Consider the following 72,089-nt stretch of genomic DNA (forward strand, 5'->3'; position numbering starts at 1 on the left):
AATCCTCCCACTTCAGCCTCCTACTCCCAGGGTAGCTAGGACTACAGGCACACAGCACCACCTACTCCATTTAATCTCTACATATGTCTTGTGTCCTAACTCCGTGTTAACCCCTCCAAGGCTTATGAAGCCCAACATGACCTGGCTCCAACTCTCCTCATCTCCTGCCACTCTTCTCCACACTGTCCACCCTACTCCGGTATATGGTAAGCTATTTCCACCACATTAAAGCTTTTGTGTAAGTTGTTCCCTCGCTTAGCCTAAATTGTCTCTCCTCTTTCTTCCCCCAAAAATGTTGGTTTCTTTTCCGGTCTCAGCTTTGTGAGACCTTCCCTGGTCCCACTAAGTGAGTCTCCCTATTGGGGACTGGTCCCACTCTGCTCACAGCCATCAAGACTTGACATCTGGAATAATCTTTGATCCATTCTTCTTACACTTTACGCAGGGAATGTTCGACCAGTCCAGTTGACTGCTCATTCAAATCTGTTTCTCCTCTCTGTCCCTTCCTATTGCATAGTCCAGAAAGACTTCATGGGTAGCTTTGGAGGATGGACGCGATTGGAAAGGACACAGATGGACCCTCTGTGGGCTTCTACAAGAGCAAAGATTAGCCTCCTGATGTTCCCTGGGAAATGAGGAGACATACTACACAGCCCATATTCAGTTTTCTTTACTATGTGATCTGTGTTCACTTACTTTCAATACTTGTCACTTCAGGAATATGGTTCTTAACTTGTTGAGAGGTTTATCAATTCCCTGGAATACATACTAAAAGTTATAGATTCTTTCTTAGAAAAATATACAAAAGCAACATTTTGCAAATCATGGTAAAAGGGAATTTCTAGGCAACCACTTCTGCTTTACCAACCAATCATCTGCTGTCTTGGATACTTGCAATGTTATCTAGTCTTTTCATTTGTTCAGCAAACACTTACTGGAGACCTATAATGAGGCCGAGCACAGTCTGAGATGCTGGGTTTGCACATGGTGAAGAACAAGATAGACATATGTCTCTGCCTTCACAGAGCTTACATTATCCAGCATAAGAGACATTAAACGAGGCTGGGTGCAGTGGCGCACGCCTGTAATCCCAGCACTTTGGGAGGCGGAGGCAGGCAGATCACCTGAGGTAAGGAGTTCAAGATCAGTCCGGCGAACATGGCAAAGCCCCATCTGTACTAAAAATACAAAAATTAGCTGGGTGAGGTGGTGGGCACCTGTAATCCCAGCTACTCGGGAGGCTGAGGAAGGAGAATCGCTTGAAGCCGAGAGGCAGAGGTTGCAGTAAGCCAAGATCATGCCACTGCACTCCAGCCTGGGCGACAGAGTGAGACTCTGCCTCAAAAAACAAACAAACAAACAAACAAAAAAATTTAAACGAGCAAACAAATAATCAATATAAAGTCAGGTAATGGTAAATGTTCTGAAGGAAAATAAAGGGGGGCATGGAATAAGGGTGGGTGAGGCTATTTTAGTGGTGTGGTCCTTTCTAAGATGATATTTGAGAAAGGCCTGTATACAGTAAGGTCAAGAGAAGAGGTGAGAGAAGCGCATTGTTGGCAATGGGAACAGAGAGTGCAAAGGCCCAGGGGCCTTTCCTTCCTCCTGAGATGGAAGGCAAGGTCCAAGATTCTGCATAGTTACTTCCTCCCAAAATAGGTAACCAGCACAGTTCTGAGGGCACAGTGCCAGGTTCTCCAAGTGGAGGGCCTCTTCACGTTCTGATTCCAAACGTCCAATTCCTAACCTACACATTTCAGGGCTTCTCTGGAATGTCTCTTCCCCTGGGAAACTTTAACTCATTTACTAAAGGGCAATCTACGATTTCTTTGAATATTAACATAATTTTTTAAAAAAGTACTTGTAGGCTTGCATGGTGGCTCAGGCCTGTAATTCCATCACTTTGGGAGGTCGAGGTGGGAGGATCGCTTGAGACCAGCGTGGGCAACATAGCAAGACCCCGTCTCTACAAAAATATTAAAAAATTAGCCGGGTGTGGTGGTGTGTGCCTGTAGTACCAGCTACTCAGGACGCTGAGGTGGGAGGATCTCTTGGGCCCAGGAGGTACAGGCTGCAATGAGCCGTAATGGAGCCATTGAACTACATTCTGGGTGACAGAATGAGACTGCCTCACACACAAAAAAAAATGTTTGTTAGTTTCTAAGGGTATGTATTTGGGGCAGTGATTTTGTTTTTCTGGGCACCTTGATAACGTTGCGGCCATGCTGCTACAAATAAAGGCAAGAGTCCATAGCAACGACTCCGCTTTCCCTCTGCGACCGGGCTGCTTTTCCACGGAGACTACATTTCCCAGAATGCCCCGCGGCCGGGAGGGCGCGCGCGGTGCTGTTTCTTGGGACCCGGATTGAAACAAGATGGCGGGCTCGTGGTGAAAAACTGTCAAGGTAACCGCTTCCCTCTAGTCCTTCTGTGGAGGACTCCCTCGAAGCTAGGCAGGCCCACAGTGTTTGTCTGCAGGTGTCGAGGTCTCCCGCCTGTCGTTCCCGGCAGGGCGAGGCTGCCTGCATCCCCAGCCTTTGCCCTTCCTGCAGAAGGGCCGGCATGTGGCCGCGCGCTTCCTGTAGCGCCCCCTTCGTTACCTGGCGGACGCCCGGGGGTGGCTGATGCAGCTTGTGGCTCTAGGGACTCATTTAGGTCGAAGAGTCCGTGTGCTCCTGGTAGCCTGCTCCTCAAACCTCTTACCCTCAGAGGCTATGTGGCTTTTGTTTTGGGGTTGAATTCCGGGCCAAGGGACTTGACCTCTGAAATGATCTTCCTGGGGTGAATAATCTGACTCCCAGCAGAGTGTGCTTGCCTCTGGGCTTCGGACAGAGGGGACCTAATTTCCCCCAAGATGTTTTGTTCGTGGTCAGAGGTCATGGGTTTACGTCCCACGCATGTCACCTATTAAGCAACGATATACTGGTCAAGTAATCGATTGACCTCTCTGAGCCTTTGTTCTTAATCTGTGAAATGGAGATGCCTGCTTCACAGACTTGTGAAAGTCAGAGCATGTAATGTATATGAAAGTGGATTATAAACTAAAAAGCACACTTATGAGCTCACGGTTAGCAGTGTTAATGTACTGGCAGTGCAAGGTATCAGTGTGAGTGATTTAGCCTAGCAAATAAGAGGACCTGTGTCCTAATTCCCTTTTATCACTATTGGGGGAAGGGCACGGATAGTCGTTGAAGACTATTAAAAACAAGGTTTAACAATGGTTATTTGTCATTTATTCACAACAGCCCATGAAGATTGTGGTTTTCCCCATTTTGTCTTTGGAGAAACTGAGGATCATTTAATGACTTGTTATAAAGTTTCCCAGTTTGGCAGTGACTGACTTTAAAGTCCTTGGAAGCAAGACTTTTAAATTTTATACTTTAGTTTCTTCATGAATCAGAATAATCACATGATTAATACGAGAGCAAAATGAAATGGTGGCGAAAGTACCTTGGAAAGTTAAAGACCTTATACACATATAAGATGGTGAAATTTTATCTGGGACTTGAGGGCATTTGTATGAGTTCCTCCAATTGAGTATTTAATAGGCTAAGGATAGGCCTTCTTGTTTGATATTTCTTTATTATTAATGGCTCAGGGCAGACAAATATTTAATCAGAAACAGGATAGTACTGTAAGTGACGTAGTATCTTGTATATGGAACCTTGGAGGTTGTACACAGACACGCTAGCATTATGAGAATGAATACTCTGTGTACCATTTGTGAATGACTGTTTCAAGAGTAATTACACATGTACTGAGTATTCAGTAAGTAGAAGGAGCTGCACTGGGTGCAGAGAAGTTTGCATCTAGGATAAATAGTAATGGACATAGTTCCAGTGGTTCTGATCTTATATTTTGACCGTGTTGCTCTTCGTCCTGTTGTTAAATCGTGTGAATTGCCAAGTTGTTTAAAAGCATTGCTTCAGTTGACTTCTAGTCAAGTCAGTGATTGTTACCTTGTTCTTGTGGTGTTTAATTTAACTTAAGTTTACCATAGGTAGCACTGATTTTTCTTTATCTCTTCGGCAGGAGTAGAAATTGGTATGCCTAGAAGCAGATGTTAAAAGCAGTTTCTCTTCAGAACATCTTTTTTCATACCACTTGATAAGCATCTTGAAACACCATGGCTGTAGCTGCAGTAAAATGGGTGATGTCAAAGAGAACTATCTTGAAACATTTATTTCCAATCCAAAGTAAGTGAAATTTTTTTAATGTTTAAAAAGTTTTAAACTTTTAAGAATATAGAAAATTTAAAGCATTTAGTTATTGTATACACCTGTAATTTGCAGGAGTGTTTGCAGTAATAGAAAGTGGGAGAAAACATGAGATGTGGTGTCTCATGCCTGTAATCCCAGCACTTTGGGAGGTGGGAGGACTGCTTAAGGCCAGGAGTTTGAGACCAGCCTGGGTGACATAGCAAGACCCCCATCTCTAAAAAAAAAAAGTGGATTGGGGAGGGGAATGGATAAATTATGGTACATCTTAACTGTGACTATCATGCAGCTGTTACTGACATGGAAAGATCTCCAAATAGAAACAAAAAAAAAAGCGTGTCAGAACCATATCTATGTATATCTATCATATGATCTTATTTGTATGTTTAAAAGATGATCCATCATATGCATGTGTGCAAACGCATAAATGCAGAGGTAAAAGGTCTGGACCAAACAGTGGCTATCTGTGTAGCCCACTCGGGATTTAGCTGAGGACAGGAGTAAGGGATTGGTCAAGGGTAACTTTCTCTTGTTCAATTACATGTATTGCTTTTTTAGTAGTTCTTAAAATATGCGAATAAAGGGTAAATTTACAGTCCCATATTCCAGAGATAATCATTGTTAATATTTTGGTGGATTCTCATTGTGTTTTTTCTATGTACCTAGCCATTTTAAAAATATGAAATGTAATTTCTGCCTTTTCTAAAGAACTGTATATAGTTAATATTTTCTCGAAAGCTTGTTAATACATGTTTGACAGTCAAAGCATGGACCCAAATAAGTAAATAGAATATTAAAGTCTTTTTTCTCAGCCAACTGTGCTTTCTTTTTTCTTTTCCTGTTTGTAAACTCTGTTCTCCCATTTCTAAAGTAGACATGTATAGAAGGCTACAGTAGGTTTGCCTTTTTATATTTAACTATGTCAGCCAACTTTTTATTTTTATTTTTTATTTTAGATTCAGGGGGTACATATGCAGGTTTGTTACATGGATATATTACATATGCTGAGATTTGGGCTTCAACTCAACCCATCACCCGAATAGTGAATATAGTGCCCAATAGTTAGTTTTTCAACCCTTCCCTCCATCCCTCCCTTCTGTTTTGAGTCACCAGTGTTTATTGTTCCCATTTTTGTGTCCATATGTACCCAATGTTTACCTCCTACATGTAAGTGAGAATATGTAGTATTTGGCTGTTTTTGCATTAATTCACTTAGGATAATGGCCTCCAGCTGCATCTATGTTGCTGCAAAGGACGTGATTTTATTTGTTTTAATGTCTGGCTAATAATCCATGGTGTACATATATACCACATATTATTTATCCAGTCTGCCGTTGATGGGCTTGTTTCCATGTCTTTGCTATTGTGAATAGTGCTCTGATAAACATGCAAGTGCAGCTGACTTTTTTTTTTTTTTGAGACGGAGTTTTTTGTTCTTGTTGCCCAGGCTGGAGTGCAATGGTGCAATCTCCGGCTCACCGCAACCTCTGCCTCCTGAGTTCAAGCAATTCTCCTGCCTCAACTTCCCAAGCAGCTGGGATTACAGGCCACCACACCCAGCTAATTTTGTATTTTCAGTAGAGACGGGGGTTTCTCCACGTTGGTCAGGCTGGTCTCGAACTCCCAACCTCAGGTGATCCACCCGCCTCAGCCTCCCAAAGTGCTGGGATTACAGGCGTGTGAGCCATCGCGCCTGGGGTGCAGCTGACTTTGTAAATACAACTCTGCTTGACCTTGACCTTTGTCTCTTCTTTCTTATTTTCTGTTTACCACCATTTGTAATTGAAAGTTTGTTTATTGAATTAAAGAGAAAAGAGCTATTTGAAGAATAGAGTAAAAGTAAAGTAATAAATAGGCAATTTGTTATGCTTGAGGCGGGGAAAATATTTTACTCAGTAAACACCTTTGTTGAATAGAATGCTCAAAGGTTTGTCAGATCCTACTCTATTTTATTTTATTTTGTTTTTTGAGACTGAGTCTTGCTCCATTGTTCAGGCTGGAGCACAGAGGCATGATCTTGGCACATGGCAACCTCTGTTTCCCGGGTTCAAGTGATTCTCCTGCCTCAGCCTCCCGAGTAGCCGGGATTATAGGCACCTACCACCATGCCTGGTTAATATTTGTATTTTTAGTAGAGGTAGAGTTTCACCGTGTTGGCCAGGCTGGTCTCGAACTGCCAACCTCAAGTGATCTGCCTGCCTTGGCCTCCCGAAGTGCTGGGATTGCAGGTGTGAGCCATTGCGCCTGTCCTAGTTTTTGTATTTTTAGTAGGGAAGGGGTTTCACCATCTTGGCCAGACTGATCTCAAACTCCTGACCTCAAGTGGTCTGCCACCTCAGCCTCCCAGAGTGCTGGAATTATAGGCGTGAGCCACCGCACCCGGCCACCAAATCCTGCTCTTGTAGGAAGCTTTCCATCCCTGCTTCCTTGCTTGCCCTACTGTCCCCTTTTTTAGGGCCCTAAACATAATAACGTTTATTACATTATATTCAAAGTAAAATCAACTTAGAGTTCAGTAAATGGAATAGGAGATTGCTTAAGAGACTTTGGATATAAACTAAAATAAGTCACAACAAAACTACAATCAGCATTTGATTATCTAGGAGCATTTTTGTTGTGAGAATTGGAAGAAAAACCCTTACTTCTTAGCCTACTCTTTGCCTTGCAGGAACCCAGCTCCTAGACTAATGAGAAGTCAGATCCAATCAGTTTTTACATAGTCTATGTTTTGAAGCAATTAGTCCTCACACAGGCCCATCAGAAAACCAATTAATGTGTCCCTGGATAATTGAAAATTGTTTATATATCTTTTTCCCCACTGGATTTCCCACTAAGTTTGTATTGTATCTAATTCATTTTGGTGTCCCTGGTGCCTCTCATCATGATAGGAGATATATCAGTGTTTGTTGAAGTAATCTGAATGGATTAGAGTTACTCTCAAAATACCTAGTTAACTAAGCATTAGGTTACCCTAGAAAATCATTCCGTTATCAGTCATCCTAATACTCAGTGACCTAACTTCTTATGTCCTAAAAGTCCCTTATACTGCGAAGTTCCTACTACTACTATTATTGAAAGTAAAGGGCTGGGCATGGTGGCTCACACCTGTAATACCAGCACTTTGGGAGGCTGAGGCAGGCTCCGAAGTTTGAGACCAGGCTGTGCAATGTGACAAAATGCCATTTCTATAAAAGTTACAAAAATTAGCTGGGCGAGGTGGTGCGTGCCTGTGGTCCCAGGAGGGAGGCAGCCTACTCGGGAGGCTGAGGTAGGAAGACTGCTTGAGTCCAGGAGTTCGAGGCTGTGATTGTGCCATTGCATTCCAGCCTGGGAGACAGAGCGAGACCCTGTCTCAAAAATAAAAAATTAAAATTAAAGAAAGTTTCATTACTGTTATTATTGATGTTTAATAAAAAAGGGAAGAACATTAAGATTGGAGGCAAAGCGAAATCATGATTAAGGAAGGAAGTTCAATGAGCAAAAATAAAAAGGCTTCCCTATATTCTAGAAGGAATATTTTAAAATTTCCCAAATGGTCAGTCAGCCTGGGAATGTAGACCACTTTACAGTTTTCCAAGCATGTTAAGCCATTTGATCCTTATAACAGTTTTGATTTTGGTAACCCATGTAGTATTATCCTCTTTATGAAGGTAAAGAAACTTGAGTTCTGTGGCCCTCATAAGTTTACCTAGGGTCACATATTTGGTAAATGAGAACTGTGACCAAAATCTGGATCTCCCCACCTTACTTTGTCCAGTATACTTTTTACTGTACTTCCTTTTCAGTAGCAAGGTAAAATACTGAGCATTTGAAGATGGGACAACTTTTAGCTTTCATAGCTCTTTTCTTTTTTTTTTTTTTTGTTGAGACGGAGTCTCGCTCTGTGCCCAGGCTGGATGGCAGTGGCCAGATCTCAGCTCACTGCAAGCTCCGCCTCCCGGGTTTATGCCATTCTCCTGCCTCAGCCTCCCTGGTAGCTGGGACTACAGGTGCCCGCCACCTCGCCCAGCTAGTTTTTTTGTATTTTTTAGTAGAGACGGGGTTTCACCGTGTTAGCCAGGATGGTCTCGATCTCCTGACCTCGTGATCCGCCCGTCTCGGCCTCCCAAAGTGCTGGGATTACAGGCTTGAGCCACCGCGCCCGGCTAGCTCTTTTCAAAATGTAATTAAACATATATATGTAACAAGAATAGCTCATAAATTACAGAAATTATTGTTAATTGAAGTTCTTTTGGCACATTGAATTGCTTTGGCTTGATTGGTGTTAACTTTGGCATTGGTCCTAGTTATATATTTAGAGCTTCTGCTACCTCTATATCCAGAACTTCCACTGGTAAAATGTCACGTAATGAATGTTTCTTTTTTTTTTTTTTTTTTTTGTCGAGGTAGGTCTCACTCTGTTGCCCAGGCTGGAGTGCAGTGGCGCAGTCTTGGCCCACTGCAGCCTTGACCTCCCTGGGCTCAGATGATCCTACTATCTTAGTTTCCCAAGTAAGCAAGACTACAGATGTGCACCACCATGTCTGCTTATTTATTTATTTATTTATTTTTGAGATGGAGTTTCACTCTTGGGATTACAGGCATGCATGAACATGCCTGGCCAGTTTTTTGTATTTTTAGTAGAGAGGGGGTTTCACCATGTTGGCCAGGCTGGTCTCGAATTCCTGACCTCAAGTGATCCACCTGCCCTGGCCTCCCGAAGTGCTGGGATTACAGGAATGAGCCACTGTGCCTGGCAAGTGTTAGACTTTTAAGGATGAGGGGTATTTGAACAAAATGGGGATGGAATTCCATACTGAGGACATAGTGAAGGCATGGAGATAGGGAAGGCAGGATAGGTTACAGTCCTATATCACAGGAACAAGAGGCTCTGACTTTGATTCTTGGCATTAATCAAGATGCATTCAAAACTTGCTTTTAACTATATTGAATTACTTTTAAATTTTTTTCTTTGTATTAAAAGAATATCCTTTTTTTGAACATAGGAGAGCCTTTCACAAGCTTTTAAAAAAGCAATTATGGCCGGGCACAGTGGCTCACGCCTGTAATCCCAGCACTTTGGGAGGCTGAGGCAGGTGGATCACGAGGTCAGGAGATTAAGACCATCCTGGCTAACATGGTGAAACCCCATCTCTACTAAAAATACAAAAAATTAGCCTGGCGTGGTGGCGGGTGCCTGTACTCCTAGCTACTCAGGAGGCTGAGGCAGGAGAATGGCGTGAACCCGGGAGGCAGAGCTTGCAGTGAGCTGAGATTGTGCCACTGCGCTCCAGCCTGGGCGGCACAGCGAGACTGCATCTCAAAAAAAAAAAAAAAAAAAAAAAAAGAGCAATTATGGCTCTTGAATTTGCAGGTATTCTAAAAAAGGAAAATATGCTTTAAAATGTACGCATTTTGATTAAGAAAAGTTCATTTTGAACAGATTATTTCATATTTCATCACTTCATCGCTCCCTTATAAACTCTGCACCTTGGAAAACCCAAATACTTTATTTTTTTTTATTTATTTTTTTGAAACGGAGTTTCGCTCTTGTTGCTCAGGCTGGAGTGCAATGGCATGATCTCAGCTCACTGCAACCTCTGCCACCTCTGCCTCCTGGGTTCAAGCAATTCTCCTGCTTCAGCCTCCTGAGTAGCTGACCACGCCTGGCTAATTTTGTATTTTTAGTAGAGACAAGGTTTCACCATGTTGGTCAGGCTGGTCTCGAACTCCTTGACCTTAGGTGATCTGCCCGCCTTGGTCTCCCAAAGTGTTGGGATTACAGGCGTGAGCCACTGCACCTCGCCCCAAATACTTTAAGTTCTTTCTTGGAAAGGCTGGAGTACCCAAATACTTTTAATTTTTATTTTACCTAGAGTCCTTGCACCTGTTACTCCCTCTGCTAGAAACATTGTTTTTATCTCTTATCAATTCTTATTTTCTCATTCTTTAGAGCACCTTGGACATCACCTCCACTGAAAAGGCTTTCTTGAACCTGCACAATTTGTTTGGTAGCCTTTCTGTGTGACCCATCTTTGCCAGTGTTTACCAGTCCTAACAGTGCTTATCCTCTATGTTGTAATTGTTTGTCTGTCTCTCTCACAAGCAGACTATACCCTTTTGAGGGTTGGGACTGAGTTTTGTTTGTTGTTGAATCTCTAGCCCCTAGCACAGGCCTGTTTCATAGTAAACAGTAAATGTTGGTTGAATGAGTAAAACTAGCTTTAAATTTATGGAGAAAATATGCTCAAATTAACTAAATCTATTTTACTGTTTGGGGTTTTTGCAGATGGAGCTTTATATTGTGTTTGTCATAAATCTACGTATTCTCCTCTACCAGATGACTATAATTGGTATGTATTAAAACTCAATTGAAAAAATAATAGTCTTAGCTATATCTGAAATAATTTAATTTTATTTCTTGTTTTGATGTCTTATGCTTTCGTTTCTCATTATTCTTTCCTTAATTTTGTTTTTAAAAATTGTTTTAATGATTTTATTTACCCAGTATCTGAGCTTATAAACATTTTAAATAAAAATTATTATCATTGTGTTTCATTGAATATTTAATTTGTTGTAAGACAGACATGCTGTTTAGAACTGCTGTCCTTTCTAAAGCATGCTTTAGCTTTTTGGAAAAGTTAATTCGTTTTTATAGGGTTCATATCTGTTAGCTTAAGCTATTATTTATCTTTTCTTTTGTTTGATATTGAATAATCCTAAATTACACATACTTAATTTAACCACCATTCATTTGGTACTTATTCAATTTAGTCACTATGATAAGAACTAGGAATAACATGTGACATTGTCTTTTTCCTCTGCAGCAGAGTCTGATATGCAGAAACTGCAACGTATTTTCTTAATCTGTGTTGTTTTTATTACAAAATGATAATAAAAATATTTTTTCTTCTCTCTTGACACTAGTTTTATTTTTATTTTGTTTTTGAGATGGGGTCTTGTTCTGTCGCCCAGGCTAGAGAGCAGTGGTGTGATCTTGGCTCACTGCAACCTCCACCTCCCATGTTCAGGCGATTTTCCAGCCTCAGCCTCCTGAGTAGCTGAGACTATAGGCGCGTGCCACCATGCCTGGCTAATTTTTGTATTTTTAGTAGAGATGGGGTTTCACCATGTTAGCCAGGCTGGTCTCAAAGTCCTTACCTCAGGTAATCTGCCCACCTGGGCCTCCCAAAATGCTGGAATTACAGGCGTGAGGCACTGCAACTGACCTTTTATTTTTTTGAGACAGGTTCTCACTTTGTCACCCAGGCTGGAATGCAGTGGCGCTATCTCAGCTCACTGGAGCCTCAACTTGCGAGGTTCAAGTAATCCTCTTGCCTCAGCCCCCAAGCGGCTGGGACTACAGGTGTGTGCCACCACACCCAGCTAATTCTGTATTTTTTATAGAAATGAGGTTTCAGCATGTTGCCCAGGCTGATCTTAAACTCCTGAGCTCAAGCGATCTGCCTCCCTCGGCCTTCCAGCATGCAAGGATTACAGGTGTGAGCCATCATGGTTGGCCTTTTATTTTTATTTTTGAGACATGGTCTCACTTTGTCGCCCAGATTGGAGTTCAGTGACGCTATGTCAGCTCACTGCAGCCTCAACCTCCCGGATTCAAGCTCTCCTCCTGCCTCAGTGCCCCCAAGTAACTGGAACTGTAGGTGTGTACCACCACACCTGGCTAATTTTTTTTATTTTTTGTAGAGACAGGATTTTGCCATGTTACCCAGGCTGGTCTCAAACTCCTGAGCTTAAGTGATCCTCCCGCCTTGGCCTCCCAAAGTGTAAGGATTACAGATGTGAGCTACCACACCTGGCCTTGACACTAATTGTTCATCTAATGAGTACTATGATAGCGATGAAACTGGAGTAGGTAACATTTTTTGAACCTGGAAAGACTGAGTCATATGCGTGTTTTGCATTATATAAAACTATCTTCTCATGAAGAAATCATTTGACAGATTAAATGTTCATTGTAGCCATGTTATAGTATTCAATCTTGTAACCATGGTGAAACAATCTAATACCTATTCTCTGTTACCTACAAATTATTTTGTTGTGGTATTTAAGCTGACATATTCTGTGGGATGGTCTTCAGTTGTCTCCTATGTTTTGGGTACCAGGTTTGCCAATCCAGTGATGTAGTATCTTCTCTTCAGCAATTTGTGGTTAATTAATTTTAGCCTTTTTTTTTTTTTTTTTTTTTTTTTTGAGATGGAGTCTCATTCTGTTGCCCAGGCTGGAGTGCAGTGGCATGATCTTGACTCACTGCAGCCTCCGCCTCCTGGGTTCAAGTGATTCTCCTGCCTCAGCCTCCTGCGTAGCTGGGAGTACAGGTATGTGCCACTACACTTGGCTAATATTTGTATTTTTGGTAGAATCGGGGTTTTGCTAGACTGGTCTTGAACTCCTGACCTCAAGCAATCTGCCCACCTCGGCCTTACAAAGTGCTGGGATTACAGGCATGAGCCACCACACTGGGCCCAGAATGATTATTCTTAAAGCTAAAATTAGGCCGGGCACTAATTTTAGCTTTAACCTGGAGTGCCCATTGCACTCCAGCCTGGGTGACACAGTGAGATTGCATCTCAAAAAAAAAAAAAAAAAAAGAATAATCATTTTGCCTTGAATACAGTATAACTTTATTTCTAAAACATTCTTTTTTAGCAACGTAGAGCTTGCTCTGACTTCTGATGGCAGGACAATAGTATGCTACCACCCTTCTGTGGACATTCCATATGAACACACAAAAGTATGTATGAGAAAATGTCTTGTAGTTTTTAATTTGCTGTTAGAAATGTTTGTACTTCTTTATAGTATCCAAAAAGAAGGGAGTCGTCTGATTTTCCTTGCTTTAGATTTTCTTTTGGCTTTTTAATTTTACTATTTTGATTTTTCTCTTATTTATTTTTCATCTGCTTTCTTTACAGTCTTTTTTTTTTTTTCCAGAATACAAAGTGAACCATTTAAACACAATTATGGCATCAGTTTTCTGGTCTAAAAGATTTGGTAGATTTCTGGTTAAAGATCAAATACATCTAATATAAAATTATAAAATGCATTGTCCCATACTGCCCCATATTATAATCTAGAAAATTATGAAAAAGTTGTATTTTAGAGTGCTGTTACAAATAAAAGTTATATTTTAGAGTGCTGGGATTACAACTACTTTTTTACTGTTGGTTCTGACGGTTTTTTTTTTTTAACATTTGGTGAATTTGTTTTTTTAATTTTTATTTTTTAATGGGACAACATAGGTATGTATTTTGAATGACTCAGTTAGATTTCTTTCCCTATTTTTTTAAAAAATCAAGTACTAGACAGAAGAGGATTTTGTATTGTTTTTAATATAATTTATTTTTAGTTTGACCCAAGTCTTTTTTTTTGTTTTGTATTTGAAATGCTTTTTCCTATTTCTTTAACCCTCCTTCTACTAGGTAATGTTTGATTTGCTTTTTTTTTTTTTTTTGAGACAGGGTCTCACTCTGTCGCCCAGGCAGGAGTGCAGTGGCGTGATCCGGCTCACTGCAACCTCCACCTCCTGGGTTCAAGCTATTCTCCTGTCTCAGCCTCCCAAGTACCTGGGACTACAGGCACCTGCCACTACGCCCGGCTAATTTTTTAATTTTTTTAAATTTTTGTATTTTTAGTAGAGACGGCGTTTCACCATGTTGCCCAGGCTGATCTCAAACTCCCAAGCTCAGGTGATCTGCCTGCCTCGGCCTCCCAAAGTGCTGGGATTACAGACATGAGCCACTGTGCCCAGCCTTGACTTGCTTTTTGAGGAGAAAATAATTAGATGGTTTAGGTCATCACATGATGTATTTAGTGGTACTTATTTTAAAAAATCATCATTAAGGTCAGGGTGCTGGTTGATTTGACAAATAATTTCTTTCTTTTTTTTTTTTTTTGAGACTGAGTCTTGCTCTGTTGCCCAGGCTGGAGTGCAATGGCGCGATCTCGGCTCACAGCAGCCTCTGCCTCCTGGGTTCAAACGATTCTTCTGTCTCAGCCTCCTTAGTAACTGGGACTACAGGCGTGCCCCACCACACCCGGCTAACTTTTGTATTTTTAGTAGAGACAGGGTTTCACCATGTTGGGCAGGATGGTCTCAATCTCTTGACCTCATAATCTGCCTGCCTCAGCCTCCCAAAGCGCTGGGATTACAGGCATGAGCCACCGCGCCTGACCAACAAATAATTTCTATATTCCTTTTTAAACTCACCATTTTGTCTCCCTGCTTTGTTAGGAAACAAAAGCCAGGTATCATAGGTACTAATCCAGTGCCTCTTTTGTATCACTTAGTTGGGCAGCGTTTAGAAAAATAGGCCTGCATCACTGAGTTTTGGCCTGTAAACCCTCCAGGTCACACTATGTTGTGCCTTTGTCCATTGTTATTTTGTTGAATATCTTCGGTTTATTTGCCCTGTTTTAGCAATTATACTAAGAATGCCAGGTCATTTCACATCATCCAGACTCTTATCCCCATATGGCTCTTTATATCTCTGAATCTGACCGTCCTCAACTGTCAAAACTTTCCCACTGTACTTGTAGAACTTACCACCCTTGACAAAATCTCTTACAACCTTAACCTATTCCAGAATGTTGCTTCACCTTCTGACTCTAATAGAAACCTGCCTGTACCCTGGAGACATTACTTCCTCAGCAGTTCTTTTAAGTAGTTGCTGTTTTCTCTCTCATACTCTTTTACCACTGAGTCTAAAGATGGGGAAGGTATCCTTGTAGCTCCTCATTGTCAAATCTAGATAATTTCTCTTCCTTCCTAACAATTTCTGGCTTTGTAGCTTGTATCATCCAACTACATCATTTACTATCTTTTTTTGTTGCTGTTATCTACCAACTGCAAGGTTATTTCTCCTCCTCTACCACTCTGCACTTCCTTGAATTTTCTAAGCTTGCTGTCACACTTTCTCCAATACTGTTTTACCCTCATTCTTTGTTACTTCAATATCCATGTAGATGATCTAATACTGTGGTGTCTCACTTCTTGATCTCTCACTACGTCAGCCACCCATTTCCATGGGAGGATTCCCTAGAGATATTCTAATTACCAATAATTGCTACTCCTCTTTTCCAATCTAAATTTTAAGAAATCCAATCGTTAACTACCAGTCCCTCTTGGTCTCCCAGCTCCAAGAATTATTCATTCCCTCTTTGTAACCTACATCCATTGATCCAACCACTTTTTCACAGTCCCTCATGTATCTCACACATTCTCACTCCCTCCTTACCCAGCACAGATTCGTATCATGGTTTATCATTATCATCATTCCTCTGTATACATGCCCACCTCCCCTACATCCTCTTTCTTTCTTGTATTTCCCTTGTTTTGACAATTATCTTCTCTGCCACATCATCAATATTCATCTCTAGTTTAGATAAGTAATCACTCCTACAAGTTTTCAAGTAAATCACTCGACTGCCACCATACTGACCACAACCGCAGCTGTTTTTCAACTGTATTAGGCGAGCTCCCCACTCAGAGCTTTTGTATTTCCTGCTTCCTTTGCCTGGAATGCTTTTACCTCATAGTTTACTCCCTTTCCTTAAGGTCTTTTTCCTTATCTGTTATCTTGTGTGGTCTTCCTTGGCTACTGCATTTCAAGTTGTACCTTTGCTCCTGTACTCCTTGTTGTCCTTTGATTTACTTTTCTCAATAGCATTTATTATTTCTAGCATACTGGATGTTTTCTGGCTGTCTCCCATCACTAAAATGTAAGCTCGATGAGGACAGGGCCTTGTGTGTTTTTTTCCCATGCTTGGTCTTCAGCACCTGAAATAACACTTTGAACTTGAACTTGGTAGGTGCACAATAAATATTTTTCTATTAAGTGAATGAAATTGTTCCTTCCTCTTCATGCTTAAGGGTTTTATGTTTTAGGGCTAAGAGACATTCACATGAGAAAGCAGGAAAGTTTTTTGTTTGTCAAGCAATAAATTGTAGATTGGGCTGCAAAATAAGAAACATTCTTGAGAACATGTTACTATTAGAATAATAGTAACATGGGCTCAAGCAATCCTCCCACTTTAGCCTCCTGAGTAGCTGGGACTATAGAGGCACACACCACCATGCCCAGCTAATTTTTACAATTTTTGTAGACAGGGTCTCACTATGTTGTCCAAACTGATACGGAATTCCTGGACCCAAGCAGTCCTCACCTTGGCTTCCCAAAGTGCTGGGCTTACAGGCGTGAGCCACTGTACCTTGCCCAATCTGGTTTTTTTTTTTTTTTTTTTTTTTTTTGAGACAGAGTCTCTGTCAACCAGGCTAGAATGCAGTAGTGTGATCTTGTCTCATTGCAACCTCCATGCCTCCCCAGGTTCAAGGGATTCTTATGCCTCAGCCACCCAGATAGCTGGGATTACAGGCACTCGTGACCACGCCCAGCTAATTCTTGTGTTTTTAGTGGAGAGGGGGTTTTGCCATGTTGGCCAGGCTGGTCTCTAACTCCTGGCCTCAAGTGATCTACCTGCCTTGGCCTCCCAGAGTGCTGGGATTACAGGCATGAGCCACCATACCTGGCCCCATTCTGGTCTTTTTGACAAAGCTCTGACTTGGCTCCCTTTCTACTTTTCACTGATATCTTTGTTACTTTGCATTTCTGTAGTGCAGTCATGCATTGCTTACTGATGGGGATATGTTATGAGAAATGCATCATTAGGCAATTTCATTGTTATGTGAACATCATAGAGTGTTACTTATGCAAACCTAGATGGTGTAGGCTACTACACACCCAGACTTTATGGTATAGCCTATTGCTCCCAGGCTACAAATGTATACAACATACTACTGTAGTGAATACTATAGGCAGTTGTAACACAATGGTAAATATTTATGTATCAAAACGTATTTAAACATAGAAAAGGCACAGTAAAAATGTGATATAAAAGATAAAATGTAATACACCTGTATAGGGTACTTAGCCAAAAATGGAGCTTACAGGACTGGAAGTTGCCCTGGGTGAGTCAGTGAGTGTGAAGGCCTAGTACATTATTGTACACTGCTGTATACTTTATAAACAAACACTATATGTTTAGGCTACACTAAATTTTTTTTAAAATATTTTTCTTTCTTTAATAATAAATTAACCTTAGGTTACTGTCACTTTTAAACTTGATAAACTTAAAAAAATTTTTTTTTTTTTTTTTTTTTTTTTTGAGATGGAGTCTTGCTCAGTCACCCAGGCTGGAGTGTGGTGGCGCTATCTCAGCTCACTGCAAGCTCCGCCTCCCAGGTTCACACCATTCTCCTGCCTCAGCCTCCTGAGTAGCTGGGACTACAGGCGCCGCCACTACCGCCAGCTAACTTTTTTGTATTTTTAGTAGAGACGGGGTTTCACCGTGTTAGCCAGGATGGTCTCGATCTCCTGACCTCATGATCCGCCCGTCTCATCCTCCCAAAGTGCTAGGATTACAGGCATGAGCCACTGCACCCGGCCAAAACATTTTTAATACTTTTTTACTCTTTTGTAATAACACTTAGCTTAAAATATCGTGTACAGCTATACATAAATATTTTCTTTATATCCTTATACTATAAGCTTTTTTGTATTGCAATTTTTGTTTGCACTTTTTAAACTTTTTTTTTGAAAACTAAGACACACACATAGTCTAGGCCCACACAGGGTCAGGATGATCAATATTACTGTCTTCTATCTCCACATTTTGTCCCACTGGAAGGTCTTCAGGGACAATAACATGCCTGGAGCTGTCATCTGTTATGATAACAATGCCTTCTTCTGGAATACCTCCTGAAGGGCTTGCCTGAGGCTGTTTTACAATTGACTTTTTTAACAAGTAGAAGGAGTACACTCTAATGATAAAAGGTATAGTATAGTAAATGCATAAACCAGTTGCCTAGTCATTTATTATTATTATTATTTTTAAATTATTTTGGTTGAGACAGGGTCTCACTACATGTTGCTTTGGCTGGTTTTGAACTCCTAAGCTCAAGCCTCACAAAGTGCTGGGCGTGAGCCACTGTACCCTGCCGTTATTTATTATTATTATCAAGTATTATGTGCTATATATAATTGTATGTGCTATACTTTTATACAGCTGGCAGTGCAGTCAGTTTGTTTACTTTAGCACCACCACAAACATGTAAGCAATGCATTGCACTGTGGCTTTCTGCACCATCACTAGGTGACAGGAATTTTTTTAGCTTCATGATAATCTTATGGGACCACTGTAGTATACACTGTCCTTCATCACTGTACATTGTTGACCAAAACATTGTTATTATTTCAGACAGAATCTCGCCCTGTCACCCAGGGTGGAATGCAGTGGCATGATCTCGGCTCACTGAAACCTTTGTCTCCTGGATTCAAGCAATTCTCCTGTCTCAGCCTCCCAAGTAGCCGGGATTACAGGCATGCACCACCATACCTGGCTAATTTTTGTATTTTCAGTAGAGACAAAGAGTTTCACCATGTTGGCCAGGCTGGTCTTGAACTCCTCACCTCATGTGATCCGCCCACCGCGGCCTCCCAAAGTGCTGGGATTACAGGCGTGTGTCACTGCGCCCAGCCTCAAAACATTCTTATGCAGCCCATGACTTTACTTAATTGTGCCACCTCCATTGCTTTTTAAAAAACATACATATAAAAATAGAGATGGCAGGGGGATCTCACGATGGTGCCCCGACTGGTCTCGAACTCCTAGGCTGAAATATTCCTTTGCTACTTTGACCTTCCTAAGTGCTGGGATTGCAGGTGTGAGCCACTGCACGTGGTCCACGTTGCCTTTTTTTTTTTTTTGAGACAGGGTCTGTCTGTGTCACCCAGACTGAATTCAGTGGCGCGATCTTGGCTCACTGCAGCCTCTGCTTCCTGGGCTTAAGCGATCCTCCCATTTCAGCCTCCTCAGTAGCTGGGACTACAGGCATGAGCTATCATGCCTGGCTAATTTTTTGTATTTTTTGTAGAGACAGAGTCTCCAACTCCTGAGCTCAAAGTGATCTGCCCAAAGTGCTAGGGTTAACACGTGAGCCACCGCACCTGACCACATTGCCTTTTAAAGAGGTCTTGTTTCATGTGCATAAACTAGATATAAATGTATGCTATAATATTTAATACAGTGGTAGAATGTAGTTGTCACTAATAGTGTATGAACGTAAAGAAAATATCTGTTTGAATTGTTTCTTACTGGTTGTAAATTCAGATTTTCATTGTATTATAATATATATATATAGTTATTTTAAAGCAAGGCAGTGTTACAGTCTTGTTATATATTTATTATTATTGAATATGTTACTTTCATTATGATAGCTTTATATAGTATTGAATGTTACAATCTTTGTTACATACCTTAATAACACTTAATATTTAAAATATAGGTAACTTGACCCTCCAAGATAGTGATTCCTTTTGTTTTCTGTTTTGTTTTATTTTGTTTTGTTTTGTTTTGATACAGTGTCTCTTTCTTGCTCAGGCAGGAGGGTACTGTGCAGTCATGGCTCACTGCAGCCTTGAACTCCTGGGCTCAAAGGATCATCCTGCCTCAGACCCCAAGAAGCTGGGACTGCAGCCGTACACCACCACGCCTGGCTAATTTATTTTTTGTTTTTAAATTTTTTTTTTTTTTGAGACGGAGTCTCGCTCTGTCGCCCAGGCTGGAGTGCAGTGGCCGGATCTCAGCTCACTGCAACCTCCGCCTCCCGTGCTTATGCCATTCTCCTGCCTCAGCCTCCCGAGTAGCTGGGACTACAGGCGCCCGCCACCTCGCCCGGCTAGTTTTTTGTATTTTTTAGTGGAGACGGGGTTTCACCATGTTAGCCCACGTTAGGATGGTCTCGATCTCCTGACCTCGTGATCCGCCTGTCTCAGCCTCCCAAAGTGCTGGGATTACAGGCCTGAGCCACCACGCCCGGCCCGCTGTTTTTAATTTTTTTGTAGAGATGAGGTCTCACTGTGTTGGCCAGGCTGGTTTCAAACTCCTGGGCTCAAATGGTCCTCCCACCTTGGCCTCCGAAAGTGCTGGGATTACAGATGTGAGACACGTGGCTGGCCAAGACAGTGATTCTTAAACTCTTTAGTGAGCCACTATTACTGGTGGAATATGTTGTATATCATTCATGTGTGTCGAGGAGATGAGATTTTTAGTAATCATTAACTTTGGGGGAAAGGTATTTAAATAACAATAAAGCACTGTTTGGTGGCATTTTAGTCACCTGAAATGAAAATGTTGAAAATTTTTCTGCTTTCATTGGATATAAGAAATGTCATTTTCTTTCTTTTTTTTTTTTTTGAGACGGAGTCTTGTTCTGTCACCCAGGCTGGAGTGCAAAGGTGCAATCTTGGCTCACTGCAACCTCTGCCTCCCGGGCTAAAGCAATTCTCCTTCCTCAGCCTCCCAAGTAGCTGGGATTACAGGCATGCGCTACCGCACCAAGCTAATTTTTGTATTTTTAGTAGAGACAGGGTTTCACCCTGTTGGCCAGGCTGGTCTTGTCCTGACCTCAGGTGATCCACCCGCCTCGGCCTCCCAAAGTGCTGGGATTACAGGCGTGAGCCACCGCGCCCAGCCAAAAAATGTCATTTTCAATGAAAAGTTTTTCAGTTTCTCACCTTAATGATATATAAAGTGAATGGTAAACTTTTAAGTTAAAAAATAATAATAGACATAATTTATACCTTTGAGAAACAGAAACTAAAGTAATAAGTACTTTATTACTGTGGAAAATAAGAATGTTAAATGAGGGCTTTCTTTTTTTCTTTTTTTCTTTTTTTTTTTTCTATTTGTAGTAGAGACAAGGTCTCGCTGTGTTGCCCAGGCTGGTCTTGAACTCAAACTGAAGTGATCCTCCCACCTTGGCCTCCCAAAGTGCTGGAATTACAGGCATGAGCCACCACACCCGGCCTTTCTATTTTTCTTTCTCTTTTTTTTGAGACAGGGTTTCACTCTGTCACCCAGGCTGGAACGCAGTAGTGTGATCACAGGTAGCTTCGACCTCCTGGTCTCAAGTGATCCTCCCACTTCAGCCTCTCGAGTAGCTGGGACTACAGGTGCATGCCATCACGCCTAGATAGTTTTTAAATTTTTTTGTCTGACCATGTTGTCCAAGCTGGTCCCGTGCTTTGGAACTCCTGGGCTCAAACGATTCTCCTGTCTTGGTTTCCCAAAGTGCTGGGATTACAGGCATGAGCCACTCACTGCACCTGGCCTAAATAAGAACTTTATTATTAGAAAAGAAACCTAAAATTTGGTGTGAGAAGAAAAATATTTCTGACTAATGAATAATGCAACTAAGTGAAACTTTGTTTTGATAACTTACTTGCCCTCCCTAAAGTACTATAGTGAATTACTGAGTATTGTAATTGTTTTATTGTAATCTCGAACAAATGCTGGCTAACATTCCCACATCTTCGTGATGTTTGTTACTGATTATTTTGTAGCCTATCCCTCGGCCAGATCCTGTGCATAACAATGAAGAAACACATGATCAAGTGCTGAAAACCAGATTGGAAGAAAAAGTTGAACACCTTGAGGAAGGACCTATGATAGAAAAACTTAGCAAAATGTTCTTTACTACTAAGCACCGTTGGTATCCTCATGGACAGTAAGTTTTCTTTTCTTTTCTTCAATCCCTACTAGATACAGTAAAGGAACACCTTGATTTTCTTGCAGAAACAAACTTGTGAAGTGGTATTTTGCATGAGGAAATTAACCCCAAGTATAATCACATACTATTTTGTACTGTTTTTTTTTTCTTTTCTGAGACAGGATCTCACTTTGTCACCCAGACTGGAGTGCAGTGCCACAGTCTCAGCTCACTGCAGCCTCAACCTCCAGTGCTCAAGTGATCTTCCCATTTAGCCTTCTGAGTAGCTAGGACTACAGGCATGTGCCACCACACCTGGCTAATTTTGTTCTTTTTTTTTTTTTGAGTCTTGCTCTGTCAACCAGGCTGGAGTGCAGTGGCGTGATCTCGTTTCACTGCAACCTCCACCTCCAGGTTCAAGCGATTCTCCTGCTTCAGCCTCCTGAGTACCTGGGACTACAGGCACACGCCACCACACCCGGCTAATTTTTTGTATTTTCAGTAGAGATGGGGTTTTACTGTGTTAGCCAGGATGATCTCGAACTCCTGACCTTGTGATCCACCTGCCTTGGCCTCCCAAAGTGCTGAGATTATGGACGTGAGCCACTGAGCCTGGCTCATTTTTTTTTTTTTGTAGAGGCAAGGGCTCACTTACTGTGTTTCCCAGGCTGATTTTAAACTCCTGGAGTCAAGTGATCCTCCTCCCTCAGCTGGGATTATAAGCATGAGCCACTGCCACTGTACTTTTAAGTTTACATATAATTTAGCTAGAATGAAATAGTACTTCTTTTTTTCTTTATTTTAATGGGGGAATTTAACCAGAGCTTTCAGTGAATTTTATGAGAGTTCTTGAAAATTTTTACATTCTATGATGTATTCATTTGATATGTTGTTTTTGTTCATTTTCCTGTTAAGTAATTGATTGTGTCTTCAGCCTTTTATTAATTTCTTTATCAGATTTTGAGTTACTGCAAAAAATATTGGGTTACAGCAAATGATTGGGCAGCATATGTTGTTCTCAGTTCCCTTAGAAACTATAATTGCCCTGATGTTCACAAACGCTCACATTTTCCATCGATTCTTACCTGCCATTTGACTCTGGCATTAATTAGTTTTCCTTTTTTTGATTTTTTTCTTTTGTATCTGTCTTCTTCCATACCAAACTATAAGATATTTTTGTTGTTTATATTTGAACAAACTTTTTTTTTTTTTTTTTGAAAAGGAGGTCTCACTGTGTTACCCAGGCTGATCTTGAATTCCTGGGCTCAAGCAATCCTCCTTCCTCAGCCTCCTAAGTAGCTGGGATTACAGGCACACTCTGCCATGCCCAGCTAGTTTGAACAAAACTTTGTTCTTACTTGTTTAACTCAGTAACTAGCACTGGGCTGGGTACATTTAGAGAATTAATGAATATACATTCATCGAGCTGCTCTAAGTGCTGGTTAATGCAAAACATAATCCCCGTTTACAAATTGTTTATAGTCAAGGAGGGAAGGAAGTGGAGTAAATAAACGGTTAAATCAAGTGTAATTGAGCCTTGAAGGAGGGTTAGGAGTTAACCCATTGAGAATGAGGGGTAAACTTCACAGGCAGAGGAAATAGCATTTCAGATAAAGTGTGTGGGGGAAATTACTAGTAGGTCAGATTATGGCACCCAGAATATTAATTTATTATAACAAAACATAGCCCATTGTTTTCTGTGTTAAGAAGCCCCTTTCTTAATAATCTCTATAATAAAAGTGATTTTTTATATCATTTTCCCAAGGAAAAATATTGATTTTTTTTTTTTTGCAGGGGTGGGGCCAACATGGTCTTTCAATTCCTGCTTCTCTTTTGTATCTCCTTCTTTGATTTTTCCTTCTTATTTATTTTATTTAATTAATTAATTTATTTTTTGAGACATAGTCTCACTCTGTCACCTAGGCTGGAGTACGGTGGTGTGATCTCAGCTCACTGCAACCTCCGCTTCCCAGGTTCAAGTGATTCTCCCGCCTCAGCCTCCCAAATAGCTGGGACTATAGGCATGTGCCACCATACCTGGCGAATTTTTTGTATTTTTAGTAGAGATGAGGTTTCACCATGTTGGCCAGGCTGGTCTCGAACTCCTGACCTCAGGTATCTGCCCACCTTGGCCTCCCAAAGTGCTGGTATTACAGGCGTGAGCCACTCCTCCGGCCTTCCTTCTTATTTAATACCCACTTTGTTTATGCATGCTACCTGGATTTTTCCTTATATTTTTAATTGTAAAGTTAGGATATGTGCAAACAAATTAGGGAACCATCTGATAGCCCTATATCTTAAATCATTAAATCTCATTATATTCTGAGATTTCTTTTTATGATTCTTAACATCTCTCATGTTTATTTTTGACTTGTATCACATTATCCAGGTATTTGAGTTCAAACCTTGTTTCAACGTCTTCTGTAATGGCTTTCCGTACCTGTTTCTTTCCTGCATGTTCCATATTGCTACAATCTGTTTTAAGCATTCAGAACCAAATAATTCTAAAGGTGTGTAACCTGACAGAGACAAGACTGAAGACAGGGAGAATAATTAGGAGTCTTAAAACCAAGCATGTTATCTTTAGACATTTGTGTTTAGTACCCTAACTATGTTTAATCTTATTTACTTAATCTTACTGCTAATCAGCTTTTGACTGCTAGTTAGTTTAATCTCCTGATATTTTTTTTCCCATCAAAACTACTAGGCATTTTTTATTGTAAATTAACTTTAATTAGAGGGACTTGATTGTCCCAATATCTATCCTAATAAAGAGCTTGGCAAAAAAACCCCAGAGACTAGTTTATGTGTATAAAGAGAAATTTTATCTCTAGGCCTTGTCCTTGTAGATGTATCATCTTGCTGAATTTTCAATAAGCCTATGTGTAATCACTTATCGTTCAACACATATTTATTTGGTATCTACATATATATTTTGGGTTAATGTGAGTCATTTTCAGGTGTTGGTTTCTGGATGTCAGTGACCATTTCTTTCTTTTTTTCTATCCCTCTATCTGTCTGTCTGTCCGTCTCTCCATCTGTCCATCCATCCATTGATTGATTGATTCATTCATTCATTCTCAGCTTGTTTTCCCTAGTCAGACTATTTCTTTTTAAACCTCATTTAATATATAGAAGGATGTTTTACTAAATATTTCACAGTTCTTAAGTTACAGCAGTCAAAAGAATGGGACTCATTATGAAATTATTAACTGGGGATATATAACTTCTTAAATAAGTTTTTATTAAAAGGTATAAAACACATTTTATTTTTATTTTTATTTTTATTTTTCTGAGACAGAGTCTTGCTCTGTTGCCCAGGCTGTAGTGCAGTGGTGCCATCTCGGCTCACTGCAACCTCTGCCTCCTGGGTTCAAGCAATTCTAGTCCCTCAACTTCCCAAGTAGCTGGGACTACAGGCGCACACCACCATGCCTGGCTGTTTTTTGTGTTTTTAGTAGAGACGGGCTTTCACCATGTTGGCCAGGCTGGTCTCAAACTCCTGACCTCAAGTGATCCCCCTGTGTTGGCCTCCCAAAGTGCTGGGATTACAGGTGTGAGCCATCGTGCCTGGCCAAAACACACATTTTTTAAAAGTATTTTTAAACTATGCAGAAGTATTTAAAATATAAAATGGAAATGTTCTCTATTTCTATGTTCCCCATAGGGAATTGGGTATAATATGAGGTAGGGCTATTCTTAGAGGTAGAGGTTAACCTACCTAGATGTTGAACATCTTTTCGTGTGCTTATTGGCCATTCATATGTTTGGGTTTTGGTGGTTTTTTTTTGTTTTCAGTTAAGTATCTGTAGAAATATTTTGTCTATTTTTTAAAAAGCAAATTGGGTGTCTTATTAAGGTATAAAACTTAACAGACCAAAGTGGTATATGAGCTATATGCTTTGTAAATTTTGTTATCTAAGCTTGCTTTTCACTATGTATGTTTAATGTATGTATGTATGTATTTTAATAGATACTGTCTTAGATGTGGTTTCCTAGAAGACCGTAAGATAAGGATTTTGTTGTTGTTGTTGTTTTATTTCAATTTTTAGCTTCAGGGGGGTACACAAGAATATATTGTGTGATGCTGAGGTTTGGAGTATGATTGAACCCATCACCCAGGCAGTGAGATAGTGCCCAATAGGTAGTTCTTCAGCCTTCTCTCACCTCTTTCCCTCCTGCCTGTTGTCCCCAGTGTTTTTTGTTTCCATCTTTATGTCCATGTGTACTCAATGTTTGGCTCCCACTTATAAGTGAGAACATGTAGTATTTGGTTTTCCGTTTCTGTGTTAATTCGCTTAGGATAATGGCTTCCAGCTGCATCTGTGCTGCTGCAAAGGACATGATTTTGTTCTTTTTTATGTCTGTATAGTGTTCCATGGTGTATATGTACCACATTTTCTTTATCCAGTTCACCATTGACAGGCACCTAGATTGATTCCCTCTCTTTGCTGTTGTGAGTAGGGCTACAGTGAACATACAATTACATGTGTCTTTTTGGTGGAACAATTTCTATTCCTTTGGGTATTTACCTAGTAAAGGGATTGGTGGGTCGAATGGCAATTCTGTTTTTAGTTCTTTGAGAAATCTCCAATTGCTTTCCATAGTGGCTGAACTAATTTACATTCCCACCAACAGTATGTAAGCATTCGCTTTTCTTTGCAGCCTTGCCAACATTTGTTATTTTTTTCTGTTTTTAATAATAGCCGTTCTAACTAGTGTCAGCTGGTATCACACTGTGATTTTTATTTGCATTTCTCTGATGATTAGTGATGTTGAGCATTTTTTCATATGTTTATTGGCTGCTTGTATGTCTTCTTTTGAGAAGTATCTGTTCATGTTCCCTTGCCCACTTTTTAGTGGAGTTATTTGTTTTTTGCTTAATTTCCTTATAGATTCCAGAGAGTAGACCTTTGTTGGATGCGTACTTTGTGAATATCTTATATTCTGTAGGTTGTCTGTTTACTCTGTTGATAGTTTTTTTTTGCTGGGCAGAAGCTCTTTGCTTTATTTATTTATTTATTTATTTATTTATTTATTTATTTTTGAGGCGGAGTTTTGCTCTTGTTGCCCAGACTGGAGTGCAATGTCACGATCTTGGCTCACCACAACCTCTGCCTCCTGGGTTGAAGTGATTCTCCTGCCTCAGCCTCCCAAGTAGCTGGGATTACAAGCATGCACCACCATGCCCAACTAATTTTGTATTTTTAGTAGAGACGGGGTTTCCCCATGTTGGTCAGGCTGCTCTCGAACTCCCGACCTCGGGTGATCCACCCGCCTTGGCCTCCCAAAGTGTTGGGATTACAGGTGTGAGCCACTGTGCTTGGCGAACTCTTTGTTTTAATTAAGTCCCACTTGTCAGTTTTTGTGTTTTTTTGCAATCGCTTTTGAGTACTTAGTCATAAATTCTTTACCAAGACCAATGTCCAGCATGGTGTTTCTTTGAATGTAGCTTATGTTTCTTTGAAAGAAAAGAAAAATGTAAGCAGAATAATATTTCCTAGGTTTTCTTCTAGGATTTTTGTAGCTTGAGGTCTTATATTTAAGTCTTTAATCTGTCTTCAGTTGTTTTTTATATATGATGGTAGGTAAGGGTCCAGTTTCATTATTTTGTATATGGTTAGCCAGTTATCCTGGCACCATTTGTCAAAGATCACTTGGTTGTAGGTGTATGGCTTTATTTTTGGGTTTATTATTTTGTTCCATTTATCTCTGTGTCTCTTTTTTATCACTACCATGCTGTTTTGATTACTGTAGCCTTGTAGTATAGTTTGAAGTCAAGTAATGTGATGTCTCTGGCTTCTTTCTTTTTGCTTAGAATTGCTTTGGCTATTTGGACTCTTTTTTGGTTCCATATGAATTTTAGAATAATTTTTTCCTTTTTTTTTGGAGACAGAATTTCGCTCTTGTTGCCCAGACTGGAACACAATGGCATGATCTTGGCTCACTGCAGCCTTTGCATCCTGGGTTCAAGCAATTCTCCCGCCTCAACCTTCTGGGTAGCTGGGATTACAGGCATGTGCCACCACACCTGGCTAAGTTTTGCATTATTAATAGATACAGGGTTTCACCATGTGGCCAGGCTGCTCTCAAACTCCTGACCTCAGGTGATCCACCTGTCTCAGCCTCCCAAAAGTGCTGGGATTACAGGTGTGAGCCACAGTGCCCGGCCTAGAATAGTTTTTTTCTAATTCTGTGAAATGGTGTTGGTAGTCTGATAGGAATAGCATTGAATCTGTAGGTTGCTTTGGGCAGTATAGACATTTTAACAATATTGGTTTTTCCAACCCATGAGCATGGAATGTTTGTCCATTTGTGTCATCTGTGATTGATTGATTGATTGATTTTTGAGATGGAGTCTTACTCTGTCACCCAGGCTGGAGTGCAATGTCATGGTCTCCGCTCACTACAACCTCTGCCTCCCGAGTTCAAGCGATTCTCCTGCCTCAGCCTCCAGAGTAGCTGGGACTACAGGCGCATGCCACCACACCTAGCTAATTTTTGTATTTTTAGTAAAGATGGGGATTCACTATGTTGGCCAGGCTGGTCTTGAAATCCTGACCTCATGATCTGCCCGCCTTGGCCTCCCAAAGTGCTGGGATTACAGGCGTGAGCCACAGCGTCCGGCCGTCTCCTGTGATTTCTTTCAGCAGTGCTCTGTAGTTGTTGTAGAGCCTTTTCACCTCCTTGGTTAGATGTATTCCTAGGCATTTTACATTTTCTTGTGGCTGTTGTAAATGGGATTGTGTTGATAGTGTTGTTTGTTTTCTTTATCCTTACTCATTTTTTATTTAATCAATTATTGTGAGAGGAATGTTGAAATCTGCAACTGTAATTGTAGACTTCAGGCTCTCAGCTTGAACATTATTGGTATATAGGAATACTACTGATTTTTGTACATTGATTTTGTATCCTGAAACTTTACTGAAGTTGTTTATCAGGTCTAGGAGCCTTTTGGCTGAATCTTTAGGGTTTTCTAGGCATTGAATCGTTTTATCAGCGAAGAGAGATTATTTGACATTTTCTTTTCCTGAATGGATGCCTTTTCTTTTTTTTTTCTTGCCTGATTGCTCTGGCTAGGACTTTCCCAGTACTATGTTGAATAGGAGTAGTGAGAGTGGGCATCCTTGTCTTGTTTCTGTTATTAAAGGAAATGCTCTCAGCTTTTGCTTGTTCAGTATGTTGGCTGTGGGTTTGTCATAAATGGCTCTTATTGTTCTGAAGTATGTTCCCTCAATGCCTAGTTTACTGAGGATTTTCATCATGAAGGGATGTTGGATTTTACTGAAAGTTTTTTTCTGTGTTTATTGAAATGATCTTTTTTTGTTTTTAATTCTGTTTATATGATGAATCACATTTATTTATTTGCATATGTTGAATCAGCCTTGCATCCCAGGCAGAAAGCTTGCTTGATCATGGTGAATTAATTTTTTGATGTGCTGCTAGATTTGGTTTGCTCGTATTTTGTTGAGGATTTTAGCGTCCGTGTTTATCAGGATATTGGCCCATAGTTTTGTTTTTTTGTTATGTCTCTGTCAGATTTGGGTATCAGGATGATGCCGTTTTTGTAGAATTAGTTGGGGAGGAGTCCTTCCTCCTCGATTTTTTTTTGTTGTTGTTGGGGGGAATAGTTTCAGTAGGATTGGTACTGGCTCTTTGCACATCTGGTAGGATTCAGCTGTGAATCTATCTGGTCCAGAGCTTTTTTTGGTTGTTGGTTTTATATTACTGATTCAGTTTCAGAACTCATTATTCATCTGTTCAGGGTTTCAGTTTCTTCCTGATTCAATCATGGGAGGTTGTACGTTTTCAGGAATTTATCCATTGCCTCTAGATTTTCTAGTTTGTGTGCTTGGAAGTGTTCGTGATAATAGTCTCTGAGGAATCTCTTGAACCTGGGAGACGGAGGTTACAGTGAGCCTAGATTGTGCGCCATTGCACTCCAGCCTGGGGGACAAGAGCAAAACTCTGTCCCTGCCCCCTCCCCCCCCAAAAAAATAATAGTCTGTGAGAATCTGTTGTATTTCTCTGGGATTGGTTGTAATGTCACCTTTGTCATTTCTGTATTACTTTTAACCTGGCTGTCTTTATTTTTAAAGTGGATTTCTTATTGGCAGCATATAGTTGGGGCTTGCCCTTTTTTTTTTTCCTCAGCTAATCTGACCTCAGTGCCCCATCTCATTTCAACATCAAGCTATTTAAAATGCTTTATCTCTCAGTTTTCAGCACTTTTACTCTTCCTCTGCTGTTTGCTCTTAGCTTACTTTCTTCATGACATTTTACTTCTTTATATTCACTTTGAATGTCTACTGTCCCTCTTAGCACAACTATATATAATTATAGATTATTAGGTATCTGTTAATGTTATATTTACATTTTTAGGTGACTTTTTTTGGTTAAATCTTCTTCTCTGGATTATTTTCTCTTTGTCAAGGATGTGGTTGGGCGTGGTGGCTCATGCCTGTAATCCCAGCACTTTGGGAGGCCTAGGTGGGTGGATCACTTGAGATCAGGAGTTTGAGACCAGCCTGGCCAACATGGCAAAACCCTGTCTCTACTAAAAATACAAAAATTAGCTGAGTATGATGGTGGATGCCTGTAATCCCAGCTACTCAGGAGGCTGAGGCAGGAGAATTGTTTGAACTCAGGAGGTGGTGGTTGCAGTTAGCTGAGATTGTGCAACCAGCCTGGGTGACAGAGTAAGACTCTGTGTCAAAAAAACAAACAAACAAACAAAATAAAACCCAAACATTTGTTTTGTAATTTGCCACAAGAATTCTAACACAGTATCCTTAATACAATGTATGGGTACTAAATTGTTATCTGATGGAATACTATCTCACCTAATTGTCTTCACAGCTTCTTTAAGGTGTTTAGTTCCTCTTTGAAATGGTACTTTATGGTAGTTTTGAGGATACACTGGTAAATTTCCCAGTGATTCTTGGAAGTTTTATTTCCAGACTTCAGCTACCAGGTTATATGGGTTTATCCAGTTCCATTTTATCCAGGTAGGTCACAGGTGGGTTAAGATGTTCCTCATTATCAGATTCTTAATCAAGGTCAGCAGATCCTTAATGATCCGAAGGTGTTGCCCCACTTCATTCAGTCTTGAAACTACCTGAGTCTAATTACTGGCCTCACCCAAGGTGGGTGAACTGGGAGTGTAAGTTGTATGACTGAAGAATCAATGCTGAATAGGCCAGTGGCTAATAAGTATCGTTGATTAGATTATCTCATGTCTGAAAATCTGAAGTGTTTACTATTAAATCTGTGGGCCAGGATTACACGCTTGTAATCCCAGCACTTTGGGAGGCTGAGGTGGACAGATTGCTTGAGCCCAGCAGTTGGAGACCAGCATGGGCAACATGGCAAACCCCGTCTCTCCAGAAAATGCAAACAACAACAAAAAAAATCAGCCAGCTATGGTAGTATGCTTCTGTAGTCCCAGCTACTTAGGAGGTTGAGTCTTTAGTCTTCCTTAGTTGGCATGAAAAAAAATCAAGTCACGAAGTATTCCTTCTAATATAATCTTCCTAGAACACATCATTTAAGCAATATTATTGTTGCAGGACTTTTTTCTTAGGTCAGCTAAAGACACACAACCACAAAAAATTATGCTCGCAGACAATTTGAAGGGTGAGGAAGGACACGGTTTATCAGGTGAAAAGGAAAAAACTCAGCAAAGCGAGAGAGGTTCCTGTTAACAGGCCCACATCTCACAGATTGAATCCCCAGGTTACCACACCAGATCATGAGAGGCCAGGCTCCTTTTTCCTGCAAACAGCACGAACTTCCCGAGGCTCTACCCCATTTTCCCAGTGCACAGGCTGGTCGGAGTTTCTCTGGGGAACCCCGTATCTCTATAGAGTTCCTGATGATGTGTCTGTTACTTTTCTCATTAATTCGACCTTAGTAACTGTTGAAATTCTTTTTATATATCTAAAGTTAATATACTATCTTGATTTATCTTGGTGCTTCCTTTTCATCTCCCTTGTCTCTAGATTTTGGAGTGCCCCAAGAATCAGTCCTTGGACCTCTCCACTTTTCTCTTCCATTCTCTAGGACAGGAATCTTATCCAGTCCCATGGCATTAAATACCATCTGTGTGATGATGGCTTCCAAATCCATCTGTGGTCAAGACCTGTCCCTTGACCTCTAGGCTTATATATCCTATTGCCTACTTGACATGTGTAGTAGGTATCCTTAACTTGGTATGTGTCTAACTGCGCTTCTGATGGTCCTCCACAAACCAGCTTTTCCTACAGCCTGCTCTCTCAGTTAATGCCAGTTCTGTTCTTCTAGCTGCTTGGGCCAAAACCTTGGTACCACTCTTGATTCCTCTCTCTATCTCATACCCAACATCTGGTCTGTTAGCAAATCTTGTTAGCTCTATCTCTAAAATGTATCCAGATGTGACTACTTATCACCATTCCCTCTGCCACTATCCTAGTCCAAATCACCATTCTTGCCTGTTTTGTTGAAATAATTTCCTAACTGGTCTCCCAGCTGCTTCCTTTGCTTTGCTGCAGTCTGTTTGTAGCATAGCAGCCAGAGTAACCATGTTAATACTTCCCTTGGTTCTTGTAATTTTTCTGTTGAAAATCCTCAAACAGGCTGGGCGCGGTGGCTCACGCCTGTAATCCCAGCACTTTGGGAGGCAGAGGCGGGCAGATCACGACGTCAGGAGGTCAAGACCATCCTGGCTAACACGGTGAAACCCCGTCTCTACTAAAAATACAAAAAAAATTAGCCAGGCATGGTGGCGGGCGCCTGTAGTCCCAGCCACTCGGGAGGCTGAGGCAGGAGAATGGCGTGAACCCAGGAGGCAGAGCTTGCAGTGAGCTGAGATTGCACCACTGCATGGCAGTCTGGGTGACAGAGCAAGACTCCGTCTCCAAAAAAAAAAAAAAAAAGGAAATCCTCAAACAGCTTCCTATCTCACTCAAATACTCTAGGCCTACAACTACCTACATGATTTGGTCCTGCATTACCTTTCTGCTCTCATGCCCTACTGTCTTTTCCTTTTTCATGTATTCTGGCTAGATGGCCTCGTTTTTGCTTTTGAACATGCCCTTCCTTCCACCTCAGGGCCTTTATACTTGCTGTTTGTCTGCATAGAACACTCTTCCTCGCAGTATCAGTAAAGCTAGCTCTCTTACTTCCTTCAGGGTTTTACTCAATGAAGCCTTCCCTGACCAGTTTGTTTATCTTATTTTCCTATCTCCTGTATTGGAATGTAAGATCCATGAAAGTCGGGATTTTTATCTTGTTTTGTGTACTACAGAATGATTAGGATCTACACATAGTAGGTGCTCACACATTTTAAAATGGATAAATGATTCTGATTCTCGTAATACCTGTTTTTTTTTTTTTTTTTTTTTGAGACAGGGTCGTGCCCAGTCACCCAGACTGGAATGCAGTGGCCTGATCTCAGCGCACTATGACCTCTGCTTCCTGGGTTCAAGAGATTCTCCTGCCTCAGCCTCCTGAGTAGCTGGGACTACAGATGCATACCACCATGCCTGGCTACTTTTTAAATTTTTTGTAGAGATGGGGTTTCGCTATGTTGCCCAGGCTGGTCTCAAACTCCTGGACTCAACTGATCTGCCCTCCTTGACCTACCAGAGTGCTGGAATTACAGGGATGAGCCACTGTGCCCGGTCCCCACAATTTTAAAAAATTAGTTGGGCATGGTGGTGCATGCCTGTAGTCCCTACTGAGAAGACTGAGGTGGGAGGATCACTTGAGCCCAGGAGTTTGAGGGTGCAATGAGCTATAATTGTGTCATTACACTCCATCCTGGGTGTCAGAGCAAGACCCTGACTCTAGGAAAGAAAGGAGGAGAGAAAAAGAAAGGGGGTGTAGGGAGGGAGGGAGGCAGACGGGCATGAAGGAAGGAGAAAATAATTCTAAATTTCTGAAATATAGGGCAATCTTACAAACGCATGAATAATAGTACTACTTCATTTAAGAAACGACTTTAATATTTTCCCATGGAGACAACAAAAATTAGCTACTTCCATCAGTAGGAAACAGATTTGATTACCTAGCTTAGTATGAACCAGGAGGTAAAGTTTTCTGGGTTAAGAGCTGTGGACCAGTGTTCCAGATGTCACCGAGTTATTGTGTAATTTAAGAAGTGTAACAATATAACTTGGTTTGCCAGGAGCAATCTCAATTTAACTTGTGTATTAATTATTAATAGTGCCTGCAAGGTTCCCAGTCTGGATGATAGAATAAGGTCATCCTAAAATTAAGGTGCTTGCTTTTGGCTAGTGATTGTAGTGTACACTAAAATTCATGCATGATAAGAAATCTGTAAATGCCATTTGACATTTGTTGAGCATATTTTAGAACTTGACTTTGTTCAGTTTAGGGCTATCAGAGTCTCAAACATTTTCAGTTTTGAGTAGTAAATACAGTTGAACAGTGTATGCTGAATGACATTTTTAATGGATGGTTCTTAGCATTTTGAAAGTCTCAGACTTCATTGAGAGTCTAATAAAAGTTTTCAATCCACTGCCCAGAAAAACACATATTCACAATTTTTACAAATAATTTCAAGAGGTTATTGACTTCCCAAACCCCTTCTAGAACCGCTCGCTATTCCCAATGACCATTCTCCTTGCTTTGAGAGAATGCCTTTCAGAGACGCTATTTCACTAGTACAACCTTGATTATCTGGTATGTCAATGGAACCTTTTAGAAAAAAAGCAGAATTTTCTCTATGCCAACATAAGTACATGTAGAAAGGTTTTGCAAATGGTATTTTACTGTGTGTATTTTTTGACAACTTACTGTTCCATGTTGATATATACAGATGTAATTCATTGTTTTCAATTTAGTTCTTGTATTTTGCAAATTTTCCAGAAAAAAAATAATTGTGTCAGGAAGTTGCCTTTATGAAACCTGAAGCAAAAAAATGCTTTAGCTATCTTAATCACAACAACTAAAGATCGTAGGGTACATGTCTTACCATTTATAGTATAAAACTGAATTTCCACATTAGCAAAAAATTGAAAACAAAAATTAACTTGTGACCAACTTCCAAAATCTGACCAGAAGGAAATTTTTGAAGATAACTCATCACAAAAGCACATGTACTGTATGCAGACATTTTTCTTAAATCAGTGAAGAAAATAAGGAAATGCAGAGGAGCAAAACAAAAAATTCTCCATGGTGAAATCACTCAAAAACTATCACTGCTAACAATGCATTTCATTTCTCTATATCTATACGTAAGTTTCGTTAGTTTGCTTATTTTTATATGGTTATAATCATACTGTATATGTAAATTTGCTCCTGTGTTCTTCCTGAATATTTTAACTACTTTTTCTATATTCCTTTGGGACAGAGTGCTAGAAGAGGAATTACTAGGTCAAAAGTTATGAATATTTTTTGATACATCTTATCATATTGCTTTTCAAAAGTATTTTGAAGTAAAAGTTTATACTTTTAACCAGTCGGGTCTGATAGTGCTAATTTCACCACACCTGGGCTTGGATTGGGCATTATGATTTTTAACATGTTTGTGATCTCAAAAACAAGTAAAAGGTTCCTCCCTGTTCTGATTTGCAATTCCTCCATTTTTCATGACATCATACATTTTTCCACAAACATATTACTAGTTATATCTTATTTTATATTAAAACATGATTTTGCATTTTAAAGACCTCCATTTAGAGGAGAATAGCCCCTTGTAAATAAAACTTTAACAGAACACATTCGTGTTCACAATGTGATGTTTCTTTTATGTTTTAGAAGCCTAAATCTCACCAGATGTGATACTGCTTTACTACTAAGACAAAAAACCATCAGTTTTTAATTCAAAATCAGTCATCTAGGTTACCATGTTGTAATTATCCTCAAGATATGAAAGAAAACTGTTTCAAATGCTTAATATAATTAATAGTCAACAACTTAGCCACATGTGGTGGTGTGCCTGTAGTCCCAGCTACTAGGCAGAATAAGGTAGGAGGAGCCCTTGTGCCAGGAGTTTGAGGCTGTAGTACCCTATTGTTGAACTTATGAATAACCTCTGTACTTCAGCCTGGGCAATAAAGCAAGACCCAGTCTCTAGAAAAAAAAAAAAATGATTACATAAAAAAAGGAAAACAAATTTTCACAATGGGAGAATGTGGCTTATTATTAAGAAATGCCTGATACATAGTTTCATTGATTTTTAAAAAATAGTTCCAATAGCAAAATAATCATAGAAGTTAGATTTTTATCAGGAATGATTTTTATTAAAATCGTCTCATTCCAAGTATTTTCTTCTTTTCAAGGTATCACAGACGTCGTATGAATCTGAATCCTCCAAAAGACAGATGATGCTGAGGTTCCTGGGGGAATCAGAAATGTGCCTCATTTGCCATTTGAGAAAATGTAGTCTGGTGTATTCACTAATATACAGTAAAGTAATAATGATAAAATATCTTTTCATATATTAGAATGTGTACTTTTATATAAAGTAGTTCTGGATTTGACATTCTTATTTAGAGAAACCTATTTTCTTTTTTTTCTTTTTCGATTTTAGTCTTTCATTTATGTACAGTCTCCAATTTAGGACTTTTCCATAGTGCCAAAGCCATACATATTCAGTAGAATATCAATAAATTACATCAGAAATTCAACACTTTATTATAAAACGGGCTTTGTGTTAGATAATTTTGCTCAACTGTAGGCTACTGTAAGTGTTCTGAGCATATTTAAGACAGGCTAGCATTTTCAATTTACAATATTTTCAACTGATAGTAGGTTTATTGGGATGTAACTCTACCATAAGTTGAGAAACATCTCTTTTTGGGTGTCTACTGTGATTTAAGTATTTTTAATCATCAGCAAAACATTGTTAGTAGGGTAAATATGATTAATAAAAAGGTACATAGCTTTCATGAAGGAGATTTTTAAATTGCCTTTGAGAATAAACTCATACGGTCTACCAAGAAAACAAATATTGTAATGTTTCAGTTATCTTCTAGGAAATAATTAAATTAGTGATATTTTAATCAGGTTTTACTATCTGCTAGGCCCCTTCCATCCATTCTTATTAAATTCTCAAAATAATCCTTTGAAGGAGTATAATTACATTTTACAGTGACTTGAACCCTACCAAAAAAGTGGGAGAGCCAGGAGCCAAACTATCAGGCTCCAAAGCTTTTTTTCAGTGCATCACAATGACAAAGGGGTGGTTTTCTTTCACCCAAGAATGCGCTTTCCTGGAAATTTTTCTAGATAGAATATTATGTAATTTGTTTTGAGGGGTTTTTTTCCTGGCTGTCTTAAAGATTATGCTAGCTTTAGAACACATGCAAACAGCTGCAGCTCTGTGATTAAAACATTAAGGTCACTAGACTGGTGTTATGAGAATGTTAATAGATAATTCTGCTGCCTCTATTAGCTTATATGTGATCCTTAATAGCATTGCTTCCCCTTCAGTTTCTATTTAGGAGGTGAAGAATCTTTTAATAAGGTAGAAAGCTTGCTTTATTTAAATTTGTACTGTAGAATGTTTGTGATACAGTATTTGTAAAGTTGATGTGAAAAATAATTTCTCATTCAGTCTATTGTTTGATCTAGTTCTTTTAATAAAGGAACTCTAGTTGAAGTTTCAAGTGGCCAGTGAAGTGTGAGGAATAGTGACTAGGAGAGAGTAAAGGAAATAATAATGTTGACCCTCTGTTACCCAAAGGAAATATTTTTAAGTGGTTTACTTTTTCCATTAATATAAATTTCATTTGGAAAGATTAAAAAAACAAGTTTGATTGAACTTGATAAATCAGAAATATTTACCAGCTTTATTGATGGTGTATTCTTGAAAAATGTTTGGTTTTCTTTCAGGTTGACTTATATCCAGAATCCTACAAATTTTTAGCTATGTTATAAATGTAGAAAGAAGTGAAAAACAAATCAAAATGTAATGACAAAGATTTTCTTCTCTTCCAAGTAGAAAGCTCTACTAAATTAGGGATTTACCCAAGACATCTAAATCCACATGCTTATGTGTCAATGCTTTGGAGAATTAACTTTGACTTTATTGTACTGGAAGTATAGATTAACACTGTGCTTTCTGGGATTTTGCTTTTCATGGTTTGCTGATGTTTAATTTTGCTAAATAAGCACATATTCCATCACCAGCATCACCTGCCCTCTGTTCCTCCCCCGCCCCCCAGGGATAAGAACCTGTTATCCACTATCACTAACATTTTATGAAAGATCTACTTATTTCTGTTTTGCAGACATTTTAAAATTCGTAAAATGGGATGCTTCTTTAAATTAAATATATTTAGCTTCATGAAAAACTCACTGCACAGTTACTGTTCAAGCATTATTGGAAACCACCAGGGGGCACTCTCACCCAGGGCTTCATTTGAACATCTCACCCAAAAGTGACTTTTAAAAGCACTTAATTAGCAGAGAATTTGGATGTTCATTAGTTGAGAATGACTAGTAGAATAGATGGTAATAGTGAAATTAAGTGCTGGAATATTCTGAGTAGGCCAATAGCAAAAACTGATTTTTTTTTTTTTTTTAAAGAGATCCTGCTGTGTCGCCCAGGATGGAGTAACAGTGGCACAATCACATTGCAGTGCAACCTCAATATCCTGGGCTCAAGCAATCCTCCCACCACAGCCTCCTGAGCTGCTGGCACTACGCATGTGTGCTGCCACGCCTGGCTAATTGTTTTAATTTTTTTATAGAGATGGGGTTTCGCCATGTTGCCCCGGCTGGTCTTGAACTCCTGGGCTCAAAGCAATCCACCTGCCTTGGCCTCCAAAAGTGTGGGATTACAGGTGTGAGCCACTGTGCCCAGCCTTATTATTTTTTTTTAATATTAACATTTTGTATACCTTCTTTCTTTGTATTTCTCTGCATAAATATATTTCAAAAATAAAAATAGAGCTCATAATGTATGCCATTTTGGAATGCTTTTTTCACTTAATAGAAATTTTTTCCGTAAGTACTCTGATTTAATGGGTGCATATTCTTCTATAATCTAGCTTGTCATAATTTAATTAACTCCCTGCTGTTAGATGTAATCATTGTTTCTGTTTGTTCCATCTTATAAATAATGCTGTTATTAATATCCTGGTGGATTATTACCGTTTTTTTAATTATTTTTCAAATTTCTTTTTTTTTCTTATAATCTCATCAGAAGCTGGCAAGATCATTACTATTTTCTTAGATTTGTTTCTGTAAGTGCAATCATTGAATCAGAAGGCATCCATGTTTATGTACATTTTTAAAGTCAGTAGTTTAAACTGTATCCTTTTTGGGTTTTGGAGATGGAGGTTTGCTCTGCCCTGGCTGGAATGCAATGGCGCGATCTTGGCTCACTGCAACCTCCGCCTCCCGGGTTCAAGCAATTCTCCTGCCTCAGCCTCCTAAGTAGTTGGAATTACAGGTGTGCACCACTATACTCAGGTAATTTTGTATTTTTAGTAGAGACAGGGTTTCACCATGTTGGTCAGGCTGGTCTCGAACTCCTGACCTCAGATGATCCACCCACCTCGGCCTCCCAAAGTGCTGGGTGGGATTATAGGTGTGATCTCCATGCCCAGCCTAAACTGCATACTTCTAACAGCAGTAGATGGAAATATTTTCTCTTTACTTCTATTAAAATTTTAAAAAATCTTTATCAATTTAGTAGGCAAGGAATGGAAAATGTTTTAATTCGATCAGCCACTTTAAATTTAGTATATGTCTCATTTCAAAGCATATAAAGTATACAAGTTTCAGGTCCTAACTTAAACCTATAAGAGGCCTTATTATGGGCTTATTTCCTTTGCAGCACTTTACCATAATGTGTTTCCTCTACCTTCCCTGCACAACATTCTTTATATGCCCCCTAAAATGTAACTTCTTTAGATTCCATTGTTACATGCAAGACTGTATATCTCTCCATAGCACTTAATCAGAGTTTGTAATTAGGCATCTTTTTGTGTGATTATTTGATAAATATCCATCTCCCCTACTAGACTATAAGCTCCATGACTTCTAGGGACCCTGTCTGATTCGGTGTATCACTGTTCCTACCGCCTAACATTGCCTAGCACATTCATTGCTTCACAGGCATCCGAATATGGTTTTGTAAAATACATTGCTCTAGTGCACAGGATTTTAAGCTAAGGATTTCATGAATGGGATTTGGGGTGGAGGTATCTATGAAACTCCTGAAATTATATAGACTTTTGAGAATATGTGTTTTCCTGGGGATAGAGTATGTAGTTTCTCAGCAACTGATTAAAGTCTATCACATCATGCCATAATTCTACTTGCCTGTAGCTAAACACGTAATAACATTAGAACTGAAATGATAGTGATATGCAAGATAGCACGTGTGGTTTCCACATATTCTAAGAGGCATCTTCAATTAGATTCCAAAAATTTTTAAGAAAAAAAAAAAAGATATTATGTGCCATCATTTTGAATGGTTCTGGGCACTTCAGGTAAACCCTTACTCAAATAATACTTTTTCAGGTTCAATGTGTATTTTTAAAATTTCCAGGAGATAAGTTGAATATCAGCCCACAAACACTGGTAGTAAGTAAACTTTTATTTGCTAAAGGCATAAATAAATGTCTCCGCTGCTTTTAGGCAGATTTTTTTCCCCAGAAGTTCAAAATAACTTGCTCGTAGTCTTCCCAAAATAATTTTCAAACATTCTAACACCAAAGAAAGATCTTCCCAATTGAGCTCAGCCATCAGCCTCCTACTATTTTTTAATGTGCTATTTAACCTTCTGAATGTGAAAATACTTTGAATGCACTGGGAAGGAATACTCAGGAACAATATGTAATGTGCTTTCTCATTTTGCACAAAGGCATTCATTTTGATTTAGTAACAACCTCATACTTATAAAGCATATCCTCCTGCAGAAATGCTTCACAGTCATGACTGCTTGAATTCTTGTCATGTTGCTTGTAAATGAGCTCCTGTTTTTAGATGGAGAAATGGAGGCAGAGTCTCACAATTATATATGAGAATAGCAAGTAGAAACCTTATGATTACTTCTGAGTCTTTTTTTTTCGAGCTGGAGTTTCACTTTTGTCACCGAGGCTGGAGTGCAGTGCAGTGGCACGATCTCGGCCTACTGCAACCTCCGCCTCATGGGCTCAAGCGATTCTCCTGCCTCAGCCTCCTGAGTAGCTGGGATTATGAGTGTGCACCAGCATGCCTGGCTGATTTTTTGTATTTTTAGTAGAGATGGGGTTTCACCATGTTGACCAGCCTGGTCTCGAACTCCTGACCTCAGGTGATCTGCCCACCTTGGCCCCCCAAAATGCCAGGATTACAAGGGTGAGCTACCACGCCCAGCCTCTTCTGAGTCTTCAATTCAGCAAGAATGTCTCTTTTTTTTTGAGACAGAGTCTTGCTGTTGTTGCCCTGGCTGGAGTGCAATGGCGCAATCTCGGCTTACTGCAACCTCTGCCTCCTGGGTTCAAGCGATTCTCCTGCCTCAGCCTCCCAAGTAGCTGGGACTACAGGCATGCAACACCACGTCCGGCTAATTTTTTGTATTTAGTAGAGACGGGGTTTCTCCATGTTGGTCAGGCGGGTCTTGAGTTGAACTCCTGACCTCAGGTGATCCACTCGCTTTGGCCTCCTGAAGTGCTGGGATTACAAGCATGAGCCACCGCGTCTGGCCAAGAATGTCTCTTCTTTATAATATTGTCTCCAAGCATGTAATATTTTCGGCAAATTTTATTAAGCACCTATAGAGTTCAAGCCACTGTGGGTTCAAAGATGAGCCCTCCTCATTCCTGATTGACAAAATATCTTGCCCAGACCATCCCTTCTTTCCCCTCTAGTCAAAATTAATCTCTTCCTCACTCATAATGCAAAGTACATTGGATAACTATTATACCACTTACTTGAATAACAGTCCTGATGAGTAACATATGTAGTCAGTAACATGGTAAGTGTGGCAATTTGGATTGATCCCATTGGACTTTTCAATTGCTGCATCCAGGTGTAATTACCATAAAAGCATAAAAGATAGAATGGTAAAGCTGAAAGACATCTTAAAGATGATTTTTGGGCACTGATATGGAAACAGATCCAAAGAGACTAATTGGCTTGCCCAAGATCACAGATTGTGGCAGAACCAACCAATGTCTTTTTTAAACATTAAGAATATTTTGTATATATATTTATGCATATACATACTGATGAAATGTGCCTGTAGCAATAGATGTCTCCAGTGATGTACTAATAAAGGTTTAACAACTGGTTCTAACTTGTAATGTTTTCCAGTTTCCATGACTGGATCTTACAAGTTGGTGTACACTGACTCCACCGTTCCACTGGATGTGCCCCTGAAATCATATATTTACTACTAAAACCATTAGATCGCTTCTTTACTTGTTCTAGTTATGCATTCAGAGACACTTTACCTTATTTTCTGATTACATTTGCAGGGAGAAATAACTCCTTACTTGTCAGTCTCAACCTTCACTTTTAGTTTCTTTTTCTGTTCCTTTTTCCAACCCACTATACCTTTGAAACTTTCAGTTTCTTTTAAGGATTTAATAACTTGCTAATAAGTGTTAAAAATGACTTAATGGGTTCTATCTTTTAAGGGAACTTTGGATGAATCCTTGAATATCAGTTATCTGTTGCTAATTCATAAATCACCCCAAAGTTCATTGGCTTAAAACAACAATCTTTCATTAGTTTGTGTTCTTCCAGGTAATTCTTGTCTGGATCCAGCTCAGCTTATCTTGGCTGAACTTGCCCATGCAGCTGAGGTCATTAGTTGGGTTCTTGAGGCTGGCTGGTCCTAGGTGGCATCACTTGTATGTCTGGTATTGAGTGACTGTCAGCTGGGACATTAGGGGGACTGTGTCTCATCATCCAGCAAACTAGGCCTGGATTATTCACATGGCTTTAGGGTTTCTAGAGTGTAAGATTAGGGCTGGGCATGATGACTCACACTGGTAATCCTAGCACTTTGGGAGGCCAAGGTTGGGGGATTGCTTGAGCCCAGGAGTTCAAGACCAGCCTGGGCAACATAGTGAGAGCCCATTTGTAAAAAAAAAATTTTTTTTTTCCCAAGATGGAGTTTCGCTCTTGTTACCCAGGCTGGAGTGCAATGGCATGATCTCAGCTCACCGGAACCTTTGCTTCTTGGGTTCAAGCGATTCTCCTACTTCAGTCTCCTGAGTAGCTGGGATTACAGGCATGCGCCTGTGTTGTTTTTCTCTGCTCAGACAGCTCATCCACATCACAGTTATTTTAATTTGCATTTCCCTGATAATATGTGATATGGAATGTCTATTTACTCTTATTATTTTTTCTTATGATTGAAGTTATAATATTTCTTTAAATATTTTGGATAAATCTTTTGTCAGATGTATGCACTGGAAATATTTTTATGGGGGACCAGTGTTGATTGGATCTGTTTAAAGAGAAAGGAGAGAACGTTTCAGGCAGGGAATGCAATCGATGTGAAGGTTTGGGGTAATTTGTTTCATTTATCTTTAACACCATGTTATCGATGGCAAAATAACTTCATTGGCTTTTTTTTTTTTTTATCAAGAAAAGAGCTTTTCTGAATGAAGCAGTATTAGTAAACCTAATGGTGACAATAAAAGTGATTCTGAATAAATGAAAACCAAAAGAGATTGTTCTAGTTTTACTCACAAATATAATTCTTCATATATTGAGTTCAGTTTTTTAGCCATAAATGAAGACATGGGAAAACCATAACATGTTATTTGCTGAGAAGTTCTGGCAAATGAAGCAATAAAATCATGAAAACTAAATCAACATTTAAATACAGAACGTAAAGAGATAAGTCCAGAAGCAGAAGATCTCTTTGAAAGAAAAACCTAATTAAAAAACTGAAAGCACAGATATTCAGTATTTCACAAATAAACGTTAATACTTTTTAGACATCTTATAAAGTAAGCAACTTTAGATTGCTAAAACTAAAAAAAAAAAAAAAATGCAATTATTAAGACAATAGTGAAAAACTGCATCAAAGATTCTTAGAAAATGTTGGGAGACTGTGTGGCAAAGAAAGTACCTCAATTACCAGTACAACAATTTGAAATATCCAGGAAGATCAACCCATAGAACAAAGAAAGCTAATAAATTACCTTTTCTTGCAATTGGTTTGATGTGCCATTAATGTATAGATATTACTAATATGGCAATTAGTTTATATGCTATTTGAATATGATAGTAATATGAAGGAAGAATTCTCTTTTTTCCGCTTCATTGCCAACAAACAACTAACTCTAAACAACAAAAAAGTATGGAATAAATTACCTTGCCAATAAATGTGATTTGAAGCTTTGTGTAGCAATACAGTTGGATGGATAGCTGCAGTGGTAAGAAAACATTCCAGAATAATTACCTAAGTTAAGGAGCTTGCCCTAGAATGTAAATCAACATACTATATCTTTATTTGAAAAATTCTTGGTAGAAAAGGTGTATCAACTGAACAGTACAGTGTGCTCAGTGACTTAGTAAAGACTATAACTTGTATAAAGGCTAATGCAATAAGTTTGAGATTGTTCTCTTTATTATGTAATAGTTTGGAAACTTAAACAACTGTGATAGAGATATGATGGTTATCTAGAGGGAAAGTTCTGTTTAGCATATTTGAACATTTATTATTGCTGCAAGAAGCCAGTTTGGTCCCAGCTTTATAAAGATATACTTTGGGCCGGGCACAGTGGCTCATGCCTGTAATCCCAGCACTTTGGGAGGCCAAGGCGGGCGGATCACCTGAGGTCAGAGGTTCAAGACCAGCCTGGCCAACATGATGAAACCCCATCTCTACTAAAAATACAAAAATTAGCTGGGTGTGGTGGTGCACACCTGTATTCCTAGCTACTCGGGAGGCTGAGGCAGGAGAATAGCTTTAACCCAAAAAGTGGAGGTTGCAGTGAGTCAAGATTGTGCCACTGCACTCCAGCCTGGATGAAAAGAGTGAAACGCTGCCTCAAAATAAAATAATAAAATAAAATAAAGATACAAATTGGCCAGCTAGAGTTACCATCAATTATCTGAAGATAGTTCTGATAGCTTCAGAATTCTTTCATACAAGGCAGGAATGTAACTTGTTTTTCAATGGCAGATAAAATCAAAGAGCAAAAGCAAAAGGTAGAAGCTTGAAAGACCAGAGTTTCTACAGACTGTTATTACATGTTCCATAATTTAACAATTGTCATTGAAGTTGGTGATTATCTTGATATTGCACATCTGTGAGAAGTAATCAAACTATTATGAATTTGATAGAATGCTTTAAGTTTTATTTTCCAACAAAAGAATGCCTACATATGGCAAATTCATAGATCTGGAATCCATTTATTTCATCAAAAGAGGATTAAAGTTTAATTGTAAGCTTATATGATACATTGTTCTAACTGGCAACTAATGAATAATTAAAAATGAGTTTTGAAAATAGCACACCACTTGCTTCATTTTGGATAAAAGTTAAAAGTGAATATTCTGAATATGCTGAAATTATTTTTAAAACTTTTTTTCGTCAGCCGGGCTTGGTGGCTCAAGCCTGTAATCCCAGCACTTTGGGAGGCCGAGACGGGCGGATCACGAGGTCAGGAGATCGAGACCATCCTGGCTAACACGGTGAAACCCCGTCTCTACTAAAAAATACAAAAAACTAGCCGGGCGAGGTGGCGGGCGACTGTGGTCCCAGCTACTCGGGAGGCTGAGGCAGGAGAATGGCATAAACCCAGGAGGCGGAGCTTGCAGTGAGCTGAGGTCCGGCCACTGCACTCCAGCCTGGGCCACAAAGCGAGACTCCATCTCAAAAAAAAAAAAAAAAAACAACTTTTTTTCCCATTCCCACTATTATCCCTTTGTAAATCTGGTTTCATCTTATGAATACTATTAAAAAAGAACATGGAAACAGTTTAGATATATATCAGTCCATGAGAGTAGCATTATTGTCAATCTACCCTGGATTACATATTTTGACGAGAAAGAAACCAGCTCATTTGTGACATTTAGAACTTTTTTTTTTTTTTTTTGAGAGAGGGTCTCATTCATTTTATTGCCCAGGCTGGAGTATGGTGGTGCAATCATAGCTCACTGTAACCTTGAACTTCTGGGCTCAAGCAATCCTCCCACCTCAGCCTGCAGCTGGAGCTTCAGGTGTCTGCCATCATGCCTGGCTAATTAATTTTTTGTAGAGACCAAGTCTCCCTGTGTTACCCAGGTTGGTATCAAACTCCTGGCCTCAAGTGATCCTCCCGTCTTGGCCCCCACAGTTGTTGGGATTACAGGTGTGACCCACCTCGCTTGACCTAAAAACTTTTAAATATTAATATGCACTGTGTTTATTCAAAGTATATCTAATGGTCTAATAAACAGAATCACTATTTCAATTATAATCTTCAGTTATAATTGAAGAATGACAAAAAGTTGAGTTATAGAAATTCTCTATATTAATCTTAAATTCACATTTTCCGTGAAAAAGTTTTTTAATACTTTTTTCTCTTTCCCTTTTATGTGTGTTCCAATTCTATTTATTGAAATTTAATTTTATATCCATTAAGGTAATTAAAAAGTGGGGCATTTAAAAAAATGTTTTCTCTTTTCATTATACTAGTTTCATTTTATAATTTATAAAAGTACTGGGCCACAATGGATTAAAGAACTATCCTTTCATCACAGATAGTTCAATGTCTCCTTTTTTTTTTTTTTCAGATCGAGGCTTGCTCTGTCACCCCAGCTGGAGTGCAGTGGTGCGATCTTGGCTCACTGCAACCTCTGCCTCCCAGGTTCAAGGGATTCTCCTGCTTCAGCCTCCCAAGTAGCTGGGACTACAGGTGCACCCCACCACACCCAGCTAATTTTTGTATTTTTAGTAGAGACGGGGTTTCACCGTGTTGGTCAGGCTGGTCTCGAACTCCTGACCTCGTGATCCACCTGCCTTGGCCTCCCAAAGTGCTGGGATTACAGGCGTGAGCCACCATGCCCAGCCAGCTCCTGTTTTATAGTGTACTTTCTGGAATGTTATTCAGCTTTCTCTTGAATTCTTTTAGTAACTGGGAGTTCACTATGTTTCCATGGACCTAACTCCATTATTGGACAGTTTTCTCTCTCTCTCTTTTTTTTTGAGATGGCGTCTCCTCTGTCGATCTCGGCTCATTGCAACTTCTGCCTCCCGAGCTCAAGCAATTCTTGTGCCTCAGCCTCCTGAGTAGCTGGAATTACAGGCACACACCACCACATCTGGCTAACTTTTTTTTTTTTGGTAGAGACAGGGTTTCACCATGTTGAACAGGCTGGTCTTGAACTCTTGACCTCAGGTAATCCAGCTGCCTTGGCCTCCCAAAGTGCTGGGATTACAAGTGTGAGCCACTGCATCTGGCCATTATTGGACAGTTTTAATGGAAAATCTTTCCTTATATTGAATGGAAATCAGTCTGCTTATGGTTTATAATCCTCAGACTTGATTCTGCCCCTGAATCTGTATGAAATAAATTTACTCCTATTTGAAAATATTTGTCATATTCCTTATTTTTCTTTAAGCTTTATTTTTTCTTATTATCCATACGACATGCTTCCAGAACCCTCCCTATCTTGGTTGCCCTCCTCTAGGCAAATGCTTTTAATAATATATTTCTTAAAATGTATTACCCGGAACAACTTTTTTTTTTTTTTTTTTTTTTTTTTTTTTTACTGTGGACAGTATACTTTTACGAATGGTGCCAATAATGCATTACATTTTTTTTAAGCAGTCATGCCACCCTGTTGATTTGCATTGAGTCATCATTTCTTAAGAGAGAATCAGGATATCAAAATAGTCTCCAAACTCAGCTGATTCCTTCTGCAAATACACTCTCCACCCTTCTTGATTCCTTTTCGGGAGAAAAGAAAAAAGTTTATTTTCATTGCTAACCTCACTGATTTTTAATTTTACTATTTAAATGTTAGAAACACAGCTGGTAATGTAACCAAAGAAGATTTTTGGCAGGGGATGATGCATTCAGAGCCTTCATTCTGGCTACAGGGAGACTATGGAGGATGGGCTGGAACGGGAGCGTGATGGCATGCTGGGCACACTGTTAAGTGACTGATGGAGTCATTCAGCTGAGAAATGATAATGGCCTGGATTAAGGGAGGAGAAGAGGGGACCAAGAGATGCCAGAGATACATAGAGAGTAAAAATTAATAGGCCTTGGCAACTAATTTTTTTTTTTTTTTGAGACAGAGTCTTGCTATGTCGCCCAGGCTGGAGTGCAGTGGTGTGATCTCAGCTCACTGCAACCTCTGCCTCCTGGGTTCAAGCAATTCTCGTGCCTCAACCTCCTGAGTAGCTGGGACTACAGGTGTGCGTCACCACTCCAAGGTAATTTTTGTATTTTTAGTAGAGATGGAGTTTCGCCAGGCTGGTCTCGAACTCCTGACCTCAAGTGATTCACCCACCTCGGCCTCCCAAAGTGCTGGGATTACAGCTGTGAGCCACTGCACCTGGGTTGGCAACTAATTTATATGGAATGACAGAGAGTGGTTAATGAAAAATCGGGGGAGAAAAGCTGCTCTTGACATCTGAAAGCTGACTTGACATTCACAGCTAGGCTATGTTATTTTCCTGTTGGGCATTAAGTCTCACAGAATACCAACATTAAACAAGATTACTCTGAGACCTTAATAAAGTGAGAAAAAACAAGTCCACTTCGTAATTTTGTCTAAGCACAGGCAAAAAGAGGGTCACAGTGCCATCCAGAAAATACCAAAAATCACCCTCTCTCAGCTAAAATGAGCAACTGCTACTTTACTAGTGACAGCTTTGTCCCAGCTCTAGTCTGCCTTCCCTGTAGAGAAGATGTATTGAGATAATCATGAAATTCTTCTTTCTGATAGTATCCAATCTGGAGCAAACCCCTGTTTCCTTAGACCCTCTCCCAATCCCAAATTCTGTACTAGGTTCTTCTAAACACTCCTACTGAGACACCCCACGGTTTCCTATGTTGTGTGTTCTTCGCTGCAATGAGTAATAAACTCAACTTGTTTAACTAGAGGTGTGTTCCTAGTGGTCTCTGGTTAAAGGGCATTGACATTAAGAATAATTTCAGAGTTTTCTTGCTTGGACAATCAGGTGTGAGTACTGCCAGTAATAGAGATAAAGAATACTGGAGGAGAAGAAGAAAATGTCTTCAGTTTTTAACAAGGTGCCTTTGAGATATTAGTGGGTTACTCCAAGTGGAGATATCCAAGAAGTAATTGGATGGATTTATGGCTCTGGGGCTCAAGAGAGATGTCTGTGCTGAATCTATCTGTCTGTCTGTCTGTCTATCAATCAATCATCCATCTACCTACCTACCTACCTACCTACCTGTAGCTACACATAATATACTCAGAAATATATATATTTGAGAGCTTTTTGGGGGGGGGGGGCAGGATCTCACACTGTTGCTGAGGCTGGAGTGTCATGGCTCAATCTTGCCTCACTGCAGCCTTGACCTCCTGGGCCCAAGCAATCCTCCCACCTCAACCTCCCAAGTAGCTGGGACTACAGGCACATACCATCACACCTAGCTAATTTTTGTATTTTTAGTAGAAATGGAGGTTCACCATGTTGCCCAGGCTGGTCTCGAACCCCTGGGCTCAAGCAATCTGCCTGCCGCGGCCTCCCGAAGTGTTGGGATTACAGGTGTGAGCCGCTGCACCTGGCCCATTGTGTATATAATAGCTGAAGCTGTAGGACTGGCAAAGAGCACCCAGAGAAGGAAAACAATGAGAAAAGGGCTGAGGACGGAGCAGTAAGGAATATCCCATATACTTACGGGATGAGCAGAAAATGAGATACCCAGAAAAGACTCTTAGAAGGAGCCACCATTGGCCGGGTGCGGTGGCTCAGGCCTGTAATCCCAGCACTTTGGAAGGCCGAGGTGGGCGGATCACGAGGTCAGGAGATCGAGACCATCCTGGCTAACACGGTGAAACCCCGTCTCTACTAAAAGTACAAAAAATTAGCCGGGCGTGGTGGCGGGCGCCTGTAGTCCCAGCTACTCGGGAGGCTGAGGCAGGAGAATGGCGTGAACCCGGGAGGCGGAGCTTGCAGTGAGCCGAGATCGCACCACTGCACTCCAGCCTGGGCAACAGTGCATGACTCCGTCTCAAAAAAAAAAAAAAGAAGGAGCCGTCATTGAGGAAAGATAATCAGAAGCAGAAGATCAGATGTTAGAGGAGAGAGTTTCAAGAAGGTGGATGAGATTAGTAGTTTCATACACTACTAAAAAGTCAAGTAAGATAAAGTGCCCTTCAAGCTATTTGATATATATCCCCATAATTTTTCGAGCACCTCTATTTTTTGGCACAATAAGATGTTCAGTCTCCTCTTATACTTTCCTGTCCTAGCCCTGGAACCAGCCATTTCTCTAACGAGTCCCATATCCTTTTAGTGGAAAGTGGTGTCTAGAAAACAAGATCTGGCATAGTATTCCTTTTAAGAAGCTTGTCTGTGCAGGGTTATGGCTGTATGATCACACGTGGGACTGGAAGGACAGAGGGGATACCTGACTCAGGTAAAGGTGAGCAAAACATTGCTGGGCATGGTGGCTCATGCCTGGACTCCCAGCACTTTGGGAGGCCAAGGTGGGAGGATTGCTTCAGCCCAGGTGTTTGAGACCAGCCTAGGCAACATAAAGAGACCTTGTCTCTACAAAAAAAATTAAAAAGTAGCCAGGCATAGTAGCAGGCACCTGTAGTCCCAGCTACTCAGGAGGCTAAGGTGGGAGGATCCCCTCAGCCTGGGAGGTTGAGGTTGCTGTGACCCATGAGTGTGCCACTACACTAAGCCAGGGCAACAGAGTGAAACCTGCCTCAAACAAACAAAACTCGAAGCAGAGATAGTATGATCAGAACTGAAGCTTAAGGCCAGGCGTGGTGGCTCACTTCTGTCATCTCAACATTTTGGGAGGCCAAATTGGGTGGATCACCTGAGGTCAGGAGTTCGAGACCAGTCTGGCCAACATGGTGAAACTCGTCTCTACTAAAAATATAAAAATTAGCCTGGCATGGTGGTGCATGCCTCTAATCCCAGCTACTCGGGAGGCTGAGGCACGAGAATCGCTTGAGCCTGGGAGGTGGAGGTTGCAGTGACCCAAGGTTGTGCCGCTGTACTCTAGCCTGGGCAACAGGCTGTCTCAAAAACAAAAACAAACTGAAGCTTAAGGTCAGAAGCAGGTCTGAAGATTATTTGACCTTGAGTCCCAGAGTAGCGAATAGAGCTCCTAAGGTTAGGATTCATTTTTTAAGAAATGTGGGTGAAGCTCTGCTTCTCAATAGACATGAAGTGATCTCAGCAGAGGAAAGAGGCCATGTGCCCAGGCTGGGCACCAAGCAAAACCTGAAATCACCTCTGAAATGTTTGGGAAAGCTACCTGTGCCAAGAATGTTATCCCGGTGTATAAGCTTTGTATAAACAAATCAATTATAACTTTGTTTATTAAAGTGAGAATTATTTTTATTGACTTTAATATTTCTCATTATTAAGGAAATAATGGAATGTTTTAGTTCCAGTATTTGAATTAAAATCTTCCAAAGAAGGTTGAAACACCCCAACCTTTTTTGCTCTGGAAAATGCCCATTTTCCTACTGTAAATGCATCTCATTCCCTCCTCCTGGCCAGAGTAGACTGGACCGAGGTCAGTAACTACATTAAGTAGGGCTGAGCCATTTATGGTGTTTTGTTTCTTGGTGAGCACATGACTCACATCCCAGGCCAGTGAGGATCCTTTCTCAGGATTTGAAAAACCAGAGCTGGCCCAAAAGGCTTACTCCTTTTCTAGGACCAACAGAGATGGGGGACATTAGGTTTGTTTGTGGCATAGTTCCTAGAAGAAGCCAGTGCAAGAGAAACAGAGATGGAGAGAGAAGATTCCAGGCAGTGTTCGAATCTCTGATTCCTGGTCTGTGAGGCCCAGGTGTGCTCTGGTCATCTCAGAATCATGCGAACCTCTGTTCCAACATAGATTCCTTTCGGCCTCCACTAGTTTGACTTTGGGTTTCAACCACATTTCACCAAAAAAGAGAGACCTCGCTCATAAAGTGACTTCAAATAAGCTTGGTTTTAATTTACATTGTCAAAAGCTAACTTCCTTTTGATAAGTATCTCAAATATCCCACCCCAAATGCCAAGAAATAAAGTGACCACAAACGGCTGATGCATTTTTCCTAATAAAAGTAGCAATTGTTCAAAATAATTTTTTTTTATCTATACCTAACATATTAGAACATTTATCCAGGCAACCCCCAAGGATCTCTTTCTTGTGAATCACCTTAGTCTAAATTGTATTTCCACTTCTCTCCTTCCTATCACATGATTGCATTGAATGTGTATTATCACTTTATTCAAATACTTTCTTCTCTAAAGCAACAAGAAGTAAATCATTTGTCAGAAAAAGTACATATACTTTCTTATTTTCTTCTCTAAGTTACATATAATTTCCCAGATACCTACTCAAGCTTATAGTATCTCTAACCACAACTTATTTTAATTGGTTGGACTGTCCCTATTTGCTCTTTCAGATTTCCAAGTCCTTAAGGTTAAGCAGAAACCCTAATCCTTGTGTTTATCCAGACAAGTGCTAATTTCAAAGACAGCTATCTAAGCTTGTTAGTGGTTTTGTTCTTTGAAAAGAATCCTGGGTTTGCTTATAATAGCAGGGTTAATCATTGCACCAATAGTTTTTGGTTTGTTTTTTTGTTTTGTCTATACCTTCATAGAGAATCAGTCTCCTCTTTTCTCCTGGGATTCACCCTTTTCCCCATTTCCTGTCAGATCTCACTGGTACTGTAACCCCCTGCATTAGGAATAGAGTCACAGCCCAGGGCCAAGACAACCTGCACATGTATTCCTTAAGTGGGCACATGACCTAAACCAGCACAATTAGAGGACATTTCAAGACTTTTATGAGTGCCACCAACAGATACGTTTTTTCTCTCTGCTGGACATGACCTTGAGGGACTGTGAGGCTGGCATTTCTGCAGCCATCTTACGATCATGAAAAGATTATCTGAGAATGAAGTCAGCCCAAAAGTCTTCTGAGAGGTAGAGAAAGGGAAACCAGGTCCTAATTACTTACTAATTACCTAAGCCAAAAAAGTGATTTTTTTTGCTAAACCTCATTCAAATGGATCTTTGTTACTTACAACCAAAAGATTCTTAACTGATATTATACTTATCATGTGAAATTCAATTGAGTAAGAAGAAAAAGTGGATAAATACATGTGTATCTGAGTTTTTTAAAAAGAATAAGATCTGAGAAAGGAACAAAAACTCAGAATCTATTGGCCATATCAGCTTGTACCTATGTGTTTGCCACAATTATTTATCTGGAAAGAGAAACAAGGCTCTGAGCATTTTCTTCTAAGACATTCAGTCAGTGTCTTGGGACATCCACAGCTGGAGAGATTTAACCCAGTCCCTTATAATCTCTATGGCAACAATCCACTACAATAAAACAGTTGTTCTGAATAGTGACCTTGAGATGCGCTAAAGCCAGTCATCAGAAAAAGATGCATAGTCTTACAGAATTTTAGATCTGGAGGCATTACATCACCTACTGCTTAGTAATGCCATTTTCAACAGTATAATAGAAATACAGATGTAGGGTTGAATCTTTAAATAACTAAAAGATTAAATATATGAAAACAATGGTTTTTCCAGTGCCTTCCCTTCTTGATGAAAATCCCTTCTTGACAAAAACTACTGCACAAGAGAGTTTTTACCATGGCTGGGCCTTCTGAGGTCTTGGAGAACATAATAAACACTACTTTTCCCCATCCTGTAACTCCTATGCTGGGACTGGAAGAAAATGGAAGAAACTTACAATTAGCAGGTTCATCTGAATTCTACCCCTGTCCATAACTCTGAGAACTACTAGATGGAGCTTAAGCTAGATGTAGGGTAAGCCCCATCAGGGTATGGCCCAGATCTGTCTTAATTCATTGACATATGACCAATGCCAAGCACAGTGTCTGCCACATATACTAGGTGCTCAATAAATTTTCTTTAAATAAACTCATATATGGATTTTGCATGAGTTTCTTATCCTTTCTTAGTTAGGCTAACTGCTGCAACAACCAGCAAAACCTCAGTGCCTTGATACAGTAAATGTTTACTTCTCACCTTTGTTACAGTCTCACTCTGGCCAATGAATGGGGAGAAATGTGTATGCTCCACAGTGCCATTCAGGGATACAGCCTCCTTCCACGTGGTAGTGGTGGCTTCCCCATCCCTTGGGGCCGTGGGCTCCTCTACTAGATTGAGGACACCCAGCCAGCCGGCAAGGAAAAAAGAATGTGGAAAACAGAGGATCATGCGCTAGGTTTCAAGGTTTCAATGGCCAGCCCTGGAGGGGACTCAAATCACTTCCACTCACATCCCATTGGTCAGAACCAAGTTTTATGCAAGCTCACCACTGCAACTGCAGGAGAGCTGGGAACTATGCTCTAGCGGTGTGCCCTGGAAGAAGAGAAACTCGAACACTGGTGAATGTTAGCTTGCTTGGCTTCACTCTGAGCCCCAACTTCTTTTGAAAGAGGAATTAATCATTGCTATTTGCCAGCACTTCATGAAGATTAAATAGGCAATAAATGTGGAAACATTTGATAAAGTGCCAGTTAAATATTAGCTGTAAATATTCCTGGGTAATTTGGTTGGTTGCGTTACCTCTGCCCATCATCTGTGGAACGTGTAGGCTGGAATGTTCTCTAGGAGTCCTTTCCAGCTCTAAAACGCTTAGATTCTGTGTTTCTTTTAAACTTTCAGCAAGTGCCTTTGAAATTTTGTTGACCGTTTAGGATCCTGCATGTGATTCTATAAGCTAACCCTCCTGCCCTCAAATCCTCTTTCATTGCTATAATTTTGCCCATGATCTTTTTGAGACATAACCTGACTCTGTTTTATCTCATTTTAATTCTGTTATTTCCAACTATGGATTAAAGATAATCTTTGCCTTCCTATTACATTAGCCAGTTTCGGTCTGTTAGATTTATTTATTTATTTATTTATTTATTTATTTATTTATTTATTTATTTTTGAGACAGAGTCTCACTCTGTAGACCAGGCTGGAGTGCAGTGGAATGATACGGTTCACTGCAACTTCTGCCTCCTGGGTTCAAGCGATTCTCGTACCTCAGCCTCCGAATAGCTAGAATTACAGGGGTGCACTACCACGCCTGGCTAATTTTTTTGTATTTTTAGTAGAGATAGGTTTTCACCATGTTTTCCAGGTTGGTCTTGAACTCCTGCCCTCAAGTGATCTGCCTGCCTTGGCCTCCCAAAGTGCTAGGATTATAAGGGTGAGCCACTATGCCCAGCCTGGTCTGCTAGGTTTCTTAATTTCAGAAGGAAATTGTAGCTGTGAGGAAAAGAACCCAAGAAGACATTTGACAGATTTGAAATATTAAAAACAAATATGATTAATCCTGCCTAGAAAGAGTCTATACAATAGAAGTTTGGTTCAGTCTGTCTTTTTTTCCTGTGGCTTCCTTAGTTGTCTTACCCGAGCTTCCCAGCCTTTTTTCTCCAGCTAAATTCCTCTTGCTGTCCATTGACAGCTGTTTTGAACCATTCCTAGGGGAGTCAGCCAGGTGAAGTCTGTAATCTTCTATATTAAATTCAGGCGAGGGACTGACATTCATTAATGCTCAAGGGTATACTGGCTCCTAGGTCATTCACATAAAGGAGAGAAACTGGTCTATCCACTTCCATTCTAGCCCCTTCTAATCTTTCTCTGACCAAAACCAGGGTGCTCTATTTGCAGTGCAAATGTGATGTCATTTCTGTGCTTTCAACACTTTAGCATGTGTATTCAACTTTTTAAAAACTTTTTGATATATAATAGACAAATAATAAAATGCACAGATCTTCAGTACAGTTTGATGAGTTTTGATATACCTGTGAAACCACCACCCTAAACAAGATAATAGACTACCATCATCTCAGAAAGTTCCCTTGCTCCCCATTTCCTGCCATTTCACCCTCTTCTTACCCACTACCCCGAGAGGCAACCAGTTTCTGATTTTTGTCACCATAGATTGATTTTATCTATTTTTGGATTTCATACAAATACAGTCATACAAGATAGACTTTTTTGTGTCAGGCTAATTTTACTGCACATAATCTTTCTGAGATTTTCCTGTGGTGGTGTGTGATCAGTAGTCTGTTTTATTTATTTATTTATTTATTTATTCATTCATTCATTCATTTATATGGAGTTTCGCTCTTGTTGCCCAGGCTGGAATGCAGTGGTACGAGCTTACCACAACCTCCGCCTCCTGGGTTCAAGCGATTCTCCTGGCTCAGCCTCCTGAGTAGCTGGGATTACAGGCATGTGCCACCATGCCCGGCTAATTTTGTATTTTTAGTGGAGATGGGGTTTCTCCATGTTGGTCAGGCTGGTCTCGAACTCCCAACCTCAGGTGATCTGCCCGCCTCGGTCTCCCAAAGTGCTGGAATTACAGACGTGAGCTACTGTGCCTGGCTAAGTCTGTTCCTTTTAAATGCTGAGTGTGAAAGCTGTATGAATATATAGCTTTTTTTTTTTTTTTTTTCTTGAGACAGAGTCTTGCTCTGTCACCCAGGCTGGAGTATAGTGGCACGTTCTGGACACACTGCAATCTCCGCCTGCTGGGTTCAAGCGATTCTCCTGCCTCAGTCTCCCAAGTAGCTGAGATTACAGGCATGTGCCACCACAATCGGCTAATTTTTGTATTATTAGTAGAGACGGGATTTCACCATATTGGCAGGCTGGTCTCAAACTCCTGACCTCAAGTGATCTGCCCACCTCAGTCTCCCAAAGTGCTGGGATTTCAGGCGTGAGCCACTGCGCCCAGCCTATGGCAATTTATTTATCCACTCTCCTGTTGATTGACATTTGGGTTGGTTCTAGCTTGGAGCTATTTTAAGCCTGCTATGAATATTTGTCTTCAAGTCCTTTGTGTATATAAGTTTTCATTTCTCTCAGGTAAATACCTATGAGTAGACTCACCAGATCATAGGGCCTTTGATAGTCTAAAGACCCATTGTTTTTAGGATGAAGACCCAAACCTAAGGCCCCGTATGGTCCTGACCACTTCTCTGGAGGCATCCTGCACACTTGCCCCTTCCCTTAACTCTGAATTTCAGCCTCTATGTATATGTTCTTCCCTCTGCCCAGAACATGCTTCCTTCCCTCTCTTCCTGTTAACCTTGACTCATCCTTCAGATGTAAACGCTAGCAACATTAAGGTAAAGCCCCTTATCATAGGCATTCCCAACTCTGTTCTTGATGCCCTAGCACTTACCAAGACTGTGGCTTTATATTGACATGTATGAGTATTTGTTTAATGTTTGCTTCTCATGCAACAGCAAGCATCACTAGGGCAGATGTTGTGTCTGTTTTATTCACACAGTGCCTAGCCTAGCTTCTGGCACATACTAATCACTCAACAAACCATTGGTGGACGCATGAATGATGACTGCTCTATACCCCACTGCGAATCTTCTTCTCTGCTTTGGTGAAGTCCCATTTGGTCACCCAGAGAAGAAACCATCCGTGCCCTCATCATGGATTTCTTCATGATCTGGACACAGCAAGAGGGGAAAAGACCAGGCAATCAGTTACGTTCAGGCTACCTGGCTTCCAGGAAAGAGAAAAGCTTAAACTTCAATCTTGATCATTCTTGTCCTAAACCATTATGTAAACCAAATTCCTGCTAAACAGGCTTCCGATCCAAATAAGACAACAAGGCAATGCAGTTAGCAAATATTTCACCTTGAAGGAGGCCAAGAGATTTGCTCCTGGCGTTTTTTCCCCTTGGTTTGTCTTCTGGAACAACCGGGTACTGGGGGCATTCTCAAGACGGCACCGCATTTCTTGGAAAGTGGGACTGTTTCTTGGTAGAAAGTTGTTCCAGAGGCTGGGTGCGATGGCTCATGCCTGTAATCTCAGCATTTTGGGAGGCCGAGGCAGGCGGATCACCTGAGGTCAGGAGTTCGAGACCAGCCTGGCCAACATAGTAAAACCCCGTCTCTACTAAAAAACCAAAAAAATTAGCTGGGTGTGCTGGCACATGCCTGTAATCCCAGCTACTCGGGAAGTTGAGGCAGGAGAATCACTTGAACCCGGGAGGCAGAAGTTGCAGTGAGCTGAGAATGCACCATTGCACTCCAGTCTGGATGATAAGAGTAAAGTTCCGTCTCAAAACAAACCAACCAACAAACAAAAAAACAAAAGAAAAATTACGGGCATAATGCTTTTCCATCAATCAAATTTGTTTCCCATGTGGAAATGCACAACCGTGGGGCATTTTTACTGTCCGAGTGGCCAGAGTGGAGGTGCTGAGTCGAAAGGCACGTTTAACAACGTGTTGTTTTTGTGAGCAAGGCTATTGAGGGATGTCTTTTGCTATGCATCCCCCCCAAAATCCCAATATGTGCAGTAATGAAGATGATTCCTTCACATGACTATCTTTCTCATGGATAATTTCCTCCCCAGGTGGGCTCTTTGTCTCGAACGATAATAATGAGTAGACAAGTGTGTGGATACTGTCTAAGTTTTGCCTTTGCAAAAAGAGTGCAAATCGAAGTGATTCTACAGATGAACTGTAAGTGTTAAAGGAAACAACATTAGTTTGTATCACCACCAGACTACTTTTATTGCCACCAGAAAATGAAAGTGTTTTAGAAAACAGCAAATCCCTATACAAAGAATAGAATGATGCCTACCAGTCTTGAAACAGGGATGGGTGATTGTTGAAGAGGATTTGAGGAAGTCAAAGGTGATGACATACATTAGAAAGTTTTTGGGGGGACAGGTGATGGATTGCTTTTTATTTTAAAATATTTATTATTATTCTTTTGTACTTGATATTAGCCAAAAGGCCGAGAAGCGATTATTATTATTATTTTTTGAGACAGGGACTCACTCTGTCACTCAGGCTGGTGTGCAGTGGTGTTCACTGCAACCTCATCCTCCCGGGTTCAAAGGATTCTCCTGCTTCAGCCTCCTGAGTGCATGCCACTGTGCCTGGCTAATTTTTTTATCTTTTGTAGAGATGGTATCTCACTGTGTTGCCCAGGTTGGCCTCAAACTCCTGGGTTTAAGCTATCCTCCTGCCTCAGCCTCCCAAAGTGCTGGCAATACAGGCGTGAGCCACTGCACCCAGCCTGGATTGCTTTTATAATTAAAACAGAAAATGATTTAAAAATCTAGCAGAGAAATGAAGGTTAACATAAAACAACAACAACACAGATGACGTTAACACTCCTGGAAAAGCACTGAATGGAAGAAGGAAAGAAGATGAAAACAACTCCTTCCCCTCCCCCAAAATAAACAACAAAAAACAGGAAACTCTCTTTCAGGACCTTTTAGATGGAAATAGAGTCCATATGCAGGAGTGGGCGTGCTTTCATCTAAAATGAACTGTTAATAGTTCTAGAGCACTTTGTGCGTGCTAAAATTTTTTTCTGAGATCTTGGTTTGAGGGTCTTTCCTAATTTAAGATAATTTTATTTGTTCACTGTTTTGTTAGGTGAAGAGTTGGAAATATTTCTGTCTCATTAAACAGTGTCGATTCAAAGACAGACCACCTGCCTGATTTCCTACTCTTGTCCTCTAAAATAAAGACAGGCAACTGTGGGCACTCCTGAAAAGTGTTTGCCTTGTCTATTTGAGCTCATTTTTAAAGAATGACTCATGGCCAATCTGCACTCCAGCCTTTGATACTTAAGAGTGAGTGAGAGAGTGTGTGTGTGTGTGTGTGTGTGTGTGTGTAGAGGAATGGTGGAGAGAGGTACAAAAAGAAAATGAACAAAGAAGAGTGGGTTGGAAGCCATACTCTGAGCTAAGCACTGCACTTAACTGGAAATTAGGGGCCAACCTACAACTACAATGCTATAAAACTAAGATCAGGACAAAGCCATCAAAGTCTAAGGTTACTCTGGGGGATAGATACATGGGTCTGAAGCAAATGACACTGCGCCTCAGTGTGTGGGCAGACCTAGCTTTGAGGAGTCTGGGGAAATGTTATAATTTTGGAAACCCTCTTGAAGAAAGAATACAATTTTAGGATGCAAATACAGATGCTCCTCAACTTAGATGGAATTGCATCCTGATATACCTACCATAAATTGAAAATACCCTAAGTCAGAAATGTGGTCAGGTATGGTGGCTCATGCCTGTAATCCTAGCATTTTGAGAGGCCAAGGTGGGAGGACTGCTTGAGCCCAGGAGTTCTAGATCAGCCCAGGCAACATAATAAGACCCTGTCTCTACAAAAAAATTTAAAAATTAGCCAAGTGTGGTGGTATGTGCCTGTAGTCCTAGCTACTTGGGAGATGGAGCTGGGAGGCTCACTTGAGCCTGGGAAGTAGAGACTGCAGTGAGCCATGATGGCACTACTACATTCCAGCTTGGGCAACAGAGTGAGACCCTGTCTCTCTCTCTTTAAAAAAAAAAAGGGAAAAAAAGGAAATGCACCTATCAGCCCAGCCTACCTTAACTGTGCTCAGGACACTTACATGAGCCTACAGTTGGACAAAATCATTGAACACAAGTGTGTTTTATAATAAAGTGTAGAGCATCTCATGTAATGTACTAAATACAGTACATTGTAGAATACAGTATTAGTTGTTTACCCTTGTGATCTTGTGGCTGGCTGGGAGCTGCAGTTGATACCACTGCCCAGCATCTTGAGAGTATCTACTGCATATTGCTAGCCCAGGAAAAGATCCCAATTCAAAATGCGAAGTACGATTTCTACTGAGTGTGTATCACTTTTACACCATTGTAAAGTCAAAAAATCATAAGTTGGGGTCCATCTGTACAATAAAAAGATGACGTGGTAGTGATTACTAAACACATAAATATATCCACTACACCCGACTTCGTGTATCCCTAAGCCAACTTTCTCTAAGCCAGATTCCATAGTGTCCAGGGGCACTCCAGAGTTCTCTGACACAAGGGAGATTGTGATGGAAGAAAAGTCAGAGAGAAAGGACATATTTGTTAAAATGCATGGCCAGGTGCGGTGGCTGATGTCTGTAATCACAGCACTTTGGGAGGCAGAGGTAGGCGGATCACCTGAGGTCAGGAGTTTGAGACCAGCCTGGCCAACACAGTGAAACCCCATCTCTATTAAAAAATACAAAAATTAGCCGGGTATGGTAGCAGGCACCTGTAATCCCAGCTACTCAGGAGGCTGAGGCAGGAGAATCACTGGAATCTAGGAGGCAGAGGTTGCAGTGAGCCGAGAGCTTGCCGTTGCACACCAGCCTGGGCAACAAGAGTGAAATTCCATCTCAAAAACTAAAGGCTGGGCGCAGTGGCTCATGCCTGTAATCCTAGTACTTTGGGAGGCCAAGGTGGGCAGATTTCCTGAGCTCTGGAGTTTGAGAGCAGCCTGGGCAACACGGTGAAACCCCGTCTCTACTAAAATACAAGAACAAAAACAAAAACAAAACAAAACAAAAAACAGCTAGGCATGGCAGCATGCACCCGTAGTCCCAACGACTTGGGAGGCCGAGGCAGGAGAATCACTTGAACCTGGGAAGTGGAGGTTGCAGTGAGCTGAGATCACAACACTGCGCTCCAGCCTGGGTGACAGAGCAAGGCTCTGTCTCCAAAAAATATATATATATATATTTTTTTTCTCAAAAGGTATGCACATTTTCCATTTTGGTACTGGCAAAATGCCCTCAGAAAAGTTGATGCCTGTGGGCTCACAATGGTACACAAGTGTTCTCTCATCCCTCAACAAAACTGAGATTCTTTTTTAATCCCTGTAAACCTGTTGGGTGAAAAATAGCTTATTGTCAATTATACTTGCTATTTTTATTATTAGCTTGATGGCTAATTTTGTGTGTCAATTTGGTTAGGCTCTGGTACCCAGTTTTTGGTCAAACACCAGTCTAGATGTTGCTGTGATGGTATTTTTTTAGATGAGACTAATATTTAGGCGTATGGTGGATCATGCCTGTAATCTCAGCATTTGAGAGGATCACTTGAGCCCAGAAGTTCAAGACCAGCCTGGGCGACATGACAAAACCTTGTCTCTACAAAAAAAAAAAAAAAGAAAGAAAGAAAAAGAAAGTTAGCTGGGCATGGTGGTGTGTACCTGTAGTCCCAGCTACCTGGGAGGCTGAGGTGGGAGGATCACTTGAGCCTTGGAGGTTAAGTCTGCAGTGAGCCATAACTGTGCTACTGCATTCCAGTCTGGGCAACACAGTGAGACCCTGTCTCAAACAAAACAAAACAATATTTAAATCAGTAGACTGAGTAAAGCAGATTACCTCCATAACGTGGGTAGGTTTTGTGCTCCTTATGAGAATCTAATACCTGGTGATCTGAGGTGGAACAGTTTCATCCCAAAACCATCCCCCGCCACCCCTGGTCTGTAGAAAAATTGTCTTTCATGAAACTGGTCCCTGGTGCCCAAAACGTTGGGGACCCCTGTCCTAGAAGAACTCATGTTGGGATTAAGAGTGTATCTGCCATCATCCATGTGTCCTCCACATGAGGGATGCCCTCTTGCTCCTCCGCTACCTTTTCTTTCACATCTCAGACATCTTGGAGGGCCTCTGTTTCTTGAAAGAGGTGGTGGTCTCCACCTACCACCACTTTCAAAAGATGGTTCGTTGGCTTGCTCTACTTGAATTGCTTTTCCATCCAAAGACTTTCCATTCATATCATTGGCAGCATTGTTAGCATCTGCAGGGCTCTCAAAAGTAATCAGTGCAAAGTCTCTTGACTTGATTTCCCCATCCTTTATCAAAAGAACTTCCACTATGTGGCCGTATTTCCCAAATACTGCTTCAAGAGCCTTTCCATTGGGTTCTGTATTAAGGCCACCTCTAAACAGCTTGCCAGGTGAATCTGCTTCCACAATTTTGCTCCTTTTCCAGATTTTCTGAGATCTTGCCTTTATGCTTCCCCGGGTAATCACTAAACTAATCTAAATGTCTCTTTATATGTAAGTACACATACACACATACACACACACACACACACACATATACACACCTATCCTATGGGTTCTGCTTCTCTGAAGAACCTTGTCTAATACAATTAGTGAGGTTATCTAGGTCAAATGTTTATTGGTCATCTGTATTTCATTTCATCTTATTCCCTTCCACCTTCCATTTCCTCCTTCCTCTTCCTCCTCCTTTCCCTCTCTTTCTTTTTGTTCTTTGCCCAGATCTTTTTTTAGATCCTCTCTGTGAACAGGCATCCCCCAAAGTGAGGGGCCCTTGCCTATGTTCCCTAATTTGCTAGGAGTGAAGAGCCTTTTAGACTAGGGACTTCTACTACCAGTGAGATTGTACGAATAAATACATTAAATAAATAAAGCTAAGTAATGGAGAAGGCTGCTTAGTTATGGGAACTGACTTTCAAAACCAGTTCCTCCTTCATTTATCAGTTAACCACCGAATGCAGAATTTCCTGTTGTTCCTTTTTTTTTCCTTTCCTTCATAGCAAGTGATGTCATCACAGCTACCTAGAAGAACAATTTCCCACAATGATGGAGGTTCTTTGATGTCACTGGGATTACAAAAGCCAGCAAAAAAATTTGCTATCAGTATTTGTTGCCAGAAATTACAAAGCAAATTAATTTCAAGCTTTCTGGGAAAGAAACCCTTCAGTGAAAGTAAACATTTAAGAAATTATTATTATACAAGGAAATTTTGTCCTTTATCTGCCAGAGACAGAATGCCTGCAACCTCAAGGTACTAAATAAACAGGCCTGGTATAAGAGAGAGTTCTATTTTGGGGATATTTCGTGGGCTAAGTATCTGTGCCAGCGGTCCCCAACCTTTTTGGCACCAGGGACCTATTTCATGGAAGATCATTTTTCCACAGACTGGGGTGGGGGATGGTTTGGGGATGAAACGGTTTCACCTCAGATCATCACACATTAGATTCTCATAAGCAGCGGGCAACCTAGATCCCTCACATGTTCAGTTCACAATAGGGTTCGTGCTCCCAAGAGAATCTAGTGGCACCACTGATCTGACAGGAAGCCACGTTCAGGTGGTAATGATCGCTCACTGGCTGCTCAATTCCTGCTGTGTGGTCTGGTTTCTAGCAGGCCATGGACAGGTACTGGTCCGCAGCCGGGGGAATGGAGACTCCTGATCTGTGCCAAAATGCTGACTATCTTCAGATTGGCTAGCTTGGTAACTGGACTATTTTTCAAGCAACCAGACCTCTCCTGATGAAGCTTTGAAGTGTCTCGCTTTCTCTATCCTAGGTCAGATCTCCTAAACAGGGTCTCCTTTCCCTTTAATGGAAGTAGAGGTGCTAGTTTTCTGTGACTGCTGTAACAAATTACCACAAACTGCGGGGCTCGAAACCCCAGAAATTTATTCTCTCATAGTTCTGAGGCCAAAAGTCCAAACTCAAGGTGTCGGCAGGACTGGCTCCCTCTGCAGCATTGGGGGAGAGTGAGTTCCACGCCTGGCTCCTGTCTTCCGGAGGCTGCCACCATCCTTGGCATTCCTTAGCTCGTAGGTGCATCCCTCTGATCTCTACCTCCATTTGCATGGCCCCTTCTCCATGTGTCTTCTCCCTTCTCTTCATGTCTCTTCTTTTTTTTCTTTTTTTCTTTTTTTTGAGTCAGGGTCTTGCTCTGTTGCCCAGGCTGGAGTGCAGTGACACTGTCATGGCTTATTGTAGCCTTAACTTCCCAGGCTCAGACGATCCTCCTGCCTCAGCACCCCAAGTAGCTAGGACCACAGACATGTGCCACAATGCCTGGCTGAATTTTCAATTTTTAGTAGAGATTGGGGGTCTCATTATGTTATCCAGGCTGGTTTTGGACTCCTCAGCTAAAGCAATCCTCCTGCCTCAGCCTCCCAAAGTGCTGGGATTACAGGCGTGAGCTACTATGCCTGGTCATGTGTCTTTTATGGTGATACTTACCATTGGATTTAGGGCCCACTCTAACCAGGATGTTAGATTATATTCTCAGGTGAAAGGGGTTAGGGCATGGACATATCTTTTTATGCCACAATTTAACCCACTACAGTGGATAAGGGTTTATGACCGCCTGGCCCCATCTTCTCCCAGAGGTGATGGTGACTCTTGAGAGCTGACTCTTTTAAGTGGTGGCATGTGGAATCTTCACAAGTTCATTCATTCATTACTGTAATGGGCTGAATTGTGTTCTCCCGCTGCTCTCAAAGTCATATCTTGAAGTCCTAACTCAACACCCAGTACCTCAGAATGTGACTGTATTTAGAGGTGGGGCCTGTATTAGTCCATTTTTATGCTGCTGATAAAGACATACCTAAGACTGGGCAATTTATAAAGAAAAAGAGGCTTAATGGACTCACAGTTCCACATGGCTGGGGAATGCCTCACAATCACGGGGGAAGGCAAAAGGCACATCTTACAACACAGCAGACAAGACAGAATGAGAACAAAGTGAAAGGGGTTCCCCCTTATAAAACCACCAGATCTCGTGAGACTTATTCAATACCGTGAGAACAGTATGGGGGAAACTCCTCCCATGATTCAATTATCTCCCATGGGGTCCTTACAACAGGTGGGAATTATGAGAGCTACAATTCAAGATGAGATTTGGGTGGGGACACAGCCGAACCATATCAAGGTCTTTAAATTGGTATTAAGGTTAAATGAGGTCATTGGGGTGGGCCCTGATGCAACATGACTGGCGTCCTTATAAGAGGGGGAGATGAGGAGAAGGCAGCCATCTGCAAACCAGGGAGAGAGAACTCAGAAGAAATCAATGCTGCCAACAACTTGATCTCAGACTTCTAGCCTCCAGGACTATGATAAAGTATATTTCTGTTGTTGAAGCCACTCAGTCTGTGGTACTTTGTTACAGCAGCCCTTGGGAACTAGTGCAGTTGCTAAGAACCCACTCTCTGCCACATCTTCCACAAGGCAGAGGCACATCCTGCCTGGGGACTAGCTGTGAGTCTGGAGATAATTACCATTTTAGTCCAGATAGCCCACCAACTGCCCCCAGAGCAGGACTATTTGTTTCTTACTAACATCTCAGTGATATGGTTTATTATTCTAAAGATTTGAGTGTAAACAAGAGTTTATTATGTCTTCAAATATAAAAAGCTACAGTAAACAGCTGATTTTTGAAAGTATAATGAGGAAGATGCCATAGAAACTGTGAAAGGGTTCAGTGAAACTAGAGGAGTCCACCCAGGCTTAGACGATGCAATGTTTAAACTGGGATCAAAAATGAATAAATCACGGGTGAGCGAGGAGGAATGTTCCAGTCAGGGAAAAGTAAAAGTCTAAAGAAAGCCTGAGCAACATGGTGAAATCCTGCCTCTAGGAAAAACACAAAAAATTAGCTGGGTGTGGTGGTGCACCTGTTGTTCCAGCCACTCAGGAGGCTGAAGTGAGAGGATTGTTTAAGACGGGGAGGTGGGAAGTGCACTGAGCTGTGATTGCACCACTGCACTCCATCCTGGGTGACAGAGTCAGAACCTGTCTCAAAAAAAAAAAAAAAAAAGTGTAAAGCAGAAAAATGCTCAAAAAACTAGAGAAAGCTGCAGAGATAGGCTGGGCCATATTGTGAAAGGACAATGAGAAGACGCCAAAGCGTTTTGGGCAGGGATGTTCTTATTGGAAAGATCATTCTGACTAAAGTGTGGAGCCAGAGTTAGACAGGGGAAGACTAGAACCAGGAGACTCAGTTAGGAGGCTGTCCCAGGGGTCTGCGAAGGGGGATCGTGGATGGGGTGAGAGATTGAGTGCAGATGGAGAGAAATGGAAGAATTAGATATTTAGGAAGTTGAAGAAAACACATTTCCTCATTAGTTCAGTGTCGAAGGGTTGAGGAGGAGCAAGGAGTTAAGTATGATTTGGATAATTTGATGGGTAATGAGTCTTTTACTTTGGGGAATATTGGGGATGCTTATGGGGGAAGGGATTGTATTTATCAGGATTTCCATGGTTGCAAGTGACAGAAACTGATCTCAAATAATTTAAGGATAAAGGACTGATGTGAAGAAACAGAGCTGCTCCACCCTCTTTATTTCTCTTTTTAAAATTTTCACTTCTCTCGGTGTGTTGGCCTCACTCTTTCCTACTGCAGACTTGCTTCCTCCAGGCAATGGAGAGAAGGTGGTATTGTTGCAACTTGACATTTACATCTTCCCAGCTCAGGGACTCCAGGAGAGAGAGATTTTTTCTCCCAGCATCTTAGTTTGAATTTCACTGTGCAAGGTTTAGCCCCATCCAATTTTAACATTTCTGAAATTGGAAGCATCTTTTAATAGATGGCATCTTCCTTTTTTGTTGTTCCAATTGGCAGTATTATTTCTTAGTGATGGATAAAATAATAGTGTTTCTTACTGTAATGGAGTCTTAGATGTAATGAAATCCATATAAAATTTTAGAGAAGGGCTCTGATTGGTTTGGTGTGTGTCATTGACTGTCCCTGGGCCAATCATGGTGACCCAAGAGATAGGGGAGTATGATGATCAGTACTGGGATACAGGCCCATCCCTGTGGCCAGTGCTATAGGGTGCTATGATTGAAAATCCCGTCTGAACTACACTTAGCAGGGAGTGGCAGTTGCTGCAGATAACACATGAAGCTGCTCAGGCCCAAACACACGATGACGAGTGCTTGAGAAAACAGTGAGTTCAATGTAGACTGGTGGCTAAGCTGGCTGGTGAGATACTGTATTAGTCTGTTCTCACACTGCCGTAAAGAATAACCTGAGAATGGGTTATTTATTTATTTGGAGATAGAGTCTCACTCTGTCACCCAGGCTGGAGTGCAGTGGCACAATCTTGGCTCACTGCAGCCTCCACCTCCTGGGTTCAAGCAATTCTTGTGCCTCAGCCTCCAGAGTAGCTGGGACTACAGGCGTGCACCACCATGCCCGACTAATTTTTGTATTTTTAGTAGAGACAGGGTCTCATCATGTTGGCCAGGCTGGTCTTGAACTCCTGACCTCAGGTGATCCACCCGCCTTGGCCTCCCAAAGTGCTGAGATTACAGGCATGAGCCACCGTGCCCAGCCGAGGCTGGGTACTTTATAAAGAAAAGAGGTTTAATTGACTCATGGTTCCACAGGATGCACAGGAAGCATGGCTGGGGAGGCCTCAGGAAGCTTACAATCATGGTGGACGGTGAAGGGGAAGCAGGCATGTCTTACATGGCCAGAGAAGGAGGAAGAGCTAGAGAAGGGGGAAGTGCTACACACTTTTTTGTTGTTGTTTTTTGTTTTTTTGAGACACAGTCTCAGTCTATCACCAGGCTGGAGTGCCGTGGTGCGATCTCGGCTTACTGCAAGCTCCGACACCCTGGTTCAAGCAACTGCCTCAGCCTCCTAAGTAGCTGGGATTACAGGCACACACCCAGATAATTTTTGTATTTTTAGTAGAGATGGTGTTTCACCATGTTGACCTGGCTGGTCTCAAATTCTTGACCTCAGGTGATCCACTTGCCTCAGCCTCTCAAAGTGCTGGCATTACAGGCGTGAGTCACTGCACCCAGCTGCTACACACTTTTATAAACAACCAGACCTTGTGAGAACTTACTCGTGAGAACGGCAAGGGGGAAATCTGCCCTCATGATCCAATCACCTCCCATCAGGCCCCTCTTCCAACGTTGAGTATTAAAATTCGATATGAGATTTGGGTGGGGACACAGACCCAAATCATATCAGATACCCAGATGATGATGTCCCCTGCCCATTAAATTTGGCAGCAAATTTGTCACCTTCAACTTCACTGAGAACATTTTCAATAGAGTGCAGGGTAGGAGGCCAGCTAAAGGGAGTTGAGGAATGAATGAGAATTGAGGAAAATGAGATAGGGTGGTCAGAAGTCAAAGAGAATTAAGGTTTGTGTGGGGACATTCTCTGCATTGAGGACAGAATTGCCCATGCAGCCCTTCAGGGCCCAAGGCAATGCCCTAGAGCAGCAGTTCTCAAAGATCATCAGCAGCCACCACCTGGGATTTACTAGAAAAGCCAATTTTGGGAACCCACCCAAGACCTACCGAATCAGAAACTCCAAGGTGAGGTACTGTGATCTGTGTTTTAACAAGCACTCCAGGTGATTTGGATGCAGGCTAAAGTTTGAGAACTAGGGCCTTAGGACTAGGTTTTTATGGAGCTGAACTATATTATCTGTCTCAGGGAGACAAATGTGTGTGTTGTTAACATGTTTACTTCAGCTGGGCTTGCTGGAAGCAAAACATCTGATTTGAGTAGGGGGTAAGGGCACAGATTTCTGTACAGCAATCAAATGAGAAAAAGGACGGTTGCCTTTCCAGGGCGGGATCCCTGCTGTCTAAGTATGAAATCCACCTGTTTGGGTTTTTCAAGCAGATGAGCAATTCGACATCTTTCCACTCCTCTGAGCAACACAGTGTTAAGTGGATCTCTTGAAGGATGAGCCTGGTGCTTGGCTGAAGCTGTCACAAAGTGGCATTTCTCACAGTATTTGCAGAGGCCATGGGAAATGTTAACTGGAGACTCAGTTTGCTCTTTGATTTCAGTCTTTATGGGTGAAAACCTTTCTCAGATGCATCTGTCTTTTTGCTACTCTAGAGGCTAGAATAAAATCCAAAAGAGCAAAGTTTGTGAAAGATTTTTTTTATCTTCACAAATCAGAATGGGTTTAAGATGTAGCTCTCTAATGTCACTCTTACTTGCATTCTGATTTGCTTTCTTGAGAGAAAGAGATTGGGATGCTTGGAGTTCCTGCTGGCTGCTGGGATTTGCATGTGATCCCCGACATACAGTGTCTGTGACACACACTGGTATGCGTGTCTGTAGCTGAGGTCCTATTAATAGCTGATACATGAATGTCATTTGTTGGGTGGGCAGATACAGGAAGTGTGGCACCATGTAAATTCTATGAAGACAGGGCTGGTCGATTCAATGTTTTATCCCCGATACCTAGAATAGCACACAATACACGTGTTGAATGAATGAAAAAAATGATAATTATAATTGAATCCTGGATCACTCAGAAACCTACAGATTCAGGGTCACCAGTCTGAGCATTAATTCTCACCATCTGGGACCCTAAATATAGCATGTGTAGGCAGCACTGGCTGCATAATTTGTTGGGGCCAGTGCAGAATAAAAATGCAGAGCTTCTTGTTCAAAAATTAATAACTGTGAGACAGCATTAGCAGAGTATTCAGCCGAGCACGCGGCTCTTCCGAGTGTGGAGCCCGGTGCTCCTGCACAAGTCATACCCACGAAGCCAGCCCAGCAGGTAAGGAATGGGACAAAATTTTACCGATCCTGGTAATTTTCAGGAAATGGCTTTTTTTCCCAGAAGTCCTTGAAATGACCTTTTTATTTTATTTTATTTTAAGATGGAATCTCACTCTGTCGCCCAAGCTGGAGTACAGTGGTGTGATCTCAGCTCACTGCAACCTCTGCCTCCCGGGTAGCTGGGATTACAGGTGCCCACCATGATGCCCAGCTATTATTATTATTATTATTGTAGTTTTAGTGGAGACGGGGTTTCACTAAACTCCGTTGGCCAGGCTGGTCTCGAACGCCTGACCTCAGGTGATCCACCCGCCTCGGCCTCCCAAAGTGCTAGGATTACAGGCGTGAGCCACTGTGCCCGGCCATGACCTTTTTATGTAGTTATTTTCTCCTTTTCCATGAAAAAGAAGGCAACATTAAAAATGAAGTTTGTCTGTGATAGGATTGGATTATCCCAATTCTCTTCTTCCTCCTTGGAGTGTATCCTCTCTTTGCCATGTTGCTCTACAATGCCTCCTGCTGGAGAGATTGGAGTCTGTTTCCCCACTTCCTCATGTTGGGCTGGATCGTGAGGCTTGCTTTGGCCAATGGAATGTCAGTGGGCATGATCGGAGGCTGTAAATGTGCCCATGTGGTTTGACTTTGCTTCTCAGGCTCTGTCCTTTACCATGAGAACTGTCCCCGGTAGCTGTTGGCTCAAGCAAATGACAGAAATATGGGGTAGACTTGATCCCAATCAGCTGCCCTAGCTAACTTGCAGACCTACATAGAAGGATGAAAAAGAAATGTTTTTGGTAAGCCAACAAGGTCTTGGAGTCTTTTGTTACACAGCATTTACATAACAGAAACATAAGAAGGTATCCTTCAGGAGGATCCTAGTAAATGAATATCAACTGTGTTTTTTTTAAATTTTGAGGATGCTGAGAAAGAACAAGAGAGACTAGAAAAAGAATCAAAATTAATGCTGAATATTGGTATACAATCCTGCTCAAAAGATGGTTTAACATGATGCTCAAATCAAGTCAGTAAGTCCTAAACAAACTCAGTGCTAAGCACTTTGCAAGATTTAATTCAAGTAATCCTCCCAGTAACACTATGAGTGAGGTTGCTAATATCATTGTCATTTTCAGTTATGGGAGCAAAAAATCAGAGAGATGTAAGTAACTCAGCTAAGGCCACACAGCTTGGAAGTAGTGAAGCCAGGATCCTAACTCAGGTGGGATGGATCCAGCGCTGCACACTTAATCACCATGCCTTGCTACATTGCCATCTAAAAAACAAGGGCAGGTGGCTCATGCCTGTAATCCCAGCACTTTGGGAGGCCAAGGTGGGCAGATCACTTGAGGCCAGGAGTTTGAGACCAGCCTGGGCAACGTGGTGAAACCCCATCTCTACAAAAAATACAAAAATTAGTCAGGCCTTGTGGCTTGCACCTGCGGTCCCAGCTACTTGGGATGCTGAGGCTGGAGAATCACTTGAGCCCAGGAAGAAGAGGTTGCAGTGAGCCGAGATCGCACCGCTGCACTCCAGCCTGAGCAGAAGTGAGACCCTGTCTCAAAAATAAAAAGTAAAGGAAGGTCCTGGGGAAATTCAAGGTACTTTTATCTGTGTCCTGAACTTGACTTGACTTCAGACCGCTTCTCCTTCTGCCTCCTCCTTGAAGATCAACTCAAATACCTGTTTCTTTGCTCTTGCCTTCACCCACACCTTGAGTTTGATGCCCGAGTAGATGATGCTCCCGACTCCCAGCAGCCCAAACTCCACTCTCCTTACCTAGCATGATGTGTCTGAGGAAACTGGGCCAATAATCCACTTGATTGCATAGCCCAGGGCTCTTTCTCGCAGGATGTAGCTACCATTCCCAACCTTAGAACTGGCCCCACAAGAAGACCTTGAGATACAAAAGCCTTCAAGGTATGTGGGAAGGGTTTGCAAAAGGAGAATCAGGTTTATGGCTAAATGTCAGTAAGAACGCATGCCCCTGCCTTTCTACACTTCTCTGAATGCCCCTCAGCCAGGCTTCTTGGTGACTGTGTGGTGCCTGAGGCCATTCTTACAGCATGAATATATTAAAGCATGGTATAATCCAGACATTTGTCATTCTCCCTCCAGGTCATTAC

General features: G+C 41.0%; 1 protein-coding gene across 3 annotated transcripts; it reads left to right on the top strand.

Moving 5' to 3' along the window:
• The first annotated feature begins 2,339 nt into the window (after nt 1-2,339).
• Nucleotides 2,340-37,556, top strand: MRPL42 (mitochondrial ribosomal protein L42). 3 transcript variants are annotated; one of them, XM_025402836.1, is made up of 7 exons: nt 2,340-2,405; nt 4,033-4,196; nt 5,174-5,194; nt 10,486-10,549; nt 12,867-12,951; nt 21,617-21,780; nt 36,048-37,556. In XM_025402836.1, the coding sequence occupies exons 2-7, from the start codon at nt 4,127-4,129 to the stop codon at nt 36,091-36,093; spliced, it is 450 nt and encodes a 149-aa protein (XP_025258621.1). In that variant the 5' UTR covers nt 2,340-2,405; nt 4,033-4,126; the 3' UTR covers nt 36,094-37,556. The 3 variants fall into 3 exon arrangements, with proteins under 3 accessions (XP_025258621.1, XP_025258622.1, XP_025258623.1); XM_025402837.1 differs by lacking the exon at nt 5,174-5,194 and having other exon boundaries at nt 36,048-37,553; XM_025402838.1 differs by lacking the exons at nt 5,174-5,194; nt 10,486-10,549.
• Nucleotides 37,557-72,089: the final 34,533 nt, after the last annotated feature.

Source organism: Theropithecus gelada, chromosome 11, assembly GCF_003255815.1.
Source record: "Theropithecus gelada isolate Dixy chromosome 11, Tgel_1.0, whole genome shotgun sequence".
Classification (NCBI taxonomy): domain Eukaryota; kingdom Metazoa; phylum Chordata; class Mammalia; order Primates; family Cercopithecidae; genus Theropithecus; species Theropithecus gelada.

What these genes read in the sequence shown, in the direction of transcription:
- MRPL42 (XM_025402836.1), top strand. Translation starts at nt 4,127, where the DNA reads ATGGCTGTAGCTGCAGTAAAATGGGTGATGTCAAAGAGAACTATCTTG. An exon ending in TTCAGGGGGTACATATGCAG is followed by an intron (nt 5,195 to 10,485) that starts GTTTGTTACATG and finishes GGGTTTTTGCAG; the next exon opens with ATGGAGCTTTATATTGTGTT. An exon ending in TTCCATATGAACACACAAAA is followed by an intron (nt 12,952 to 21,616) that starts GTATGTATGAGA and finishes ATTATTTTGTAG; the next exon opens with CCTATCCCTCGGCCAGATCC.